Raw genomic sequence first — 60,948 nt, 5'->3', positions numbered from 1 at the left:
AATATAGTGTAAGTTATGGGCTACGTACTATAAATGAGAAAAGAATTAATCGTACTGCTTCAAAATTTTACGTAGCTATGTCGACAAAGATGCTGAGTTGCTTATCTACAAATTAGTTTTATATTTTTTGTTAATTAATTTTCATCTTAGTCTAAATGATTATAGGGAATTTCAATTTTGATTAGTTTTTTTTTAATATAACGTAAATGTGTGCTAGGAAAACATATTATCATAAGAAATTAATGATAATACTATATACAATATCACACCATAATAAAATTTAGCACTTAATGCTATTTAGTAAATTATTATGTATACGATTGTCATAGAATATATTATTATTGTCACGTTATTCTGACGGTAGTATAACCGTTTATTAAATAGCATTACTAAACTTTATTATGTAATTTTTTGGCTATATATGTGGCTAAGTGTATGATATAGGATATAAATCATCACTTTGGAAGCTGACCTGAATGAGAGAGGGGTTGTTGAGGATGGTAAATGTGAAAATTGATTGGGGGGGGTGTAGGGTGTAGGGTGTAGTCATATGGATGGAGGAAAGTATATGTGATAAAACCAAAGATATAATGGTAGACTGGATCGCTTCCACTGATCCATGAAATCCCTCCCATGCTGAAACTCGCATTAACTCCTCCCTCCCTTTCTCACTCATGTCAGCCACCCTGCCACGGTGACCCCACATGCACCTTCCAGAGAGAGTGAGAGAGAGGGAGAGAGTAGAGGCTCTTGAAGATGAGATAGAAAACTCAGTTGTGTTTATGGCATTGTAGGCACGGAGATGCCGTGTCTGCACATTGAAAGCCACCATGCATAATAATAATATATACTATATAAAATACGTACACTCAACTTGCAGACTTTTGCCCTGAGCACTTGACGTCATCGCCTTTACGCCTGCCTTGCTCATTTATTTCTTTTCTCTCTGTGTCGTGCTTTTAAAAGGTAGTAAGGAAGAGGAGGTGGAGCCATCCTTTCATAATTCTTAGCGGACATGTTTAATAACGTGATTTTTTCAAATATTGTCGACGACTACCATATATTCTTAAGTCGTTGTTCTAACCCGACAACCAAGTACGTTGCAATATATGCTTGCACCATAATGATTTGGCTAAAAGCCTCAAACCATGCATTCTTGGCAAGTGAATATTCTTGTTTACTGTTAAAACTATTCTTCACGCCAATTCACGTAATTACGTGTTTTAAGTAATTTTTTCATATCATTTAAGCAAAATAAAAGGAACACGTCACCTTAGTTGATTTGGAATTGGTGTGATAAACAGAATTTAAACCATGCAGCAAAAAAGGGGTTAAGGTGATGAGTTTGATAAAAACCCCAAATCACCACGGAAGGCAATTATTACTGTGGCATCGTAATAAAAGCAACTGAAGGGAGATCGAGCTTGCATGGGCTTTTTACTACTGGAAAGTTAAAAAGTTAAAAGGGAAAAGAGAACTTTTGCTGATCTACGCCCTTCAGACTTCAGTCGTCTGAGATTTTGATTTCCATATATGAGAAGACATGATGACCAATCACCGGCCAACGCGCGCAGAGAATGACAGCCTGCATTTTTTTTTTGTTTGTCTAAAGATATATGCATAAGACATTACTACACAATTGTGGTACTGAGTTTTTTTGGTAGAAACATTCTCCACTTGTGACCTTTGCACCATGAAGCTTTTCCTCAGGTAAACAGTAGAGCATTCATTCTGGCTTCTTCTTTTTCCTTATAAAGAATCCGATATTCTTCACTTATTATATTATTCAGTTGCCCTCTTAGTCTTGGTTCATGAGGTAATTAATTAAAGAGCTGGAATATTGGGACTACGGTTTATATGTCGGGATATTTCCAGATATTGTTCAACCCAAATATTTAAGTCTATATTATAATATTAATGGTGACATCTTTTCAATGTGGGACACAATCAACTTTTTACCCTTATACGCGTATGTATATATGCTCAACCATCATAGACAATGCCCATAATTTCATAAGCGCCTAATTAGCAAATAAGCAATAATTATTGGTTTCCCTCTAAAACAAAGTATTTGAAACCCGGCCAAAGGGAAAAATTGAGATTTTTTTGTGCATGAAATTGAAATGTAAACCAGCTACCATTATCAAATGTGGGGGACCATGCATGCCTGGGCAGCCGTCTCAATGTTAAACCAATACCCACAAGTCGTTGTCAGAAACTGACACTAGAGCATTCAAATCAGAATCCTTTCAATTGATGCCCTAATGATCGACTACAACTGATTTCTTTGTCATTTACCAACAATCAAGCTGCCCACTGAAGCAAAATCAAGCTTGAAAGGGAAAAAATAAATAAATAAATTCAAAGAAAAGGGATAGAAGGGGCACGTTGAACATTCAATCTACAATATTCCTTTTTCCCAATTGGTTGAACCTTCTTTCTCTTTAATTACATCCTCTTTGTTGCTTACTAATCCCACGTTTATATGTGTCTTACCTAATTGACAATTAAGAACCACTAATATCAAAAGGCCCTCTTTTGGTAAGTTCTTCCTTAAAAATGAAAAAAAGAAAAACATGCAAATTAAGCTATATTGGTGGACTAATGGCTTAATTAATTAAAACAAAGAGTAATGCTAAACCACTTTTTTTTCTTACAATTATTCTAAAAAAAAATAGTAACTAATGCACAATTATATATATATATTAACAATAGATGATCAAAGGATTGGTTCTGACTGTCACGTCAGCATTGTAAAATATTTATAGGATATAAATATAATTTTTAGCATTACTCAAAAAAAAATATTTAATTTCTACTACATGCAACTTGCCACGTGAGCATATATAATGAGATAAAAGTGTAAAATATTGATGTAATATTTTAAGGGTAATGCTAGAGCTCCTTCTAGAGTCTTTCTAGGGTCTTTCTATGCTGACATGTCACTCTGTTTTTTTCTTAATAATAACATGAGAGAGAAATCAAGCTGTAATTTTTTTTTATTAAAAACAAGGTGTCATATCAGCATAGAAAGACACAAAAAGACACTAGAAGAAGTTATAGCATTTCTCTATAACATTACTCTTACTTTAAAACAAAATGTGCATGCTATATATACGTACACCTTATAATTTCGAATGTACCGAAACTAATTATGATAAATGTGACTCTCTGTCAACAATTTTACTGCTTTATTTTTGAAATGCCTTAAATTTCAACTCATTATTAAATTTCATAAGCCTAATAGTGAATATGTTGTCACACTTACCACTATTTACACTGGGCGTTAATTAACTACGTACAACAAAAACAAAATAATATTGATCAATATGTATCAGGCCTTGTGTCAATTTGATGACCAGAGCTAGGCCTCCAAAACTTCTTGTTTTTAAGAATATATTGGGTATTATTAGTCACAATTTTGCATAGTAAACATCGAAAATACTTTTTCTTTTTCTTTTTAATGCTGCGCCTTATCCCTAAAAGAATTATTGATTTAATACAGTAATGGCGGCCACTGGACCACATTACCAAATATTAAACTGACAAGAACAGATACAAAATCTTACTACACTACTTGATCATCTTGGACGAAAGGCAGACAATGGAATGCAAATACCGAAAATAGTTAACTATTCACACTCTATATAACCCTTCTCTCTCTAGATCTCTCTCTTCAATTCATCTCACAAACAGTTCTTTCTTTTGATTGCTTGCTGTTTTTAGTTTTCATTTTCTTGTCGATTCCCGTGAGATTCCCCAGCACCTAACGGTAAAGAACCCAGCCAATTCATACACCTCAACAGGGACGTTGATGGCGATGTTCAGTCTCTTTCACCTGAGCTCTGCTATAATTTGCGCCTTTTAGCAATACTATTCTTGATCTTGACAATCGATCTCGCTTACACCTCTACTTCTCCATCTGGGTCCTTTTCTCCTTCTCAGTCCCCACTCTTTTATCCTCATCCGATCCGCTACACTTTCTCTGGGCAGTTTTCGGGGAAATTTAAAAAATAGTCAAAATGGGTGACGGTTTCTCTGATATTTTTGAAGAACATGAATTCGGAGACACCAACTTGGCCGACGACGATCTTTTTAGCATCTTTGAGAGTTTAGAGAGTGTGGCGGAGTTTCCTCCGATTGACGAAGATGTGCTTAGCTCAAAAGAAGGCGAAGAGACCGCGAGATTGGTCTCTCAGAAGTCTACCTCATCCAGCGCTTTCCAAGATCAGTCGGAGACCGAGCTTGAAACATCACCAAAGAGAAAGAGGCCCAAGCTTGCCGGGATGACTTCCGAGGAGGAAGCAAACCCAGATGGGCAACAAAGGATGTCTCATATTACTGTCGAGCGCAACCGGAGGAAGCAAATGAATGAGCATTTGTCTGTCTTGAGGTCTCTTATGCCTTGCTTCTATGTCAAAAGAGTAAGAACTACTTACATCTTCTCTATACTATGCTTTCCTTTGCCTCTATACATCTTCACTTCAGCCTTGAGTCGCGTTGATTCGTCCTAAAAAATAATAGAGAAAGAAAGACTTCCAAAAGAGAAAAGTGTTTTTTTTCTGTTTGCTCTTCTAATTAATATCACGTTATTAGTGGGTCACATATTCATGGTCACATCAAGAGCTAGAGCTTACATTTGTACCATGGATCCTTTAACTGATCATTCATTGTATCCTTCAAGTTACTTAATTACACTAATTATTTGTGTTGAATATATTTTAGAAGTAATTAAATTTATTCTGCTACGGTTTAGGGAGATCAAGCATCGATAATTGGAGGAGTGGTGGATTACATCAACGAGTTGCAGCAAGTTCTACATTCGCTTGAAGCCAAGAAGCAACGAAAAGTTTATAGCGAAGTGCTAAGCCCTAGGCTTAATGTTTCAAGTCCAAGACCCTCACCAGTACTTAGCCCTAGAAAGCCACCACTAAGCCCTAGACTAAACCTACCAATTAGCCCAAGAACTCCACAGCCAAGCAGCCCTTACAAGCCCAGGCTGCAACAAGGTTACCTCTCCCCGACCATGGCTACTACTTCGCTCGAACCTTCTCCTTCTTCATCGTCTACTTCCTCCATCAATGATAATGTCAATGAGCTCGTCGCAAATTCTAAGTCTTCAATAGCAGACGTGGAGGTGAAGTTTTCAGGTCCAAATCTTCTTTTGAAGACTGTGTCTCCTCGGATTCCTGGGCAAGCCACGAAAATAATTTCCACCCTGGAAGATCTCTCGTTTGAAATTCTCAACGTAGGCATCAAAGCTGTTGACGAAACCATGCTAATTAGTTCCTTCACCATTAAGGTAAAAACTCTAGCTAGTTACCAGTTTCCACCTTTTCTTTTCCTTCTGAACTTTTAGTTTAGAAGACTTTTATAATTTGCATTATAATAATTTTGAATTAAAGCAAAAATATTTTTCAAAAAAAACATACATTCCCCCCAAGTTCTCAAATTCAGCTCTGAGTACAAAAATTAATAGCATTGATGGTCTTCAAAAAATTAAGATTTGTGAAAAGTGTGCCTCATGTTTTTTTTCTTGTCCTTTTTTGACTGTAGTGATTTTCGACCTCTCGCTCAGTCGCTCTCAAAATTAAACTTGTCTTCAAAACGCAACAGCTAGGTGTATGTCTCTGTCAAATGCCTAGTGCTGCTAAACAATGTATCTAGCTTAAATCTTTAATTTGGTTATTCCATTTGTAAATGTATTGAAATTATTCTCATCACCTTATCTACTAATAGCTCTTTAAAAAATAAAAAAAAATTAAACTTCAAGGTTATGAATTATATATGATTATAAAACTGCTTAGACTTAAAATGAGTAAGCGAAGTTTTTGTTAAAACCTTTACTTTTTAAATAACAAAAAATAAAAGGAGAAAAATAAATAAAAATAAAAGCATGTAGCTCAAATAATGCATTTCATATTAGAGATATATAATTATATATTCAGACGTGGGGTGTTTAAATGTGACGGTTTCATCAAAATTTTAGACATCATATTCTACTTTACATAAGCCAATTTAATACAAATACTGTAGACAACTTTAGACAAAAAGGGCACCCATATTGGAGGTAATTTTGATTTTTGCATGGGTGCAAGGTAATATTAATTAAAGATGAAATGCAGTAATTTCAGAGCCATATTTAAAAAACTGACCTTCTTGTACTGTTAAGTTTAATGCATGTCTTTGGAAACCGAAACCACGAGATATTGCAGAAAACTATGGTACGTTGCAGCCGTTGTCCTGATCATCATTAATTAATTCAGTATATGTAATTAATGTAAATATATTGAAGAATTGTTATATATATAGATATGACACTGCTTTGATTTAATTAAATTGATTTATTGAAGCTAATGATTGGGTATTTGTTTTGTTAATAGTTTGGAATTGAATGCCAACTTAGCGCCGAGGAACTGGCACACCAAATTCAGGGAACATTCTGCTAATTATTAGTCCACTGAAGATCGATAGTTTCCAGTCTCAAGCCTATATAACAAGACCTCTCTCTCTCTCTCTCTCTCTCTCTCTCTCTCTCTCTTCTCTCTCTAGATCTCTCAGCTGAAGTGCACGACTAATAAAAGAGAATGTGGGAAGGCATTTACCAACATTCCTATTAATTAACTACAAATTTAATTGTAATCAGTACGTACTCATGATCGATCTGTATTAGGTACGTAGTGTCAACCTCTTGTAACTGATGAGCATTCTCAAGTTCTAAGTTAATCTATGAATTTTAATTTTCATTCCCAAGTAATTGTCTTCCTATCATCATCAGTGAAGCAACATGTCCTTAATTTGAGCTTTTGCTATGGAAAGTACAAGTTCAATATCTGCTGATCGAGCTTAATTGAGATCTCTCTCATTATTGAAAGAAAAAAAAATCTATAAAACAGCCCAAACTTCTCCTGAACAATTTGAATTCGACTTATTAATTAAGATGCTCATTTTAAACTGGTTTGTTTCCAAGCTTCAGCGGCTCAAATTTGAAACTCAACTAGTAAGACATGCACAGAGATTGAACAAACCAAAGCTCAACTCTAGAAATTTGTGAGCACTAAAGATTATTTGCAATATATATATATATATATATATATATATATATATATATATATATATATATATATATATATATATATATATATATATATATATATATGTTGCGCTTTAATTTTACGAAAAACTTACCAAAATTTGCATTTTATGTCATGCTTAAAATTCATAAAATTGTTACCACTCAAGTGTGAATAACTAATTTTTAAATGTCGATCTAATACATATTTTGATGGATAATATGCATTGGCAAATGTTGAATATAAAGAATTGATGTCTCACCAAACTAAATAGAAGATACCACAAGAGCAGAGTAATCACAACTTACAAAATTTACTAGCTAGAAGTACATTAAGCTAATCGTAAAATGTAAATAAAGAAGATAAAAAAAGATCACATTAAAACTTCAACAACGACCAGAAGATATGCTGATGTAGACTTCTTAATTCTAATATGGACGCCTTTTGATGGTCTCCTTTTGTAAATATGTGTTGGTCGATCGGCTTCCTTAACGGGCTGCATCATTTCACATTGAATTATGATGTGTGTTTGGTGTCATTTTTGTATCCATCTCTTTTGTAAATCAACTATTAAATTTGTGAAACCCATATGTAATCTCATTGATTCAATTGTGAATTAATTTACACATCTCTTATATGGAGATTGACAAAAAAAATATACAAGAGAATGAAACTAAACATATATATATATATATATATATATATATATATATATATATATATATATATATATATATCTTAATCTTAATATCATAGTATCATATATATATATATATATGGACAACACAGAATAATCTTAACTCCCGTTTTTGGATGTCATTTCTTTCATTTTTTCGTCATAGCTAGTTAGGGTTCTCCATATTATTATTGCTGTCATCATATTATGTTATATATGTTCCGATAGGATGCAAGCCAAATTAGCCCGGCCTATATACATACATACATATATATACATATAAAAAATCTTGGCCCTCCTTGAAAGAATTTTGTGAGTCTCCGTAATTATGTGCAAGTAGTTAGGTTATGCTTGTTTATAGTATCAATTAAATAATTGCATTGACCATTTGTTATTAGCTTAAATTTTGAAAAATTTGTGATTTAACATGGTATTAAAGTAGATATCTTAAGTTCGAACTTTGACTCTATAATTTATCCCATTTCCAGTTAAATATTCTACGTGATGGGTCTCACTTATTAATTAGAGAAGTTTAGCTCACACATAAGGGAGGGTATTATAGTATTAATTAAATAGTAATGCTATAACTCACATTTGTATCCCACAATGCTAATATAGTAGTCTCAACCAACCCTTAGAATTTTTTTAATTTTTTTTTTTTAAAAAAAACTATGACTGATCTAATGGTTAGTTAGGACTACTACATCGTCATTGTGAAATAATTGTAAGATAAAAACAAAATTTCAAGCATTACTCTTAATTAAATAATTAAATTAAATTTTGTTCTATTAACTTAAACTTTTAAAATAATCATTGATTTAACACATTGAATACCGCAATTGCCCAAATTTAACTATCATAAAAACTTTTTGGTAGTCTTGAGTTGAGCATTGGGCCAGAAACACAAATGTCTGGTGACTTTAATTGTGGAAAAACTCTGGAGGTATAGTAGCAGGGCAATTCTTCTTCGCCACATATTTGTACTGAACAAAAAATAACAGCTCAGTTTAAATTTTTTTTTGAAAAAAAAAAAAAAAAAAAAAAAAAAAGAAAAGAAAAGAAAAGAAAAGAAAAAAAGTTAAGGCATTAGCATATTCACCAAAATAATTAACATCTCAGAAAGCCTTATCCGACTGACCACCTAGAATTAAGAGTGGCAATTTGTGTTTGTGTGTTTGGTTAAGGTCGTGTCGAGTTATGGGTATCAAATTATGAGTAATGATGACGGATCAAACCCATCAACTTTAACCCGCTAATTTTGTGTTGGCACGGTGTGTGTAGGTTGTGTTAAAAATTGTCAGCATCTTTGTCATGTATTTGATTTGAGTCATGTCAAGACATAAATATAAGACTACATAAGACAACCCTAACGTATCATATTTAATTAAACGGGTCAGATCCATCAACCATAACTAGCCAATTTCATGTTAATTTGTGTCAAATTCTGCTCCCCTTATGCTGACTGTATTTCTCCTTGATAGCGGGTAAACTAGAACTAAGGCTATTACAGCACAGGTGGTGGAGATCCTTGACGCAGTTACACAAATCAGAAGGCTTGTAACGTGTGTAATGCTGCAGGTGGAATTCTGAACCTAAAAAAAAAAAAAAAAACAAAAACAAAAACAAAAGAATTAAAAATCAAGCCATCGATCTTTTTTAAGGCAGTCTTGTTAAGAAACGGCCGGTAACCAAAACAAGAAGAAATTGACTACTTGGTTTAATATCAGGCACATACCCATGGTCTCTATGACGGGGAAAGTATATATTTGGCCAAGAAAATTGCCGAAGCAGCTATAAGTGAGGGAGCATGGCAGAGCATACTGTAATCTAAGAGAGATAATTCCACAATGTAGTTGGCTAAGCACTCTAACTGCAAGCATGGAACGTACCCCCTCCACCATAAAATATTTTATGGTTCTCATCAAATATCACCATAAAATCCCAAACATCGATATATCCCAAAAGGTGCATGCATGGCAAAATGTGGCAATCGACCATTTGCTTCGATCATCATGCACACCTCGATTATTAATTGCCTGCATGAAGAAGCTAGCCTAGCTACCGAATAATAGCATGCAGCTGGGCCTAGAGATAAAAGTTCTCTAAATAATTGATCGATTTCTTAAAAGTCTTTTAGCAGCCTATGGTTTGGACATTCTTATTGTCTCTCTAACCTAATATTATGATTGGGCACCACTATCGCTTCCCTTCAATAATTGCATTCCCTAGCTATTGCATGTGGCCTATCTAGGGTCTTGACATTCTCATTGTTTCCCCACCCTAAATGAAGAGTGGGGAGAGACTACCTCAACTTTTTCTGTAATCTTATGACATTCATTTATGTTCTCTTCATGTCAATATTGATATCCTTTTTGCTACCTATACTTCCCGAGCTAGTAATGCTTCATACCATATAAAAATCTCACCAAATATCTCACCAAATTGACTTTGCAAAGTTTAGCAGTCATTAATTGAATATATTTTTTAAAAATAATGACTGATTCAAGGACTATTAGGCCTTGTCATGACAACTTTTTAAAATATTTATATTAGTATATATAGGTTGAATTACTCTTACTCCCCTAATCTAAATTGTAATGGTCCAACCCATATATTCACACCTACTGATACACTTGTGGGTACCATTCTATATATTGACAAGAGTGGGTTTACAACCTATAATAGACTTTAGACTTTTGGTAGTTTCTAAGATTTAATGCATTTCATGTATCCATATACATTAATTGCATTTCCCCGTAGAAATAGTCAAAATAATTACTGAAAATGTACAAATTTTTATTTTAGCTACTTATTTTTTTATACATACTCCAACATATTCTCTATTCTACTCTTTATTTTCTTTAAATATTATTTTGTGTAGGAAATAGTGTGAAAAAAATATGGAGAGAGAGAGAGAGAAAGAGAGAGAGAGAGAGAGTAAAAGATGGAAAAATGAGAGAGAGAGAGAGAGAGAGAGAGAGAGAGAGAGAGAAAATAGTAAAAAACTCTTTGTAGTGTGAATAGTGAATAAGCAAAAGAGCTTATTTAGATCATCTCTAACAGAATAAACAAATGGTTCATTATAGTCAAATTTGTTGACTATTATGAGTCATTTTTCGTCTCCAACAAAATAGGCAAAATAGATTTTTTTTTTTTTTCTAGTATGAATAGTAAATAAACAGAATATTTACTATTCACACTATATAGAGTTTTTTTTATTATTTTCTCTCCCCTTCTCTCTCTCTCTCTCTCTCTCCTTATTTCTTTCACACAAAATAATATTTAAATGCAAGTAAAGAGAGTAAAATAAAGAATCTGTTTGAGAGAATATTGAAAAAACAGTAACTAAAATAGAGAGTTGTACTTTTTCAATAGTTACTTTGACTATTAATATTATTGTTGGAGATGCTTTTACTATTCACACTATAATGAAAAATTTTATTATGCATTTTTTGCTTGAGAAGAAAAATAGACTATTATGAGCTATTTAACTATTCCGATAGAGATGCTCTTAGCATCCTTCCCATTATCCCCACCTCGTAATTGCTATTTTAGCTTGTGAACACCTATAAATCTAGGGTAAAAAAAGAAAAAGAAAAAATGACGTAACATCATTAGAGAAGTACTTCTATTTTGATGTGAAAGCCCTACCTTTAGTTGAAAGAATATGTTTGAGGGAAGCAAACATGACTGGACTACTGTTCCAAAACTTAGTGCTTTGTAATTTGTATGGTTAAAAGAAATAAATAAATACTAAAACATAAAGTTAGCTCAAGTACTCAATCATGATGGAAAGTCCTAATATCTAGCTAACCAATCTAACAATCTCAACTTTTCTGAAAAAAAAAAAAAAATGTCTGGATCCCTACATCTTTTATCCACGACTGATTTGATAAATTTTGAAGATTAAAACAGTAATTTTAAGTAAGACCTTTTCTTACACTTAAAAATTAATTAAACAATATTTTATTTAAATTTTAATATTATAATTTTTTTTTCTTTAAAATCCATTATTCTCTTTTAATGGGATGCATAATTACTAATTAAATTTTTATTTGGTTCTACTCTAAATCTCTCACACGTGTAGAAATGAACGGCCAGAATACAATCTATAACGTAAAGAAAATACATATGCTACGAAGTGTCGAAACTCGTACACAACAAGAGACAAAATGCACTCACAATATTTATTAGCTATTACCTTTATTTGTTTCTCTTCCATTTTGGGTGGGTGGGTGGGTGGGTGGGGGGAGAGGCCTTAGGCAATAGCCTACATGGCCTATACCTATTGAGCTAGCATTGCTTTTATTATAATTTCTTTACAAACTCACGAAACAGTATTCTATATAAGTAACACGTGGTGCAACATAGGTAAAAAAAACTTAAGCAACAAAAATTGATAAATAAATTTAATTAGTCAGTGGCTCATATGGTAAATGTCACGTTAATTTGTAAGAAACTCGTTATTGGTTTGTTTTCTCTTTTGAGTTTCCTTGTTACTCTAGTTACCAAGTAACCAAATCGGAGTAATGGGTCCCGTATAATCTTCCACAGAGACTTCCGATTGGCGGAAAATTTATTAATTCATATTCAATTTTTGGTTTTGATTGTACCGGAATATTCTGTTATGGGTTGGCATTCAATTCTATAAATAAATTTGGTGATGGTTAGAGCTTAATTTATTGTGTACCCAAAAACAAAACGTACAATGAAACAGATCGGTGGTGGCCCAGCACGCTACGGTGTTTGAATTTAAGGATGTCTTCAGGCTAGTCCATTGTTTAGGGTCCATCGTATTTTTGGTAAAGTCCACTTGTTTAATCATATTATGTCTAAATAATGGGCCTGGTCCTGGGCCTGAGGACATAGACTTAAAGTCGTTCATCTACGCCTTGGGCTCTAGTTTTTCTCCCTTGACCCTCGTCAATGCCAGGTTCTGATTCCCACAACCACATTTCACCATGTCCATAATTAAAAAGCCTTAAACAAGTTTTTGGAGAAAAAAAAGAAAAAGAAAAGATAATTAACAAAAATTTTTTAAAAAAAAAAAAAAAAAAAAAAAAAAAAAAAAATTGAAGGGAAGATGTAACCATTTCATTAACACTCCCGAGGGGTAACATTGTTATAACCAAACATAGTTAAAAATGGATTCAGACCATTACAAAGATTCAGACTAAAACAAGTATCCTAGAATTCAAATCATACCAAAAATTACTACAAATAAACCTAGTCAACAAGAAGATAGAAACTACTACCAGCACACAGGGAGTCGGCCATAAACAATCTGAGCTAAAATAAAAAATGTTGTTAGAAAATAAACAAGTTTATGGACCCAAACAGTACTAATTACTCACCTTCCCACTTATCCTCAATTATCCAAAGGAGCAAATTACATTGCTAATACAAACAGAAAATAAAATCACTATCAGGTTAACATCTTGAAGGTACATATTAAGCTTTTGGAGCAAAATCAACGAGTATTTTGCATTTAAAAGCCATGAGAGCACTTCCAAACTGCAACCAAACAAAATTTTCCTAGCAAGCTAGGAGGAGACCTCCACATTCCAGTACGTAGTATTTATATATAAATACCACGTATGCATGTATATAGATGAGTTTTTCTCTCCTCATGATAATTAACTTGCTAGGAACATCAACTACAATTGGCTAAAAAAGTATACCTCAGTACATCTACTGCTATATTCACTTTATTTCTTTCAGCGATCGATGCATGTATGCAATTAGGAAAAGAATCCGGCGTTGTCAAATGTGAAGTTGGGGTCGAATTCCTGACCAAATGGAAAATCAAAACCAACCGTTGGAGAATCTGTAGCTGAAGTTGCAGCTGATATCATCTCTGTCAGCTCATGATCACAACTCGGAAAATGCTCCTGGTTCCCTCCAAAGCCACTCATCCCACTTGGAGAAACCGAGAAATAGTTCGCTCCAGATGTTGCCGGAGACATGAAGGAAGGAGAATAGCTTCCCATAAAATTGCTATCCATCATGGCTGCCTGAATCGCTTGTTTTTCAGCCTGATCAGTGTTCGATGTAGAAGCGAAGTGAAATGAAGGGAAAGCTTTCTCGTGGGTGTCTAAGTTTTCGGTTTGGACTTTGAGGGTTGTCTGGAAGTTCAAGAGGGTTTCTTGTGGTGGCTGCTGATTTTCTGGCGGTTGGTAGTTATGATGCTGATGATTCTGCTGAAGGCCGCCGACCATGTTGTTGTTTTGTTCCTGCTTTTCAGGAGATGTTGGGGGAGGAATTATGTGGGAGGCTTGGGTACACGTGTGCCTTCCTCGGTAAGTGATTTCAAAGACAGTTGGGTCTTCATCGGATCGTTGAACTTGCTTTGTAGCCAGACAACCTTGGACATTTCGGTGAGTACACCTGTAGTAGCCTCTGCAAATTCGAACATTAATCAATTGTTGAGAGGAGATTTAAGGAGAAAAAGAATTGGTATATATGTATAATTAATGAACTTTGAGTCATATAATGGCAGAATCAGATCCGTACATAATTTCAATGTAGAGCCTAAATCATTGGAATAGGTCAAGAAGGATTCACGGATGCATGAAATAATAGGCAATTTCCATTCAATTCTGATATTATATATGCACTCTACGTTGTTTTGGTGTGAAAGCAAAGTTGCGCTTTATAGGAGATTATGGAGTACTTCAGGACCACATGAAGTTTAAAGGTACAGATCGATCAAAGTTGCCTGACCACTAGGCCACAAGTCCTAATAAAAGGATAAATTTGTATTGCTAATAATTAGAATTTTAGAATGTGTTGTTGATAAAATATAAATTAAATGATTAAATTTATTTTTTTTTCCAATCAATTTAAATTTTCGAAACAAGTGATAATTTAACCGCCACAATCAAAAGAGGCTCCATTCCAGGTTAGACAGAAAGTGGATTCTGGGATTTAGTTGCATCTATATATATATATATTCATATCATAATAATCTTTGTTCAAAACCCATGCATAAAATTCGAACTCTCTTATTGCTGTCTAGAAAACTTATTTGAAAACTATGAACCAAAATAAGTTTCTGCAGGATTATGTCCTACCTCGGATATTTGGCATTAAGAATGTCTTTCTGCCCATATTTCCTCCAACTAAAGCCATCATCAAGAGGCCCTTCAAGTCCCGTACCCGGACTAACTCTCACTTGTTGTGTCCACCCCGGCAAAGTCTTTCTGCAGAAACACAAAAACTCAAACCTTAATAGTTGAAATCAACTTTTTTGCAGAAATATAATTTTTCTTTTTCTTTTTTTTATATAACTAACTGGGATATATATCCGGAGCTTTATTCATCAAAAAAAAAAGATATATATCCGGAGCTTCGCCAGACTAGATCTCAGAACACCGTGTAAAGTGCTCCTTTCACAAGAGTAGGGTAAAGCTCGGGCTTGAATTTACCTCTTTCTAGAGGCATCTCTGTGCTCCGGATCCGAATCTTCGCTCCGTGGACTACCAGCTAGAGAAGGTGGGGATTCGGACATTCGTAAAATTGCACCTCCTGTGTAGTGTGGCTCACCCGCTGAGCTGCTCCACTGGAGCATTGAGAGTGCCTTTTCATAGGAAGTCAAGATCTTTGTGAGTAAGAATTCGCGGGTCTCTTGCGATGAAGATGGCACATTGAGATGGCTTTGGAGCTGTCTAGCTAGCTCCCTCCCTTGTGATAGCTCATGTATAAGATTCTTTTGCTCCCAATCTCCCACGTTCTCCATTGAACCACAAAAACAAGTCAAGGATAGGACAAATGTTTGCTCAAAAACAGCCTGACGGTTCGCTGTGCTAGCTTTTGTTGGGGAGAAAAGCGAGAGATTGGAATAAAACAATCTCTACAAGACAAAAAAAAAAAAAAAAAAGGCCAATAAAATGAGAAAGCTAGAAAGGCATGCAAAGTTTAGCGAAAATACGAGTTGGGTTTCGAAAATCGATGCTAAAAGGAGGCTGTTTTTGCTTTAACTGCAAAATTTGGACATTTATGAAAAGCTTTTGCAAACGGGTTTCTTGCAAAAGGCCAGAAACATTGTCTAAAACAAACAAAAACGGAGCGCTAAAGAAGAAGAAGGCAGTAGTGATCAGTTTATTGTGCTTTGGGATTGTCGATCAGAACAAGGAAGAATCTATGGAGGACGAGTAAAAGGAAAGATGAAAGCGTGAGGAAGGAGGGACAGTCTGATTGTGGCATTTAAGGAAGCCTCAGATTTGGAATTTCGGAAAGGGTAAAAGAAAAGAGAGAAATTAAGTTTGACCGAGAATAGGAGAGTGGATTTTCTTCATTGAGACCGGTCTTTGGTCATAGGAATTGTCCCGCAAGAGGTTCAAATAGTGAGCAAGTCCAATTGCTGACCATTTCCTCGGAACTTTTTTGAATTGATGAAGGCAAATGCGGGGTCATAGAGGTGCATAAAAAACAATAATAATAATAATGAAAAAGAAAGTCAGAGTTTCGGAGCTTGGTGACGAGGAGACCAAGAATCTTCAACCCTGCTCCGCGTTATCTTACAGTTACTAGAAGTGGTGCTATTTCCACGTAGGACACAGAGAGAGATAAAGTGATGAGGACAAGGTGATGACGCGAGCGTGACGTTAACTTCAAACCTCTGCTTACGTTAACAATTGGGTAGATTCGTTTTAGAGAATTTTTAGTAGTTTCATCAAATTTTACTCACTAATAAAGTAATTAAAAATTACATTTCTCTATTATGGTAAGTCACTTTTTAAAAATTTTTCCAACAGCCTCACAATTTAACTAGTCATTATTCCGTTTAAATAATTTTTTTTTTTCAGATTTCTTTATTTTTTTACTATTTAATCTTTTTATACAACAAGCTACCATACACCTTCATCTTGAGATTAGATCATTGCTAAGAAATTCAAAGAAGTTTTCATTTGCTTCTCAACCAAATTCAAGAAAGAAATAAAGAAAAGATAAATGAAATAATTATAAAGTTTATGTCAGAGACAAAGAAACCTTCATGTTCATGATCGTGTGAGAGAGATGGGAGAAAAAAGGAAAAAAATGTGCTGATCATGTGAGAGAGAAATGAGAAACAAAATTGATGAGAGAGTTGGTGAGTGAATATTACTCATCAAAATTGGTGAGTATTTTCACTCACTAAAACTTTTTTGTTAAAGTGGTGAAGCTGTTGGGAATGATTTTTTAGTGTTTTCATCAAATTGGCTCATCAAAATAGTTAAAAAATTTATTTTAATGAGGCTACTGGAAATGCTCTTACGAGGGAATGCAAACAAGCGTATTTTGTGCAGGTATTTATTTATTTTTCCTTAGTATGGAAGATTATTGTGGACCAAACTATAAATCACACTTTTATATCATTATTATTTTACGTGGTTGATATGTTAGTGTTAATTAATTTTTTAAGCAAGAGATTATTTATAAACTGATTGATACTTTCAGATCAGAGTAAAATAGTAGAAGAATAAAAATATGATTTTATTATAACTAACACTTTTTCCAAAAAAAGAGAACTACTCCACACAGATTAACAAACATATATCTTCTTTAAACATGAACATACACAAAATATATATCCTTTCGATAAATAATAGGGTTAAATATTCCAGAGGTACCTGAGTTTTACGTGTTTTTAAATTTAGTACCTCAGTTTCATTTCGTATCACAGGTAGTACTTGAATTTGGAAGAAAAAAGCTCTAGGTAGTACCTGTCAGATTTCTCGTCCAAATTTCAACTTCTCGCCACATGTCAACCCCATAGGGGGTGGTTCGGCCACCCCACAGTTGAAAAAAAAAAAAAAAAATTTGAAGGGTTTTGGCCCTAGGGGGTGGCCGAACCACCCCCTAGGGCCGCGGGGGTGGTTCGGCCACCCCAGACCGGCCAAGGGGGTGGCTCAGCCACCCCTCTTTTTTTTTTCTTTTTTTCTTTTTTTTTTTTCTTTTTTTTAATTTTAAACATTTTTTTAATTTTTTTTTATGTGGTGCCACGTGTCAACTTCAGCGGTTGACACGTGGCGAGAAGTTGAAATTCCCACGAGAAATCTGACAGGTACTACTTAGGGTTTTTTTCTTCCAAATTCAGGTACTACCTGTGATACAAAATGAAACTGAGGTACTAAATTTAAAAACACGTAAAACTCAGGTACCTCTGGGGTATTTAACCCTAAATAATAATTTAAACCTCACTTATAGACAACAGTTTGTATTATATTTGTTCGGAAAAATTTCACTTATTATCTCTAATCTTTTATCACTTTTATAATCATATTCTTAAATTTTAAAAAGTGTCAATTTAGTGTAATTATTTTTCATTTTTTGGATATGTTTATGGATAATGAGTGAATCATTCTTATTGTGTAACCAATCTTTTAGATGAAAAAGAAAATTACATTGTTTTGAATTTATAAAAAAAAAAAAAAAAAAAAAAAAAATCTGTTAAATTTAAAAGGCAACATAATAAGCACCTTTTTTATTCTTCAATCTCGTACTCTCTTCTTTCTTTCTTTTTTTCCTTCAACCTCCTGCTCTTAATTGTTTAATTCAATATTTTTAATTTTTTTTTTTAAAAAAAAAAAAATCAAGTCAAGCTTATTATGAGTTTAATGCACAAAGGAAAGCAATAGATCGATATTAAAATCTAAGTATAAGTTTAGAAAAATCAATCTGATTAGGCTTTTAGAAAATTTTGTGTATGCTCTATGAGGCGAGAGAAATGCTAAATTGTTATAGAGGAAAGAAACAGAAATTTCGAGTATATTCTTTCAGAAATTTTGTTTTGAATTAGATTTAATGTCAACTTCTTTGAAGATTGATATCCGTTATTCTTCCGTTAATCACTCTCTAACTGGGTTTTGAGGTTTTTCTGACGTAATCTTTCAACTCTATTTGTCTTTGAAGACTATTGTTTTCGTATGTAGTGTTAAATCACTCATTGGGTTGAGGGGTAAATTTAATCACTTAATCAAAATACTTTAATAATCTCCCTCATGTATGGGTTCAAACTTCTTTTTAATAGGTGAGATCCAATACATGTAATATTTAATTGAAATATAAAGTAAATGACGGAATCAAGGTTCGAACTCAGAACCTTTGGCCCTGATACCATATTAAATCACCACTTATCCTAAAAACTTAAGCAAATAAAAATTGATAAATTTAATCACTTAATCAAATTACACAACTCTACGTATCGCGAAGAAATTACAACTCTCTTAAAATATACAAATGTCATTAAAAAAAAAAAAAAATGGGTTGCTTTACTGCCATATGTGTAAACTACTAGGTACATTAGTACAGATTCCAACGTGGGAGGTCGATTTAAATTATATATATATATATATTTCTATTTTTAAATATAAAGCAGCTGGCTTTTCTGTTTTTCTCAATATATAAATATAAGGCAACCAGCTTGTCCTACTAAGTCTCGATGCTAGATCCTGATAATTTGGTCCGATACATCCACCAATATATATCATGAGCATTTAGGACGGAGCTTCGGGGCCCCTGCCCCCCGTGGGTCCGTCCGTGTGTCTAACGTCTCACGGTCTCAGTCATAAAAGAAGAAAAGGAAGATGTATGTTGAAGGAGGGTGTCGAGAAGCTTTCCTCTTTTAATTAAGACCATTGACCATTCTCATCAAAGTTAAATTTACTGGCTTAATCAACCTGACTCACCATGCATGCAACTTGGCCTGTTCCTCGATAAATTTTAAGGTTTAAAGCTGCAAGTTTAATGTTCCGTTTGTTTCGACGTAAAATGATTTTTGGAAAACGATTTCGGCATTTTCCGGTGTTTGGTAGAGGCGAAAATAATGGTCAACGAAAATCATTTTCGGTTTGACCGTAAAAACTTCTTTAATTTTCGAAAAACGATTTACGATTTTTAAAACCGTAAATCGTTTTCCGAAATAAAACTCTTCGTCCTTATACGCATGTTTGATATCCGATCGTCAGAATTTAACAATTATCGGTCGTCGGAATTCGGTCAGCGTCGAAGTCCGACAACATCCGGTCATCGGAATCCAGTCGGCGCCGGAGTCCGAGAACATCCGGTCGCCGGAATAAGGTTACCAGAATTGTGCTGGCGCCGGAATCCGGCCACGGGATGACCAAATTCCGGCCGGAATTTACCGGTTTCCGGCCAAGCCGGCCGGGATCCGGCCGGATCTGGACGGATCCGACTATTGATCCAGCCGGATCTGGCCAAAACGGCCAGGATCCGGCCATTTTGGTCGGATCCGGTCAAACTTTTTCGCCGGAATCCGGCGACGGCGACCGGACGTTGCCGGATTCCGACGACTTTTGTTAAACTCTGATTTTTACATTTCGTAATTTTTTCGTGTGAACCAAACACCGAAAAATATTTTCAAGAAAATCATTTTTTCTGAAAATAATTTCGTCAAAATCATTTTACGACGGAAATCATTTTACGTCGAAACAAACGGAGTATAAGTGAGGGTTTTTTTTTTTATATTTAAATATTTATTAAATTAATTTTTTTTAATATTTATATTATATATTTTTTTTTATTTAATATATTAATTAGAGTGCTTTCTTGTGTATTTAAATTTTTTTAATAACTTATTAGATATAAAATGACTTATCACTTGATTCAAATACATTAAATAATAAGATTTAAAGAAAAAAATGAAAATAAATTATATAAAGATTGATATGAAATAGAACATAATGCAGAAAAAATTATTTGACACTAAAACTCACCGATGGTGTAATTCTATTTATTATGCACAATGCAAACAATGAGAATTTATGGACTTTGAAGACTTTTCATATTTTTCTAAATATTCAATTCAAAGAAACGTCATACAACAAATTATGCATGTTGGACTAATTTCATGAGTGAGCTTTTAAAAAGAGTAAATAAGTGGAAGTTTTCAATAATTTATTGATTTTTTTTTTCTGAACGTAAATAATGAGACTTTTAATTTGTAATTACTTTTAATTACCATGATTGAAAACCTTAGTTATAAACTATTTATTAAATTTTTACTATATTAGAGTCTTAAAATTTGTTTTGGAAATAACCTTTATTGTACAATTAGTAAGTACATGCCTTAATTAAAGAGTATTTTATTAACTTTTTTCCATATTAGAGCCTTAAAATGCTTTTTGAGCTTTAATTTTTTTAAATATATATATATATATATATATATATAAATTTATTGTATAATTATTAATTGAGAGCCTTATTCAATTGGGGGCTTAGACAATTGCTAAGGCTCCAGCCAACCATGCATGCAACTTCCCTATTATCCTGTGTATATATATATATATATATATATATATATATTATGACCTATTCATTTCTTTAGTGTCAATGTGTCATCAATGGACCCAACTACAGAACTACTATATTTATCTCAAACATAGCATTCATATATAATTTTATAAATGGGTTAGAGTACGTCATAGATCATTTATTATTTTACAAAATTATAATAGTTTTTGGTAAATCTGATATATTTAATTGAAAAAAATTAGTAATTGTTTTATTATTGTATTGGGTGGGGCTGCGAACCAACCATTCAGAAGAATTATGTTTATTTTATTTATATGTGTTGAAGCAGTTTTTCGAACAGTAGACCAACGACAGATCACCTGCAAATAAGAGAAAATGATTTAAAAAAAAAAAAAAAAAAAAAAAAGTCAGATTCCAGAGAGATCAAATAAATTTCGATGCTGAAGTAAATAATAACTCTAAATTAAAAATAGAATTGAGAGTGAAAAGAAGAGAAAATGATCCCTTGGATGCTTGTCACGTGGCAAGGTTATAGCCATATGATATCATTCAATAAATTTTTATGTAGTGAGGGTGCCTTTTTACCTTAATTATTAATTTATATCTTATGGGGAAAAAAATAGAATCCGAAATTAGTGTCGTACCAATCCAACACGACAAGAAGTAAGAACTTTTTGAAAATTCATGGGTGAAACATTCAAAACTAGATTTGGAATTGGACCAGTTCAATGTCAAGGATTTGTACAAAGTTGGGGAACAGCTTTTTGAATATTGTATCTGGAAATTAAGGAGAGTAAATAAATGAAACGTTTTAAAAGTGAAGCAAACTGTAATCTCTCCGAAATGGGGACTTTCTTATGATAAGTCATCGAGAAGAAATTAAACTCTTTTATTGTAGCCACAAAAACAATAGTGGGTCTTCTAGACGGTGCTCGTATGCTAATTTGGACCGAAGGCTTGTGTCACTGCCTGGGCGGAAAAAAAAACTCCTACATCTTGAGGAAATTTGGGTTAATTCAAAGGATAAACGGACATGTAATTAATTTAGGCAACAGCTAGCTAATGGGTAAAAAAAAAAAAAAAAAAAAAAAAAAAAAAAATTGATGTAATACAAAAGTAAAAGTAATTTTTTAGTGTTTTGTAATTATTATTTTTTTTGTTAATATTAATGTTATCTACTCTACCAATGTCTCATTTTTATCTTATTATGTTAATATGATAGGGTCTAGTAGTTATTAGAATTTTTTTAATAATAGTTGATTTAACGGTTAATAAAACTATGCCAAGTCTGCATAGTGAAAAAAAATAAAAAATAAAAATACTACTCTTATATTTGGTTTACTCCTATGCATCATGTAAGATTATAGAGAGAATATGAGATTCTTATGTTTGGTTTACTCTTAGACATCACGTAAGAAATATGTATCATTTAAAAAAAAAAATACTTTATATTTATGTCTTCAAGTGCATAAAAATGTTGATACAAAATTAATTAAAAATTGGCATGTGGAAGAAAAATTATGAATAAACCGTAGTGTTTCTTTAATTTGTTAATATATAAATTGTTAATACTGTTTGAATTTTTTTTTTTTTTAATTTTTTTTATCCATAGCCAAATAAAACCTCCTCATTTATTTATTGTGTCAAAAATAGATTTGGACCGGTTCAATGTCAATGACTTGTAGAAAGTTGGCGAACCGCTTTTTTATGGATCTAGATTCTAGAGTAGACTCAGTGGAGAAAACGAGGTTTGAAAAGGGGAGCTCCTGTAATCTCCCCGAAATGGGGCTGAGTCATCGAGAAGAAAGTCTTTTGTTTATAGCCGCAATAGAGAATGGTGGGTCTTCTATTCTAGAACTGGAACGTTGCTCCGTGCTCGACTGCTCGTATAGTCCTATGCTTTGGACCGAAGGTTTATATGGGAGTGGAAACTGTCCGCCGATCACGCACGTAAAAAACACTCCTACGTCTAATCAGAATAAATAAATATGTATCTTGCACCTCTGAGTAAAATTGGGTTCAAACTTCAAAGGGTAACACAGGCCATTAAGAGACATATCGAGACAATTAATAGTTTAATGAAATATTAATAATTAGATGGTAGCTTGAAGAGATATGTATCCTTTAACTTTGTATTTTTGTCATTGGATTTCAATGCAGCAAATATCCCGTTTTAGGGTAATCTCTCTATTGGATATCACTAATGTGGTGTTTGATTTGCAGAATTTAATATTGTTCTCAACAGCCGCATTCCTATAAATGTGATACTTGTAAATCTTGAATTTCATGAATGTGACTATTCTAATGTTTGAAAATTGTTAGAAATTTGGTATGATTATCGAGAATACGAGATTTTTATATTTCGTTTACTCTTAAGCATAAGGTAAGAAATATTTATTTTTTTCAAAAATATCCTTAAGGAAATCTCTTCAAGTGCATAACCTATGGTTTTTCTTTAATTTTTGGGTTAAAGACATATTGGGTACTTGTGGTTTAAAAATTTTATTTTTTGATAATTTAGTTTTAATTCTCATAATAGATAGACCAGATAGTACCTGGATTTTGAGAAAAGATAAACTTGGTGCCTCCGTCTATTTTTTGGTCCAATATTTAACAGTCTGTCACGTGTCAACCACTAAGGGTTGACACGTGGCTAGGGACGGAGCTAGAAATTCTTATGGGCAGGGGCCAATGGGCAAAAAAAAAAATTTAGTAGGAGCCAAGTAAGCTAGATTTTTATTTTTACCTTATATTTTTTATTTTTTATTTTTTCCCACCTTATAATTTTTTTTTTTAAGAAATTTGGGTGGTAGGCCATCCCCCCCCCCTCCCTCCCTCCTTACACGTGGCACAATATTAAAAAATAAAAATAAAAACTTTAAACATTAATTAAAAAATAAAAATTAATAAAACTTCAAAAAATAAAAATTTTAGAAATTAATTAAAAAAAATTTTAAAAAACATTTAAGAAAAGGGTGCTCAAGCCTGGGGTGGCCAAACCACCCCATGGTTAGTTGACGAAGACTTGGACTGATTCTTTCTTCTTCTTCTTTTTGATTTAAAAATCTCTTCCAACATATAAAAAAGAGACCAAACGGTCTACTGTTCAAGGTTATAAAATTTTCTAATAAACTAAGTTAGAGGTACAAGGATTAGAATTTCCTCTATCCAGATAAAGTCAGACTCAAACCATAACAAATTATAGCTGCTAAAAGATAACCTAGACAACAGAATATGCATCTACTCTACTGTACATGAACCTCTACTTAATCTAGAAGATAACATACATTCTTAGCTATAAAATAACCTTTACAAACCAGATTTTGATCTAAAAAGACATAAAATAACTTTTACAAACCAAATTTTGATCTAAAAAAACAGATAAGGCTGCATAAGAAAACAACTGCAACACACAACAAAGAAACAGAAAAACAGGCTTCAACTGCACTGGCCGGTAGAACACATGGACATGGCCATAACCATTTTCTCCGTGAAGACTTAACTGATTCTAATTTCTCGTTATTGTTTATAATAACTCAAAGTTTTTTTCAGCTTTTCGCTGTCTGTAACCGGATCTAACAAAGCCATAGAGGATGAACCGATATTCTCCCTTGTAAGAAGAAACCCATTGCAATTTTATTTTATTTTTTATTTTTTTTTTGTTTCTTTTCTTCGTTTTGTTTCTTGACCGTGGAAATCCGATTGCATCACAATTTCTTTACTATTTTTTTCGTTGATTTAGCAGTGGGTTGGAATTGGCCGGGAAGTTTGGTTGTGACCTCTAATGTCCTACACCATTCATGGGCAACAGTTTCTGGACTGTACAGAGAAATCAATGAAGCGCCATCGTCTTCCTCTGTTAGATTCAAAGTTGATCAGAAGCCAAACTGTAAAATCATAGCTTTCGTTACTTGGCCTCCTTGTACCAAAGAGCATCTTCGTGGAGGAGGAGGATCGGAGGAGGAGACTTCGTTTCATCATCAACTCTTCCTCTCTCTGAATTCCTGTGCACCAAAACCAACCCACGTTTCTCTTTTTTCTTTTTCTTTTTTTCTTTTTTTTAAGTTTTATTAATTTTAACTTTTTAATTAATTTTTTTTTTTATATTGTGCCACGTGTCAACCCTAAGTGGTTCACACGTAACAGACCGTTAAATATTAGACGGAAAAATCAGCGGAAATATCAAATTTGTCTTTTCTCAAAACCCAGGTACTATCTATGATGCGAATTGAAACTGAAATACCACAAAATAAAGTTTTTAAACCACAGGTACCAAATATGTCTTTAACCCTTAATTTTTCAATATATAAATTGTTTATACTATTTGATTTATTTTCTTTGTTTTTCATCTATAACCAAATAAAATATGTTCATTTTTATTTTTTGTGGAATAAAATAGTTTCTCACTTTTATATACATATTTTACGTTCATTTCCATTTTTTGTGAAATAAAATAGTTACTCAATTTTGTAAAAAAATTATCAGTCTTAATTTTCTTGTATAACCATAACAACAATATCCTTCAAAAAAAAAAAACAAATAATAGCATCAAAAAGTCAAAAAGATTTAGTGCCTTACTAATAAAAACATATAGAATGTGGACATTCTTGTCATTTTTTTTTAAAAAAAAAAAAGAAAAAAAGAAAAAAAGAAAAAAAAAACATTCGTAAGACCAAGAGATTATAAATTCTCACATCTCTCAAAGGAAATTCACACTCCCAGCAAAGAGATTGTTTGCATTTAAAATAGAAATAATTGTTGAAGTAGCTGTAGTAAAGTTTTAAAGAAGAGAGAAGAAATGAATTGGCCAGGTGAGAGATATATATATTATATATTATATATTATATAAGGGATTTGCAATTGGGTGTAGTAATATATGGACTCATTCATGTTTCACTTACAATTTCTTTTCCTTTTTTTTTTCTTTTTTTCTTTTTTTAATAATTTGTTGACATGTATCAAAATGTGATTGAAGTCATATAGTAAAAAAAAAAAAAAAATTAATATCGTCAAATTAGAGACAGAACTGCATTAAGACTAAGGGGCATGCCCTCATTTAAATTTTTTTTTTGTTAAATAAAAAATAAGTTCGACCCTATCAAAATTAAACTTAACCCTTATTGCCCCGTCAAATGAAAAATTCTAATTTCAACATTGTTTCCATCAAATACTATACGGGTCAACAAGTGATAAAAAAAATTGTAAACTAGCAATTTGCGTATCAAAAACCATTGGCCATCATGGATTGACTTGTTTGAATACGATTACTATAAGGATGCTTTTGATATTGCAATTTTATAAATAAAAAGTACGATTTTAAATCGAATCGCAAAAATTAAATCGTTTAGGGTTGCTTTTTAAAAAAATTGTAATTTTAAAAGTCAAATTACGATTTTGTCAAACGTTTAATTGTATTTTTAAAAATCACGTTTTTCAAATTATACATTTTAAAATCGTTATTTTAAAATCTTACTTATTAAAATCGCAAACCTAAATATACTTTAGGAGCACTGATTGGTGCACAACAGTTGCACGTACGACTTGTCTTTTTCATTTATTAAATTATTACAACTAAGTAGGAGTGTAGGTCAATCGTTTATTAGTCGTAAATGTTCAATTAACAATTATCTTAAAAGATTTTAACAAGTAGAGAATCATGAAATTAATTATTATTTGAATATTTTATTTCACCGCCTAAACATCATATTAAATAATTAATAGTTTGAAAATTTTAAACTTACACAAAATAATAAAATTTATTTATCTAATTATTATTTTGATATTATTTAATACTGGTATAGTATATACATGAGAGGTCAAACTCTACATCAAATAATAAAAAAAAAAAAAAAAAAAAAAAAAAAAAAAAAAAGAAAAGAAAAAGGGCATGTTCATCTATTCAGGTGAGTTAGGTGGTGGCTTAAGGCCTACAAGAGAATAAGGCCCCTAATAATAGTAGTAATGGTAACAAAAAATAATCAAGGTTTTGTTGATGATCTGCTAATCTTTCCTGCAGCTGAAATGGCTTCTCTTAGTACAATCAAGGTTGTTCTTGCCGAGTTTGAAGACCTTTCGGAGCTAAAGGTTAATCCTGCTAAGAGCACATTCTTTTATAGTGGAGTTCATGTGGAGGAAAAGAAGGATTTGTTGGAATTATTGCAAATGTCTGAGGGTGTTCTTCCAATCAAGTACTCGGGGGTTCCTCTTATCACTAAGAGGCTCTTGGCTGCTAATTATGATTCCCTGATTGCAAAAATTTCGACTAGGATGGACTCTTGGCTTATAAGACATTTGTCTTTTGCAGGGAGACTTATATTAATCACTTCAGTCTTGTTTATTCTCCAGGTTTTCTTGGCTAGAGTCTTTATCCTTCCCAAGAAAGTTATCCGATTGCTATAACATAAACTTAACAAGTTTTTGTGGTGTGGCAGTGATTCTAAAGCTAAGGCTAAGATAGCTTGGGACAAAGTATGTGTTCCTAAAAGAGAATGAGGTTTGTAACTTAAAAGATTGGATATATGCAACCAAGCAGCCATGCTTAACTATAATTGGAATTTGTTTGCTCAAGCGGGGTTGTTTGGGTGGAAATTTATTGGCTTAAGGGGAAGAGGTCTTGGTTTATTCCCCATTCTTGTTCTTGGAGTTGGAAGAAGCTTCTTAGGCTTAGGGAGGTGGCAAAGGATTTCATTTGGTTCAAACTCGGAGATGGAAGTCAGATCTTTTTGTGGTATGATCATTGGCATCCTGTTAGATGCTTGATTGACAAATTTGGTTTTCGAGCTATATATGATGCAGGGAGTTGTCTAGGGGCTAGACTTTCTTCTACAATTCGTAATGGGGACCGGTTTTGGCCATGTGCTAGATCCGATAATATTGTGAAGATTCAAATCAATCTTCCCGAAATTGAAATCGAAGGTATTGGTTTGCATATTTGGAATTCCCGGAGTGGTGATATTAAAAGGGTAAGGCAGCCAGAAGTGTCTTGGTATAAAGTATTGTGGTTCTCCATGGCAATTCCACGCCACTCATTCCTCCTATGATTAGTATTTAGGAATGCTCTTGTTACTAAGGATAGAATGTGTCGTTGGGGATATGCAAGAGATACTATATGCCTGTTTTGCTATGGAAGTCAGGAATGCATAGAACACCTTTTCTTTTCTTTTTTTCAGTGTAGCTTTAGCAGGAGGATATGGAGGAACCTTATGGCTTCTTGCTTGATTTATGACCTTGTGTGGAGTGGACAGATGTTGCAAAGTGGAGTATATATATTTTGAGAGGGAGAAGTCTGTAAGCCACCCCGTGTAAACTCTGTTTTGCAGCTACAGTTTATCATCTTTGGAAGCAACGAAATGATTTGTACATTTAGGAATACTCCTAGAACAAAGGAGAATATTGTAGTTCAAATCAAATGGATGGTCAGGGCAAGGATCTTGTTTAAGGGGAATGTTAAGAGGATTGCTGATAATGTCAACCTAGTTCATCTTTGGAACCTACACCCTCTATAATTTCTACTGTATTTGTTGTTATTTTGTTTGGTGTAGGTTTGTTGACTCTTTGTAGCATGTGTTGTTTTCTCCCTGTTTGGGAGTTTTGCATCCAGTTTTACTGGAGGGATTGTTTCTGGTTTGAGATTGATCTATAAAGTTTTAATTCATCAAAAAAAAAAAAAAAGGGCACAATTCTCTACTCGAACTATTACTTTTTTAATACACACTCCAACAATTATCTTCCTACTTTTTTTAAATATTATTTTTTATTATTTTATTTCCAATAAAATCCTTTAGGAAACTGTGACAAGCAATTAAAAATAGTGAGAATTGATTAAAAAAAATGAAGTAAACTAGTTACATTAGCCGTCTAAAATTGGACAAGCATGTTAGCAAAATATAGACATTGGGTGTATAAAGAATTTGTTGGAGTGGAGCCACTAAACTTTTGAGAATGTGGGAGGTTTAAAGCATATGTTGGAGATTTTTTTTTTTTTTTTTTTGGTAAATGTTCACGTACCCCTCAAACTACCATTCAATTGACAATGTCCTTCAAACTTTTAATTTAGATAATGTCCCCCCTCCCAAACTACAAAAAATTTCTCCAACAATGAAAATACCCTTAATAAAATTCAATAAAATAGTTTTTTTTTTTTAAAACAAAATAAAATAAAATATTGTTTTTTTTTTAAAAGAAACTAAATATTCTTTTTTTTTTAAAAAAAAAAAAAACAAATAGTTTTTTTAATAAAAATTTAGTTTTTTTTTTTTAAAAAAAATATTTTGTTCGTGTGTTTCAAAAAAAAAAAATTTATTTTTTTTGTTTTTCGAATTTATAGTGGTATTTTTATTATTGAAAAAAATTTTAGTTTTTTTTTTTTTTTTTGGTCTTGGGGTGTATTGACAATTTTTTGGTGGTTTGGAGGGATATTGTCTCAATTGAAAGTTTGATGGGATATTATCAAATTGAGTGATAGTTTGAAATGGGTATGTGAATCTTTTTTATTTTTTATTTTTAACAAAAAAAAAAGTCAATTAAAACTTATTATTTGAATTCGTATGAAATGAGTATAATAAATGAATGCGAAGTAGGGATGAAGTCTGAAGTTTTTATGAGTAGGGGCTAGGGGCTAAAAAAACTTGTTAATAAGGGTCAATAGGCTAATTTTTTGTTTTTTATCTTATAATTTTTTTTTGTTACCTAATTATTATTTTTTTCTATATTAGAATTGAGGGGAGCATAGCCTATACCGGCCCCCCTAAATCCGTCCCGGAAAGAGTTTTACTACTCTAATATAATACAGTAATTAATAAATACCAAATTACAAGCAAGAATACCTATATCCTGTGACAAAATAAATATGTAAGAAATTATAATAAACAAAGGAAAAATGCTTGACGGATCCCCACCCCAAGTCCCCAACCTCTAATCCTCGAGTTCTATTTCTACTTCACATGGCTGCTATTGCGCAACGTGAAGATTCCGCAGACCACCACACGAAGTGGGTCCCAAAAACTGAAGTCATATTCCTCACCCAATAACAGCCACCCACGTGGAACCAGCACCATCCATACCTTCCCGGAAGATTCTCCTCCACTCGGACCACTCCTAAGTCGCCACATTGGAACCTCCCAACGATCATTTTCTCTGCTCCTGTAATAGCCACGTTAACCACCTTCTGATTAAAGACTTAACTTCCCCGCGTGTTTGCATTATCTGCCGTTGATTTCTGAGGCCCAGAATCTCCGCCGTTGGTTGCAGGAGACATAATTGTGGACACGGTAATTCACGTAATTATGAGTTTTTCTTCGTACATAAACTCCCGAACTTTCACAGTTTGGAGATCCTAAAACTCGTGTGTCAACTGGGCAAGTAGGATCAGACACTGACGAATCATCCAGGTACGTGGGTCTGGTTCTGATTTGAATTCCTTTCAATTTGTTTTAAGGGAAACGTCTATAATGCCTTGGGTGTACCTTACTTTAGAATCTTGATGATATATTTTACTAAGAACGTGTTGTGACATGTTTCAGCAGTGAATTCTTTTGTGTACTTTAATGATTTGGACACATAAAATCGTTCGTAAGGTGAATTGGTCCATACGGGCATATATTAGATGATTTTTTACGGCTTTATATGCAGCTATTTGAGGTTTCCTTTTGATTTTTGAAGTATACCGTCAGTGGAAAAGAAGGGTGCCCTGTTTGAGATTGTATATAAAAGCCTTGATGAGTCTGATCAGGAAGTTTGATGGGGGGTGTCAACTTGTTCATTTCAAGTTTATATTAATCACAGCCTGCTTTTGCTTTGGTGGGAAAAAAATGAAATTGGGTTCTTTAGAATCAGCCTATTTGGGTTAATAATCAGTAAGGTGACCCGTTGAATAGGAGAGTATTGGTGCAAGATTTAGATTGCTAGTTTTTTTGGCGGCATTTCGATAAACAAGCTTAATGAAGATGATCAAGTTGCATATGCAATTTTGCCGGCATAATGACACAATCTGTAATTTTTCTGGTCTTGGAGCCATATCTATGTTGTGTCACAGAATTAATATCGGGAATTGTATTACAGTTCTATGGAGGAACTTGTTAAAATATTAATTAAATGATTAAATTTATTATTTTCTATTCGCTTAAGTTTTTAAGATGAGTCAGATCCAAACGTTCTGAGTTTAGAACTTATCTTCATTAATTTACCTCTTATTCCCGTTAAATATTCAACGCATCGGATTTCACTTGTTCAGGAGGTGTTTGAGCCACACTTAAAGGGTTACCCTTTCCTATTAGTTTTAGTTTCTTAGGATGAACGGTGATTTAACAGACCTAGTGCTTCCTAAATTTGTGTGAGGACTGAAATGAACTGGGAATACATGCTTCTTTTGTGATTGCAGGATTTGGGTCTCATTCATCTTTTGAAACTTTGCTCAGGCAACTTGGCATGGGAGTTGTGACTGTTTCCAGCTCAGCTGCTCGAACTCCGCTTGGTTTGAGTGCGAAATTCTCAGCTCAACGCTCTACTTTGAAAATACCATTGATAGTAGCTTTTAAAGCAGATAAATCCAATAGCACTGCATTGGTGGCACCACAGGATCAGATCCCTTTACCCATAGAAACCAGTAAGGATAGACGGAAGAGACGAGGAAAAGCTAACAAACCTTTGAGAAGAGTAAAAGCTGTCATTACAGATGAAGCTTCTCCGAGTACCACCTTGGGAGTGGATTACAATGAAGCCGCCACCCAGCTTGAAAACATATACAAGCTAAGCCCAGCATCTGATGCTTCTGATGTGGAAAATGTTGTAGGTGGCATGATGAGAAAAAGCCAGCGGAGGAGGAAGATTAGTGGAGGTGATGAAAAAGCAGAGAGGAGAACCGGCTATAATGTGATTAAGAACCAAACAAAGAAGGTTAAAAGGTTGAGTCTTGATAAAAGGATTGCGTTGAAAAAGAACGAGGAAGATAAAGTGGTTGCTCCAATGCGGAAGAGGAAAGATGTTAAGGATGAAAATGTGAAGATTGAGCAGCTTGTAAGGGAGTACTCGGCTTCAACTGATTTGGTTAGTTTGGACTGGAAAAAAATGAGGATACCTCCAGTTCTTCCTTCTTCTGAACATGCTTGGTTGTTCAAGTTGATGCAACCTATGAAGGTGGGCCTTCTATTTCCAATTTGGATATGAAAATTTCCCTTTCTCTGTATTTCAAATTTGCATATTAGTTCTGTTCTTTTTTGAAATGAAATTGAGTTATCTTCGGCTGATATGTTATGAATTCTGACAATTAGGCACTCCTTCAAGTGAAAGAGAATTTGCAAAAAGATTTGGGGAGAGAACCAACAGAAGGCGAACTAGCTGAAGCAATGAATATGAAAGTAGTTCAAGTACAAAAACGCATGGGGGTTGGTCGAGCTGCAAGAAACAAGCTCATTAAGGTAGTATTCTTTTATTTTCCACTCCCTTTGGTTAAGCGGAATTGCTGCTAAAAGTTTCATTGAACTAGGGTGGCATTCAGATGTTGATTGTTCTTTTATTCTTAGCAACAAAGAGGCATGTTCTCTCATTTTTCATTTAGGCAAAATTCTAGAGGTCTTCTCATCTTCATTTAAAACACATTCTAGAGGATACATAATTTACATTAAAGCAAAGAGAAAATGCACATTCAAAGAGCGCCTGTAAAGAAATGAGACGGCTATGTCAGAAATGGGTATCTTTCTAGGGTCAATTTGGCTTAAAATTTATGGTGCATATAAAATGTGCCGTGAGTGACAATTAATTACAAAATTTGACTTCCAGTCCAAGTGACCTCGGCTACAATAGGCATATTTTAATTTCCTGTGATGGTATAAAAACTCAGTCTCAGTCCTGTTCTGTGTTAGTTATGGCTTTTGTATCTTCTGATCAAGAGTTGAGGCTGAGTATATTGTCTGCAGATGGCATTAAGCAAATAGCTATATATGGGTGCTTTTAGTTTGCTTACCAAGAACTGATTACATTGAATGCTTTGATTCTCTTAAGGATCTGTGGATTAACACATAAGGCTTATGTCAATTGCAGCACAATCTCCGGCTCATTTTGTTTGTAATCAACAAGTATTTTCAAGACTTTGCAAATGGCCCAAGGTTTCAAGACCTTTGCCAGGCAGGAGTGAAGGGACTTATTACATCCATTGATCGTTTTGAACCAAAAAGGAGATTCCGGCTCTCCACTTATAGTCTTTTTTGGATTAGGCATGCCATTATACGCTCCATGACACTCTCAAGCTTTACTCGTGTTTCTTTTGGCCTCGAATCGGTATGCTTTCTTCCTCCCAATTAATCTTTCTATTCTTCTTTTTGTTAATAGTAGCATATTGAGCTCCTGTGAAAGTGGTACATTGTTGCAATTAATACGAGGTAAAAAAACAGTAGAAATAACATGGCAGATCGACGTGCTTAATATATATGCATGTGTTCACTTATTTTTATGCAGGTTAGAGTAGAAATCCAGCGAGCCAAGCTTGAGTTGTTGTTTGAGCTTCATAGATTACCAACAGAGGAAGAGATAGTAAAAAAAGTTGGTATCTCCCCTGAGAGGTATCATGAAGTTATGAAAGCCGCGAAACCTGTTTTCTCTCTTCATTCAAGGCATGCAATCACACAAGAAGAGTACATTAAGGGGATCACTGATGTTGATGGTGTTGGAGCTGATAACTGGAGGCAACCTGCTCTTCTCAGGCTTGCTCTTGATGATGTGGTAATCACTCATCCTCACCAACCTTGCATTTCGTTCTGCATATATAGCTTACTCTCTCTTGCTTCTAAACAAATGTCATTCAACTCATTGAATTCTTTCACCAGTTGATTTTTTTTTTTTTGAATGGACATGAAATATAATTGATTTTGAGAATCTGCTAGTGAATTAGATGTTAGACCTTTCTATCAGCTTAAGCTTTTAGGATCAAATGGATGTCAGAACTTAAAAACTTGTATTTGATTTTTTTTATCCAGCTTGATTCTCTAAAGCCCAAGGAGAGCTTGGTAATGAGGCAAAGATATGGGCTTGATGGTAAAGGTGATAGAACATTGGGAGAGATTGCTGGCAACTTAAATATTTCAAGAGAAATGGTTCGGAAGCATGAAGTCAAGGCTTTACTGAAGCTCAAGCATCCAGCTCGAGTGGATTATCTTCGCCAACATTTAGTATAAACTGAATACAGCATCATATACGTCTCTTGTATAACTCTTTCCCTCTCATGGTTTTCTGCTTACCAAATCCTTCTGTATACTTGGTCTCTGTATTATATATACTCTTTTAACCACCCAAACCATTGTAACAACCAAAAAAGAAAAAGGAAAAAGGAAAAGGAAGCTAGATAAACGAAAAGAAAGCCATGTATAAATGAAATGTGTACTATTTGTTTTCACATTATATCAATGTGATGAAAATTATAGAGTGGCGGTTCTAATTAGCAATTCAAGAATTCATATATTCCTACATCTATTCTAAATAGATATACAAATTAAACAAATTAAGGTACGATTCACACTTTTTCACAATGTTGTGAACTCATGTTGGCAATGTAATTAAGCTAGTACAAGGCCTAACCACCCGAAAATTCTTCGTCTCCATCGATCTTCCGCTTTTTTCTTTAATTTTTTTCATCTTATTATGAAATTCTTCATTTTTAACATAATTCATTTGAGTTATTTAGTCAAAGCTTGGAAGGTACCAGATGAATGGATCAATATATATATATAAAGCCAACAGCTCATATGATATGATATGATATGATAGGAGTTAGGATAAGGTTTGAGCAGTAACGTTGACAGCACCTGATGAAGACAAATATGCTGCAATTTCTTGGAAGCTATGCCTGTCGATCTGCTCCACTGCAAAACTTTGAATACGCCACAACTTTTTTTAAACTATAGACAATTCAAGCATATACCTGTATTTGTCTCACTTGTTGATCCATTGGCCAAGATTACAAGTGGGAGTGGGGGAAGATTCTTTATTAATCATGATAATATCCATTGCTAGCTATGAGAGTTTCAAAAAATATATATTTATTTATTCGCTAAATTTAAAAGCCAAAAAAACAATTAAAGACAGAAACAACTTTTGTGTAGCAATTGAAAATCAATGAGCAAAGATTTTGGAATTCTCTTTCTTATGCAATTTTCTTCTATCACCGACCCCTTCCCAGTGTCTCATTATCCAAAACCTCTCTATTTCTTCCGCATTTCGGCCTGGAATCCTTCCCGCTATTAAATCCCACCTGAAAGGAACCCCAAGTGTTAGTATTTGATAATCACCAGAATATACATATATATATATATATAGCCTCTATGTGTTAGGATATTAATTTAGTCTATCATTTCTTATTAACTTAAGTGATGCAGGCTGGATATCAAAACAACGGACAAAAAAAAAAAAAAAAAAAAAAAAAAAAAATAAGGCTGAGAGGATTGAGTCTCACAACCCTAGCTAGCTGTATCCCGTGAAGTCCCACTTCGAATAAATTTTAACTTGAACCAAAGTCTCATTGGTCAATAATGAAGAGCGATGGAGTCTCAAACAACATATGTTTATTCATAAATCTCCGGCCATGTCGATCTACTTTGGAGTATAAACTATAAAGGCACACTTAAATAGATTCATTGGCTCGACCTTAACCATAATTTGATTGACTTTGAACAAAACCCATTAAATAAGCTAATAACCATAGCCTAATTAATTTACTTTGGGCAAAACTTATTTATTGAATTATAAAATAACACCCATGGCTCTTAAAAATTAAATACTAATAACCCATTATTAATTAATAGAACTTAAATAAAGTTATAAGACCCAATTATCTCTTATCTCGTATCATAAAATTTTTTGAGATAAGTAGTAATTAATTTCACATTGTATCGAAATTAATAGAAGTCATGAATTAAAAATCCTGAATCCACAATTTTTTGGATTAATGTTATTATACCCCTAATGCAAAAATAGCAACAGTTGATAAAGAAATGATAATTCCCTTACACAAATGGTTATGGGTAGTCTTTGGTTATGACAAGCTGTCCGAAATATTAAGGATCGATATATATATACAAGCACAAAACCAGTCATGAATTGAAGCTGAGATTTCAAATACCGAAATTAAAAAGGACAAACTAACAACATTTGGAGCACAACCTTTTAATTTCAAGCATTGCACTACAAAAGACAATCATAAATAATAAAAATAAATTGGAGGCATGCATTAATTTTATATACCATAAGAAGATTTTGCGCAGCATAATCAAGTACTAGTAAGCCTTATCTAGGGCGTCTGACCAAAAGACACAGTCCACACGTTTGTTCTAGTCGATCAGTACAACTTCTTTTCTACACTCATTCACGCATGCCCATGTGCGTTGGCATCAGACTCTAAAAAGAAAGCTTTCTTCCCCATGTAATATATGGATCTTGATCTACCACCTAATTCACTCGGTTTTACGTAGAAAAGAGTGTGATTTAATTGGTTAATGGGGTTGTTTAGAAAGAAGAGAAAACGTTAGAAATTGTATATAAATCACAAATATCTGGGGCCCAATTCGATTGTTCATCGAAATATATGATCTGAAGCAAATTAAGGGCGACTGACATTATGTACTGATAGTTTTGTAGTGATGATCATGAGCTTACCTCTCCCCAACAAGTCTATACATTCTATAGATGAGATCTTCTTCTTGATCAGTCATGTTTATAACCTCCCATTCAATACTACTAACCTCTGCGTCCAGACAAATAAACAAAACAAAAAGTTTAATCTAATTAAGAGCAGAAAATGAGTGAAAAAAAAAAAACTCCATTGTTGAAAGCAAACATATATATATATATATATATATATATATATATATATATATATATATATATATAAAGGCAAAAGAATTGGAAAAGGACACTGACCCTCAGACTCAAAACTGGTGATTTCGACTTGTGCCCGGCGACGTCGACCGCCCATGGTTTCTATTAAGAGAGTGGAGATGAAGAAAACTTTTGAGAGAAGGAAAGAGAAGAAAAGCTGTGGATTGCGCGCCTAGGGAAGGTAATTATAAGGGATATTAACAGAGTATATGTGTCTGGGAGTCCAAACAAAAGAGAATGTACATTATATATATATTGATAGGACTGCCGGCCCAACGAACCTATAGCAGATGCATGTGTGTGTGTGTGTTGACTTGTAGGCTCGTGCCTGAACCGAATTGGTAGATCGATAGTTGAATAGACAGTGAGAGCTAGGGGGGGAAAACTGATCAGGTAAAACATTTAGAAATATATATATATACAATAAAACAATAAGAAAAAAGATAGAGATATTAAATATTAATAATTAAAGGCTACTGCATGTTTGAGTAATTAGTTACGTTTAATATACAGTTAATCTGAAAATGATAAGCCTTGTCTATATCTTAAAAGTAAAATAATACCTGCATGTGAGACGTTTAAAAAAGTCGTGCACCAGACTCATCCTCATCATTGTAATCATATCTATAATTCATTTTTTAAGTCAATGGACGTTAGATATTGAACCATATTTCTCATTTTTAGAGCACTCTCATATTTTCTCTTTAATTTTTTTTTTTTCAAAAAAAAAAATTTAAGGAGTAAAACTACTTTTTTCTTTGATATACAAATGCACTCCATAATCTCATACGGGCACTTTCATCGGATTCTCTAAAGCTTGTTTATTTTCTTAAATAATATATGAAAAGATTCATAAGTTAGAAAAAAAAAACCACATGCTACCTAATGAATTTGATAGCAGTAGCATTTTAGCTTTCATATTCATTATTTTAACACAATATTTTTCTCTCCCCTCTTCCCTGTCCTCTCTTTACCTTCATTTAATTTGAACTATTTTGAAATTTTGTAAAAAAAAGTGAAGATAAATAGGAAACTTGTATTTTGTAAAGAAAAAAAAATATATTAATGATATATGAAAAAATAATAAAAGCTATTATGGAGAAAAAATATATGTAATTAATATTCGGAGGATCCTATATATTTTTAGATCAATTTTAATATTTCTATTTCTATTTCTATATTACATTGTCTTAAAACATTCACAACAATTTTCTTAAAGGAGATCTGTTCTCTAAATTTTAGAAAAAAAAATTTAAAAAGTTACAAAAATATATTATCTCTCTCATACTTTATCTTATTTTTCCAACTTATAATTAAAGTAAAAGTAAAAAAATAATATTTTAATGATATAGGAAAAAATGAAAGAAAATTGTTGTGAGGTGTTTTTTTATAAGAAAATAAAAAGTAATTTTGTTTTTTATATTAAAAATATAGTTGAAAAACTATGAGAATGCTATTAGGGTGAAAAGTTAAAACCAACCAGATAAAAGATAGTGGTGTACCTGCAGAAAAATTAAAAAACTAATAAAAATTGATGGAGAAATAAATTATGTTTCTCATAATATTTCCATTAATGTCATAATCATTACCTAATAGTGTTGTGGTTGTTGCCGTATCCTAATAATTGGCTATAACCTGCCATCGATCAGAAAAGAGAAGACAAACTGACAAACACCCCACCTCTTTTTATCTCTCTCTCTCTCTCTCTCTTCTTCTTCTTCTTCTTCTTCTTCTTCTCAAAAATAAATTCCTTCTTTATTTATTTATGGGATAATTACATTATTAGTCCATATAATATGCTATAATTATTTTTCACTTTCTATGGTTTAAAAAGTGTATGGAAGATCCTTATGGTATGCAATAATTACAAATCGATCCCTGACGTCAAATTCTGTTAAAATTTTTAACAGATTCCGTCAAATGCCACTTTAGTGCCACGTGTCGTCATCTTATTGGTGACACGTGGCGCTCACATGTCCAATCTTAATAAAATATTATAAATTTATTAAAAAATAAAAGAAAAAGTACACATATCTTTCTCAAACTACCACTCAATTGTCAATGTACCTTCCAAACTACCAATTGTGTTAATTGCCTCCCTCAAACTACCAAAAATTGTCAATGTCCCCCCTAATACCAACAAAAAGACAAAAATAACCCTAATTTTTTTTGAATAAGACAAAAATGTCCTTATAAATTCGAAAAAAAAACTAAAACTAAAAAATTATTTTTTTAAAAAAAAAATTAAACAAATTAAACAAAAAAATAACTGAAAAATATAAAAACAATTTTATTTTTTTAAAAAAAGAAAAAGGAAAAACCAGTTTTTTATTAAATTAAAAAAACGAAAAAAGAATGATTTTTTTTTTAAAACAAAAAAAAAAACCAAACGAAGAAATAACTGAAACTTACAAAAATAATTTGTTTTAACAAAAAAAAAAAAAAACAGTTTTTAATTTTTAATTTTTTTTTTGTATAAATTTTTTTTATTTTATATTTTTTAAAATATTTTTTAGTTTTTATTTTATTTTAATAATTTTATGAATGGTATTTTTGTCATTAGGGGGACATTGACAGTTTTTGGTAGTTTAGGGGGGACATTGACACAATTGGTAGTTTGGGGGGACATTGACAATGAGGTGGTAGTTTAAGGGGGTTATGTGTACTTTTCCCAAAAATAAATAAAAATACTTATTTTTTTAAAAAAAATTAAAATTCAAAAAAAAAAAATGGGGGCAAGGGGGTGGCCAGCCACCCCCAAGCCTGCCCTTTTTTTAAAAAAAATAATAAATAAATAAATAAATAAGTTTGTTTATTTATTTATTTTTTTATTAAGATGGAGATGGCGAGACGTGTCGTTGACGTGTAGGGCTAACAGATTACGTCAAAATGGTGAACAAAAAATCGACCTAAAGAGTAAAACGTAATTATTGCATACCACATGGACCTCTCATAAACTTTTTAAACCATAGAGAGTGAAAAATAATTATGACATACCACAAGGACTAACGGTACAATTATCCCATTTATTTATTACAATAATAAATATAAGAACTTCATAAATCAACAATTAAGTAAAACAAGGCAAAAATCATGAAGAACAAATTAAAACCCTAAAGATATATAAATATATAGAAGATCAACGGACGCTAGCTAGTCTTTTGTATTGTCTTTTTCGCTTCAATCAGTTAACTAGGTGGGTTGAACATCACGCTATAAAACAGCATCATGATCATCGATCGTCATCGAGTTGTCACGCCGCACGCCGAACTACATATATTCCAGCAGTAAGCGTACGATACAAGCGACGAGCTCACGTACGTACCATGCCTGCCACGGCCATTAACAACACTTCATGCGTCAGTCACGCCATCTGCAGGCCGGCTGCTGTTTCTTCCCATCCATTAATTAGCTAGATCGAGTGAAAGAACTCAATGACATTGAGATCCCCTCCTATTGACCATTGTTTGTTGGGAAGGATCGAAAAAATCGATGGATATTGTAGTGGTCCTTCATTATCGAACATATATATATATATATATATATATATATATGCTATTTTCATCAGAAGGATCCGTTTTAATTTGTACAGAGACCTTTTAACAGTATAAACTATATATATAGTGTATGTTGTCCCAAGCTATATACTCTTATCTTTGAATATCATCGTATCTTTACGTGTATCAAGATAAGAATAAAATACATTCTACTACTCTTACCGCTCATTTCATATTGATAAACCCTTAGATTTCCTACGGCATAGGTGCTGTAAAAAAATTTACAGCACCTAAGCTTAAATATATAACTTCAGCGGATATAAAATAAATATGATAAATAGGTGTGAAAAATATATAGTATTACTCTATAAATAAAGTAGTCATGTAAGAAACTAAATTGTGTTGAGTAGCATTCGCCAAACGAAGTTTAGCTTTGTTTGGAGAATGCCCTTTCTAGTCCCATGAAACCAATAAACCGTTGTAAGTGTGGAACATAAAAATGTAATTGTTGTTGATGTAACGGCTTAGGAAAAGCAATAATTACATTTATGTTATTAATTTAAAATGATTAGTTAATTTAAAGCTTTCCTACGATCACTTATAAATTAAAGCACAGTTTCACCTAGTAAGGAACTAATGAATTTAACGTATATTCATAAGTGTCTTTATAAATCACACACGCGATATATATATATATATATATATATATATATATATATATATATATATATATTAAAGAAATAACATTCTATAAAAAAATAGCAGATTATTATTCCTATCTCACTATACTGATGTGGTAGTATCCATAAGCTATTGAATGAGTTCTTATTAAAAAAAAATTAAAAATTAAAATTATCAAGGACGGATGAGCCTACACATCAATAATAAAAATATAACTATTTTTTATTAATGGGATAAACTTAAAGAATAATTGATGCTTTGTTTCAATGGGCTGGTACATGCTTATCTTTGTGAATATTTAAATATTGGATAGGTTGTGACATGTTCTCGATCAGGTCCACTTACCAGACAGCCAAATTAAATTTGTCTTGTTGCCTTACCAATGAAGCCCAATACGAACTTACATATACAGAAGATCGAGCTTAATTGAAGCCAAAACATTCTTCAAGTACTGTTGCTTTCTAGAGTATGTTCGATCTTCACCAAATCTCTTATTTTTTTTCCTTTTTTTTGGCATTATCCTACCGACACCTAAAAAATTCAAAGTTTATGGGTTTGAATCTAACACTAAAACCTTATCAAGAAGGGGTTCAGTGCTCGAATAGACCATATATATGGAAAAAAGTTATGACTATTTACATAAATTTATGTATAAGATTTTCACTAACATAATTTATGCATTAAACAATATGTGAATTGCATGTCTCCAGAATTATGCTTACTTTGTTGCAAAACACATAACATTCTAAATTTCCAAGGTTAAAGTAATACAATTTGATACGTAAGGCTCATCGTATAACTAGTTTCGTGATAACTTATAAGATTGTGGACTCACGCAGTTAATTTTTACCTATAAAACACTTTGTTGTTTTGTAAATTAGCAGGTTTGATGGACTGTAGATTTGGGCATTTCGATGGGTTGAAGATGTTGAACAATTAGCTCATTTAGTTAGGTTTACATAGAATGGTTAAGATGATGTTATTTATTATAGTTGTGTTTCTTTGGAAGCTATGTGTTTACATTTAATGATAGTAAATAATATTGATTGAAGATAATTTAGTTGTAGCTCAGATCATTATTATTTTGCTTTTCGTAATATTTTACTCTATTAATTAGTGTCTAAGGTAGAAAATCCAACTAATTATAAGTTAAAATTAGTATGAAGGCACTACTCGTAACATTCCGAAGTTATTTTTATATTGTTTCAAATAAATGCTAGATGAATGAGAGAAGAAAGATTAAGATTTTTTTATATTAAAATAATGTTAAGGAAATCACTTTTGTTCCCATAGATTAATGGTACAACTTTTGTTTCTTTGGTGTTTTCTTAGTTTAGGAAACAACAAAAAAATCTTAGAGCATTAGCAGCATAAAACCATATACCCAATAGCACATTCCATTCCCTATATATATAGGAAAAATCTCTAAAAAAATCACATAAAACCATCCGCAACAGCTTCCCTAAAACATTGGGTAGCAGTAGACTGTAGCTATCCAATGCATTATTATAATCCTAAGAATACCAAACGTTCTCTCTCCTCTCACTTCTTCTTTTTCTTCTTTTCGCACCCCAACTCCCTCAATGAAGGACTGAATAAACAAAAATATGAAAAAAAAAAAAAAAGAAAAAAAAAAAAAGATAGAGAGATACATAAGAGAGTAAAAAGATCTATATATGTTCAACCCAAAATCATTGAATATTTCACCACCACCTCAACAATCCTCACAACGCATATTCCACCACCACCCAAGAACGAAGGACTGAAAAAAAAGAAAAAAAAAAAGAAAAAAAGAAAGATAGAGAGATACATATGAGAGAAAAAAGATATATATATATATATATATATATATATATATATATATATATATATATATATATATATATATATATTATTTTAATGATACAAGGAAAGATTAAAAGAATATGTTGTGAGGTGTATTGGGATAAAGAAGTACAAACTAAAAAATAATTTGGTTCCCTAAATTTAGAAAAAATTGTTGTGTGTCTGCTGCTATTACTGTGATTCAATGGGTTTTTTAGAAGAGCTTTCCTTACATTTAGGGAAAGGAATGGAATTTAAGGATGGTGCTGCTAATGTTCTTAGTTTGGAATTAAGAAATTTATGTCCTTATCCCAAGGACATCTATGTTCTGTATAATATTACACCCCTACAATTTTCCCTTTTGCCATGCAGAAAATTTGAAACGCAGGGAATCATATGAAAAACACAATTCATTAAAAAAGATAAAAGTTAGATGAGGCTTGATATGTATTTGTCCTTATATATTTAGGCTTGATTGAGACCAATCATCAAATGATAAGAATTTTCTGATATTCATATCACCATGTTGAAGCCTATGGCAATTGTTCAAAAATACCTTGAATTTCAAGTTTGTTGTGAAGTGCATTAATTAAACATGTGTATTATATCAAGGGCAGAGTTTAAACATCCACATCAAGGTGATTCTTTGCTTGATATCACCAATAAAATGCACTCGGCTTGTTTCTTTAGCTGGGAATATATTCTGTATGAATGCTCACGTACATATCATTCGCTTGCAAACACCACAAGAACTACATATATTCTGTATTCCATAATTATCAATCAAAATGTTCTAGGTAATAGAATTTTCAGTATATATTAGAAAACCACTATGATGAAGGAGAATAAAGGTTGTAACAATGTATTAGCAGCAACCAGAAATACCATAAAGTTGCCGACCTTTTAATAAATTGAAGAATATTCAAGTACTGAAGCATACCATGCATGCATGGCCGCAATAAAGCATCAGAAACCCAATGTTGGGTTGAGGATATAGAATTTTAGAACTTTCAAAGCAAAAATGAATGGAAGACAGCCAAAAGGAGCTGAGATCATGATCATATCAGGTAATTTTCTTCGTTAGCAGAAAAATCTTTCATTTATTAGGCATAAAAATACCTCCACTTTTTGATATAAATTAACATATTTTCACGACTTCTCCAATATGTGCCCCGTCATTTGATTTAATTAACTCCTCCAAAACCCTGACGGCCAGTACAACCAACTTTAATTTAACTAGGAGCTGAATTGGAATAAATCTTATTCACTTTAATTTCTTCTCTAGAAAGCATACCACTAAAATGCATTACAGTCAGATAGGTCGATTCCCATTTAAAAAGTTCTTCTTCTGTGTTCTAAGAACTATTTTGATGTGTGGATGGCAATAATAACTTTCTATAATCAGTAAGAGGGTGTCCATATGCAAATTATTTATTTGAGAAAATATTGTTCTGATGAATTATTTATAATATTGATGTACCCTGAGAATTTTATGGTGGGGGCACTTCCAAAATTGATGAGTTAAATCATTGTGATATGAAACTCTTCATGTAATATGTTATAGCATTTTGAGTCAGCTTTCTAACGCTACTTAAGTTTGCCTTCATTTGATGTCGAAATCAAAAAATATAGTTGTTCTACTCCGGCAAGGTCTATACCGGACAACATACACAAGCTCAAATTCTTATGTCTTGGATCAACTTTTATACCGACTTAACTCCAAACCTATAACTTACAACCAAACATGTTTTAACACTAATTTGCCAACACTAAAAACCTAACAATAAAGAAGAAAAGTAAGAAGCCAAGTCACTTTGCATGGACTTTTTATTATTTGCAACTGATCATAATGTTACACTGCAATTATTGTGATAACATGTTACTTTGAGAAATTGAATTCTCGTAAACATTTTGGTTCTTTTCACTATAAGGAATATTCTCAACACAGATGCTTGAAAATTAAACCCAAAAAAAAAAAAAAAAAAAAAATCCCAGTAAATCTACTCTACAGGTTGCCAATATGTCCCATATATGCATGCCTTAATGAAAATGGAAGCAACATCATCAATCAAGAGGCACTTCTATTAATAACGTATTTTAACACATTATTGGAAAATAGAATGCTCTGGATCGGAGGCAGAAAAGCAGAAAGCACTTGGTATTCCAAATATTTCATATAATTATACATTGCCAAATAGTACGATAGATATTACTAGATATTAGTGTCAAGTGGATAGTGGAAATCTGGTGACATCTGCCAGTCAGCAGAGAACCAAAACAGGTAGCAATTCCCTTTCTGTTATTTTTTATAATTACTCTATGTCAAAAACTAACAAAGAGTTTTCATGGAGCTTTTGTATTAAAAAGCTCCACATTAGAACGTACAAGTTGTTTACCTCCACGTACAAGTTTACAAAGACAGAGACTACTCGTTCTTCTTTCAATTTTCTATTATTTTCTTCTTTTTTTATCTGTCTACCCCATTATTTATATCCCCCTGAAGAGTGTTAAACAGTCGACATAGCATCCATAAGTACTTGTTCAGACTCTTATTGTTGGGACCATCCTTCCAGAGTAAACATGGGAGAAAGGTTGCGGCTGGCAGTCGGAGTAATAGGTACTTTCTTCTTTTGTTTATTTTCTCAGCTCCCAATCATTATGAACGATCAAGTGTCAAATGTTTCACCTATAATTATACTTTCCTGGCGTTTACTGCAGGGAATGCTGCTTCTGTGTTACTTTATGCAGCTCCCATGTAATGTCAATTAAACATGCTATTCTACTAATTCATAGTTGACTCTATCTTATTTAATTCCAGTGAGCAATACTTAAATAGGTTGAATCCTTGACCAAGTAACTCAACTTTTTCCATTAATGATTTTCTTAATTGTTTTCAGATTAACTTTTTCAAGAGTCATAAGGAAGAAAAGCACAGAGGAGTTTTCATGTGTTCCTTACATCATTGCACTATTAAACTGTCTCCTTTATACTTGGTATGGACTGCCAGTGGTAAGCCATAGGTGGGAAAATCTTCCTCTAATTACCACCAATGGCCTGGGGATTCTTCTCGAGTTCTCCTTCATTTTCATATATTTCTGGTTCGCTTCAGATGGAGGGAAGGCAAGTTTAACATTTCAATGTTTAACAGCAAAGTTTTTCCAGTATACTTGATATGTTATGATCGATTCCCATGCAGGCATGAGACATATTATATAGTCAAGTTCATATGTACTATTTCGATATTTATGGCATGCATGCTGTATATGTTTTTCGCCAATAGTAGGTTTTCTATTTGCCATGTTAAATCCTTCACAAGTACATGCATATATTCAGTCGAAGAGTGCATTAATGATGTATGAATACCGTGAGGGTTCAGATGAAGGTGGCTGTGTCGGTGACAACTGTTATCATAGGATTCTGCACCACTGCTATCATCTCAGCTCTTGCTTTCCATGATCACCATCATCGAAAGGTTTTTGTTGGGAGTGTTGGGCTAGTGGTCTCTGTAGCAATGTACGGTTCTCCACTGGTGGTTGTGGTGAGTCATCATTTCTGATTACTTCATGAAAGTGATATATATATATCTATAGCATCGTAATTGGCAACAGATGAAGTGGAAACTTTTTTATTAATATTTCAAATCCATGCAAGAATATATTGTGAAAATTATAGTACTAAAACAGTTTCGCTTCATGTTAAGTTCTTATACATGATATTCTGTAGCACTGTCAGCATATAATTAACTTCATTTTATTATTTCAGAAGCAAGTGATACTTACAAAGAGCGTGGAATTCATGCCGTTCTACTTATCTTTTTTCTCATTCCTTGGTAGTTCATGTTGGATGACTTATGGAATACTCAGCCATGATCTATTTCTTGCGGTTTGTATCACGATTAAGCTCTAGTTTTGTTGTCAAAAAAATCTCTATCCTGTAAAACTTACATATGCTTAGATTTCTTTCTAACTCCTTCGCAGGCCCCGAATCTAGTTGGTTCTCCTTTAGGCATCCTTCAACTCATGCTCTACTGCAAGTATAGGAAACGAGGAATTATAGAAGAACCAAACAAATGGGATACGGAAAAGAATGATGAGAAGTCCAAACATTTGCAGCTCGTGATTAATGACAGTATTAGTGGAAAAAGTTGAAAAAATCAACTAAGATCTGATTGAGATCCATTTCACTATTGTGTCCCAGAAGATGGGTCTCTAAAAATTTTAGTTCAAGACCATTCATGCGTCAGTATTGCATGTATATGTCCATGCCTGTGTGTGTATTTCGTCTTTTATCTTTTATCTTATGTAATGATCTGTGCTATTCCAAGAGGTTTGTTTGCCACAGGGAGAACTTTATTTCATTAAAAAATAAATTTCAATGAACCTACAAAAATACAAAGAGGGCAGTAAAATAAACTCCTAAATATTAATTTCCTCAAACAAGGTTAAAATCTAGAATTATGCCATTACATGAATTCTTCAAATTTAACCACGCGTGCAACAAAATAAACTCAACTCAACTCCTTGTTTCTGAAAAAAAAAAAAAAAAAGGTACTGATTTGAAAAATAAAACTCCCATTATATGTCCAAAATGCAATTCTATTTGCCAACTCGCAAAAGAAAAACAATAGCAAAAATTGCTGTTTGATCCAGCATATATTGTTATATACCTACTCGATCAGTCACCTAAGTTCAATATAAACCCTGTTTATTACCTAGCAGTATCGCTGTCTATGCAAAGACCATTCCTTAGTCAATAGAGCAACCAAAAAGAAGCGCTTAAATTAATCCGGAGCATCCATATGAGTTGTGTAAAGATAACTTCCTTTTTCTTTCTCAAAACTATAGGTCCTTTTTGAATTCCTTTATTCACTCATGGAAGGGACAAAAGTAGCAAGCAGCCTTTTTTCTATCCTTTTTTTTTCTTCTTTTTTTCTTTTTTATTGGGGGGGGGGGGGGGGGGGGGGGGGGGGGGGGGGTTATCTGCTTTAAAAGATTTCACTGAGATATATCAGTTGGTCATGCATTTTTAATTTTTCAAAAGATGTATGCTAAAACAGAAGCACTAAACAGACTTAAAAGAAAGAGTTGCTCTTACCTCTTAGGACAATAAGCAGATTTTGTTTGCCAAAAACACAAAACCAACAGCTAATTTGCATCATTGTCATTAGCATCATTCTTAGATATGAGAAATATAAAAGAAATGTTGCTTGGCTTTGCATGGAACACAGTTTTGAAAAAGAATATGTCCTTAGAACCCATTCTGCATCAACAAATGCAAGTCAGCTGTCATCATCCAATATGCCCATGATTCACAACAATGCAATTAAAAGGAAGGAGACATCAAAGCTTGAATTTAGAATATTATGTCACCAAGGTGTGCGGCCATTGTTCAGGAACCCACAACATGAGCTGAACCAATTCACAACCAATTGAAAGAATCAGTTCTAACACAATCTTACATTAAGAAAAAAGAACATGATCATATTTTAAAAACCCAACCAGAAACCTTTTAAACAAATAACAAATTAAAGCCTATGCCTACCCAAGTCAGTAGATGCAGAGTTTGCTACAATGAACTTAACATTGGACAAAACATTTTTTTTTTTTTTTTTAAAGAAAGAAAAAACATGAAACATGCCATCCTAGAAGTGCATCTATCTAAATAAGAAAAGTAAAGAGATAATAACATGATGCTTCAACAAAACATAGAAACAATATAAAAATATGTCACAGATACATATGGAAGAAGATAAACCTTAACCAATAGTTTCACATATTTCTCGAAATTTCATAGAATTTATTAGCAATCCAAAGTTTAGAAATAAATCCCGAGCTAAAAGGGAGTATAGAGAGAAAAGAATAAAAAGAATAAAAAAAAAAAAGATCACACAAGTAATTAATATCAGATCGTTCAATGAGAGTATGTTGCTTTAAAGTAACTAGCCTTCCACTATTTGTCTAGAATCAAAATAAAAATCAAATTGAACAATGGAACTTATATTCGATGTTAGATGTTCCAAAGTAGCATAAATGTCATTACAATGAGGATGGGTTTTATCTTCCACAGAGAACACATGAACTCTGCTGTCCAGCTCAATCCAACTACACCCAGGAGCCTTTGTTACCCCTATTCCTGTTAATCTCTTCCTCAAATTCAGCTTTTCCCCCCATTTTCCCAATATAGAATACATGTTAGACAGAATAACATAAGCAGATATTGGCTTAGGATCCAAACTGAACATCTTCTCAGCCACTCTCCTACTCATCTCCATGTCCATCCAGAACCAACAGGCACTAAGCAAAGCTCCCCAGACAACCCCATCTGCATCAACAGGCATCTCTTTTATAAACTCCTCAGCTTCTTGCAGATGGCCTGAGTGACCAAGAAGATCCACCACACATGCATAGTGTTCTATTGTTGGGGTTACTCCATAACATTTTTCCATTGAGTGGAAAATTCTCATCCCTTCATTGACTAGACCAGCATGACCACAAGCAGACAGAATCCCAATGAAGGTAGCTCCATTAGGAACAACTCCTTGCTTTAACATATGCCCAAACAGTGAAATTGCTTCAGAGCCAATTCCATGATGTGCATATCCATTAATAAGAGCTGTCCAAGCCGCCACATTGGGTGAAGAGATACTAATAAATGATTTTTGAGCATCATGGATGCTCCCGCATTTGGAGTACATGTCAACAAGAGATGTTCCAACATAAGCAGTCGATTCAAATGGTGTTTTGATCAGGTGGGCGTGAAGTAATTGTCCTAGTTGAAGAGATCCAAGGCATGTACAGGCATGAAATAGAGCAGCGAATGTTGATCTAGTACGGTCTATTGATAATCTGTGCATGGTAACATAGAGTTTGACAGCCTCTTTATGCTGATGGTTTTGAATATAACCTGACATCAATGAATTCCATGTTACTGGGTTTCTTTCCCCTTTGGTTTCTTCAAACAGCTCCAAAGCTTTATCAATTTCTCCGTTCCTAGAATACACAGAAATCATAGTATTAAAAGAAAAAATAGTTCTTTGGGTCATTGTCTTAAACAATCTCTCTGATTCCTCAACTTGACCGCTCATTGCATAACCTTTAATCATCAAATTATATGAGATTGGATTCTTTTCAATCAGTCTATTAAAAATCAGCTCAGCATCTTCAATCCTACCCATCAATATAAGCCCCACAATAAGCGAATGGGTAGCATTTAAACATGGGTTTCCAATCCTATCATAAACTATCCTGGCATCCTCAATAGCTTCACAACCACAATAAAATTCAATCAACGCACCACCAATCGACTGATCAAATTCAAACCCATATTTGATCAAAAGCCCATGGACAACTCTCCCTTCACTTAGGCTTCCTAATCTCCCACAAGCCCTTATAACGCAATCCAATGTAAACTCATTAGGCATCACGTCACTACTCCCTCTCATTCTCCTAAACAACTCCAAAGCTCTTTCACACCCATCCTCCCTCCTCATATATCCGGAAATCAATGTAGTCCACGCCACAACATCCCGGGATGGCATCCTTTTAAATACATCCAAAGCCTCACTCATTAAGTTACATCGCACATACCCTACTAGCATCAAACTCCACAACAACTGATTTTCATCACGCAACTCGTCAAACACCCGCTTAGCTCCTTCAATTTCAATGCAGTTCGCGTAAAAGTACAACAATGCGCTACTCAAAAGCTCAAATCCATCAAACCCAGATTTCAAAACCAAACAATGAAGCTCTTTTCCCTCGTACACCGATTCCAAATGTGCGCACGCACTTAGTATAGTCGAAAAAGTGATCTCGTTGAGCTTCATATTGCTATGATGCATAGTTGAAGCTAGTTTTAGAGCTTCATCGTATTTTCCCCATTTGGAGTATCCAGAAACCATGGTGTTCCATGAAACAACAGTTCGTTCCGGCATCTCATCAAACAGTTTGCGAGCAATGTCTAGTTGGCCAATTTTGCAGTACCGAGTTATGGAAATGTTGGTGGAAACGATGCGGTTGCGAGGGCTTTCCGGCGGCTGATAAAGGGTTGTGAAGGGCTTCAAGCTTTTTCTCCAGCGACTGTGCTTCCAGGTTCCTAGAAAAGAAGGTTTCCGCAACATTCCGTGTGCGCGTATGTCCGCGAGAGCGAGAGAGAGAGAGAGAGAGAGAGAGAGAGAAGTTAAACGCACCGTTTCTGTTCAGAAACCTCAAACGGTCGCTTACATTCGTCACAAAGTAAAAACACAAAAGGCATTGCGCCACGTGGCGCGAGCAGCCAAACCGAAGAGAGCCAGTTTTTGTTAATTATTCATCAAATTGAATAAAGACCCTTCCTTCAATCAACCCACTCACGGTCTTGAAAACATCATTTTAAAATGAGATTCTTAGATTATGATTGATCATCATCTAAAACTACCCTGATTAGTTGATTGATAAATTTGACTCGTAGGATTAACGTACGTAGGCCGGCCGGGGTCAAACTTTTGAGATTTCATAATGGACACCAGCTTTCTTTTTTGAGGGTTAGGATATGTCATATGTGGGTCTGCATGTGCGCAGTCCGCCCTTATGATCCTGTAGAATTTTGCAATATATATCCTATATAAGTTAAAAGTATGGAACATGTTGTAATTAAGTTAAGTTAATATGAAGTTATGTTGTTTTCTATTGCTTTGGTGTTAAATAATTAATTAAGTTTGTGGTTTTACAAGAGAAAAAGAAAAAGAAAATATATATATATATCATGTACATAGAGTATAATAGTAGCTAGTGCTACATAGATAAATATGAGTCACACCTCAATGTGCCTTGGAGTTGTGCAATAGTTGATGTTAAGTTATACATGAATCATGGCTTTTTTAACTTATTATCGCCTTTCTTTTGACCAAGGTGTTACAAGTGGAGTGTGGAGTAGCCATGAATTGGCTTACGTGATGGGTAACGCATGCATGAGATACTTGGTCGAGTGACTATAAGATAGTCAAAGACCGTCAACCAAGTGACGACACATATTATAAAGCAATGTGGCCTACAATATTGATGTGATAGTTATAATTAATTTTTAGATTTTTTTTTTTAACAAAAATTAATCCAAGAGGTAATTGAGATTGCTATATCAACGTGCATTGTAGAATAATTATAAGATTAAAAAGTGATATATAGACTAAGAGGTGGCCTCCTTGGTTTTTAAATTTTCTTTAAATTTTTTTTTATTGAGTTAAATATCTATGTATTTTTAGGCTAAAAAACTAAGATTAACTTCTACTAAAAATAAATTATATTCCTGATTCATATTTTGGCCACTCCAAATGGAAAATTCTGATTCCGTGGACTGTCCTTGTATATTGCATTACTCTTTAATAAATTTGATGATAATGGAAAAGGAAAATTAATCAAACCAATAATATTCGCTGTGAATACTGCCTCTGGAGATTACCTTGAGTTGATTCTTTAATTAATTTATGCCATTTGTGATTTGTCCCTTATCACATCTTGACTACCTCTCTGTTTGAAAATGCTACTAGTAATCCTTCAAAGTGGGTTTAATTTTATTTCGATCACATGACAGTTTCCCATCAACCATAGAAGAGTAATTTGTGTGTAAAACAAAGATCGCGTCTGGCTGCTGCAGGCACGCCATAAAATAATGCAAAACCCTGATTCTTAGAGGCTTAGAGCCCCTTTTTTTTATCATGCAGTTTCCTTAAATTCAGTCTTTTACGGCCACGTATCCTAGTTCTGCATACTGTATTCAAATAGAACGCCATGCATGAAGCCACATACCTCTATCTCCCCCCACCCCCCCCCCCCCCCCCCCCCCCCCCCCCCCCCCCCCCCCCCTCTGTCTCTCTCTCTCTCTCTCTCTCTCTCTGATCTCTCTCTCCATTTGCTTCTCCAACTCTCAAAACCAAGACCAAGAAAGAGATAAAGAACGAAGAAGAACTTTATAAAGCCAAGTAGAGTAGGATTTTGCATCAAAATCTTTTTTCGATCTGTTTTTCTTATCCCATAAGATATTTATAATACATATCTATTAAAATGGTGAAGCTAGCATCGGCACGAGAAGGCCGAATGTACGGACCCCGGCTGGCCCGAAGCCGGTCGGAGTACATAAACGCGGGCCTATACGTGTTCGCCACCATTGTGCTTCTCAGTGGGTTTGCGGCTCAGTTCTCAGGCGAGCCAAAGTCTGGTCTTGTGCTTTTGCTCATAGCCGTGGCGCTTATAATAATGGTTAATGTGCATGACCTTGTGGCGCATCTTGCTGGGGTCGATTACCGCTTGCAGTTGATGGGGTTCGACCCGCAGCTCGCGCTCGTGGAGCTTGCTGTTCCGCTGGTTCAGGTTCTGGGATCGCTTCTTTTCTTCTTGGGGATCCTTTTTCTTTTTATTCAGGTATATACATGTATAATATATGTAATGTTTAATGAGTGATGTTAGCAAATTAATTAACTTTTTTTTTTCTCTACTGTATAATTCTATATAGTTTGTTTAGATGAGTGTTTATACATGCAGTAACAGTTTCTACAAGTTTCTATTTGTTATTTGTTGCAACCGCAAATTGCAGGAAGAGAAAGGATATGGTTACTTCAAATTGGAAAAGCATGGTATGAACATGCTCATTGCTGGCTCTGTTTTATGGATGCTTGGATCGATCCACAACTCATGCCAAATCTATGAGAGAGCTGGTGGGCATGTCCAAATATTGCAGCACGGTGTCCTCATCCCGTTCCTGATGGGAAGTTTGTTGTTCGTGGTGGGTGCAATTCTCAACAGTCACGAGCAATCTGGGTCGATCCATCATGGACTAGAGCTACTAGTAAGTTACCCATTAATCCAATCTTCGAGTTTTTTATTTTATTTTATTTTATTTTGAGTTATAGATGTACGTGAACTGCTTTAATTTATCGTTTTGACTCCAAAATAAACAATCATATCCGACCAAAAAACATAAAATGTCCCTAAAAATTGAGTCACAAATTGGGCAATACATGATAAGTATATATATTCCAATCCATATAAATAGACCTAATACATCACTTAAGTAATGATTGGAGATCCAAACTTACTGCACCAATTGAGAAATGGAACCCCTGGATTCATTGACGATCAACTTCGACACAAGTTTGGATTATTCAAGCTATAGCTTTATTCCTCCTCATCGATCAGTGCCGACTCCCTCCTGTGATCCCAACACAGGCGAGGCGCGAAGTTAGCCGCCTCCCTCCAGCGCAAGAAGTTTATAATGGAAGGAGAGTTGGCATCCTTGCCTTACAACATCTCACCATCTAGGGACGGAATCAGAACCAGAATTTCTCATTCGAAAGGGTCAAAATATGAAAATATGAATGAGATATCAAATCTAATTTTGATAGATTCGAACGTAATTTTTAGACTTAAAAAATACATATATATTTAACTTAATAAAAAAAAATATAAGTAATGATTAATTGGAGAAAAGATTGCCAGATCGACAATTTGAGTACTAGTGCAAGATAAGTTTTTTAATTCTTCGAAATTAATGTCTGTATGCAGGGTCTGACTTGGATCTGGCTGGGGATTTTTGGAAGCATACTGTTCTTTGTTGGGGGATTAATAAATGTAGTTAAGGTGTACACGATGCAGCAAATTGAAGGACTAAGGCTGGAGAAACTGCGGGGAGGGGCACAAGAACGACTGAGCCAAGAAAGGGAAGGCCAGCTCCCCCTCATCATTGAAGAGCAGAGGACAAGGCAAAGGCAAGCCGAGGAAGCAGGACTGGTACCGGGCCCAACTCCCTATAAGGATGTCCTTGTCGGTCAGAGTTAAACAACCGGGAAATATAATGCTTGTTGCAGTGTACAAATTGTGTACACAAATCATGTGCAAGAAGATTTACTCTAAACAACCTCCTTGGACCTTGGTTCTTTGATTCACCCTCCATTTATTTGACTCATTTATTATCAGTTTAATGTTTCATTTTCTATTTATCTGGAGGACATAATCTGAATATATAATTTAGTTTACATTTGTCTTAATTAGGCAGTCAATTTTGGCCCTATTACCTCCATGTGTATGCTTTAAATGAGTTTAATGATTACACTACATTCCCACCAATTTTACACCGGTTTATATGACAAAAAATTTAATTAAGTGGCTAAATGTTTTTATTTTTTATTTTTTAAATAATTAGCATAAAAAAAAACATTTAAAACATGTTATTCAATTTAGTATGATGAGTAACATTATTAATTATGTTAAATTCGACGCTTGGGTTGAGTAAATTAATCTTGTTGCCTCGTTCCGGTTCTCAAAGATCGGGATTTTGGGGTTAAAACCATTGTGTAAAAGAATATAAAATATAAGAAAGCGGAACCAAGAAAAAGTATAATGTCGGTCAGTTTTTTTTAAAAAAATTATATTTGGCTTTTGTGTAAGTTGATTTTGAAAATGGAAAATGATTTTTATACGTCACATTATCATATATCAATCCTACAACAAGACACATGGGGTGTAAGATTCATGCATCTGAGTCCCATATACATAGGTTTCACACCCAATGTGTCTTGGTATATAATTAATGTAGAGTAATGTGATGTATGAATAACACATTCCAATTTTTTTTTTTTTTAAAAAAAATAATTATTTCCTTATTCTTTTGCATTTGGTGAAGTGGAAATTATTAGATAAAGGATTATATATATAACAATGAAAAATTATACTCAAAAGTGGAAGAAATTAAAAATGATCTGACTTATACTCTACTCTAAACCATTTTCAGATGAATTGCTTGTCTAAACGTACTGTATTCTTGTTTTTTTTTTTAGTTTGAATTTTTCACTTTTTTTCAAATACAATAACAAACGACTTAAAATAAAAAAAAAAAACATTTATTTAAATATAAAAAAATATCATAAATATAAGTAGTACGTTATTATAACACAGTGGGTCTAAACTCATTTTCTTAAACTTTTTTGTTTAATGATATTACAAAAAAAATGTATATATATATACCTGTGTGTTTATGTATGTATACGAAGCAAATGAACGTGTTAGCGGTCAAAGATCGACCACCGCCATGTGAGCCAAACATACCCCGCATGTGTAAGCCTAGACGACAATGGATGAATGTTAATTAGCATCGTTCATAACCCACCTTACTATATATTACTATAAACCAACGATGGAGGCTGTAAAATTTAATTATCGAATCTTTCTCTCATTTAATATTTTGAAAGATATGGATTTTATTGAGTAAGTTGTAGTCTTATCATAAATGTGACCTTGTTTTTGTATTCTTTTCCGAATGTAAAATGGGGTGGAACACTGAAACCACCCCAATATGACTTTATATATATATATATATATATTTGTATCTTGTTGTAAGAATATTTTGACAAAAAGACCTGATTGGAATGCCGGAACCCACTCTAATGAGATTTATTATATGGGTCTCATCTCGTGTCTCTACAAAAGTACACAATAGTTGCATACGAGTCTTTTTTCCTTTTACAAAACAAGTCTTTTACTATTGAAGAGGCATGAGCTAATTTATTATTTTAAAAAAGTAAAAGAATGATAAGAATGATAAGAGTGGATGTGTGGCCACCCTATATGGAGGGGTCAATTTTTTAATTTTTTTTTGAAGTAAAACTTTATATTTATTTGGTTTTTTTTTTTTTTTTTTCAAATAAATAGATGTACTACTTTATAGAAAAATATTTTTCCAAACGTGAACTTCATCAGAATACATTTCTAAAAAAATTTCTCCCCTTTACAATTGATTAAAATACTTTTTTTTTTTTTTTTATATGAAGATTAAAATACTTTTTTAAACAAAAAAAGAAAAAGAAAAACACTTTTCCAAATACATTAGCAAACGTAAAATTATTAGTGTCGAAAATACTTGATATGAAAAATAAAAAAATACTAGTTTAATATTAAAAGCCGTAACACCGTGGATAAGCCCATACAAGCCTATCAAACAGGCCCGACGTCACAAGTAACTTATGGACCGTTTTGCGGCTTTTGCCTCCTCTCAAAATTGATCGGCCTCATCGATGTCCTACCTCCTCCACTAAAAACTCGCCACCTCAGCCAATTTACGGTTACCCGGCTCCAAGAAAAAGAAAATCAGCCCCACGCCCCCACATCACGATAATAAATTGAGAGACAAAAAACACCTGTCCTCCTCTTCAGCTCCCAATCTCTGAAACCCTAAAAAATTAAAAGCTCTAGCTCCGCGAATTCTTCAGGTACTAAATTTATTTTTTACTTCCTGTCCAATTTGCTATAATTTTCGCTATGGTATGTGTTTGTGTGTTTGCGTATATATAGGCGGAAACCTTTACTTTTTTCGCTCCTCTATTTGATTTTGACGTAGTAAAGGGCAGATTTGAACAATATGTATCTATATATCACAAATTGAGGATAGAATTGTTATAGCGAATCGGTTATATGTCGTTGTTAGAAATATATTTTTTTAGGTGAAATGTATATATATCTTGCGCGTTCTTTTGTTTTGCTTGCTTTTGCAATTGGGATATGTATTGCTCAGCAAAGTTAAATTTGTTAGGACATAAATGTGGCTTTAAATGTCTCTTATCTTAATCACAGGTGATGCATGGTTAAAGTATTTTTGGAGTTCTTTGTGTTCAAATTAGGTTATTGGGAAATTATGTCTTTCTTTGTTCTGTTTGATTTGGGTAGGTAGTTCCTTTGGTTGATACCTATTGGTTTGTTTTCTTTTCAATTTGTCACCTCTGTTTTTTCTTGAGCTGGCTTGTGTTTGGGTCTTTTTCTTCCACCTTGGAAAATGTAATTTGTGCTTCTGAAAAAGTAAATTGAAAAAGGCATTTTGGAATCCAATTTAAGAATTTTTATGACCATAAAGGGTCCGATACAACGTGGTTTGTATCCAGAATGCATTTTCAGTACATAAATTTTGGTTCGCAATTTATTGTTCCCTTTCTGTTAGACAAGAATTGAGACAACAAGTATGGGAAACAACTTCACAGAATTAGAAAAGAAACCCATCCATCTTTATATTTAGGCTCTGTTATATGTAGTATGTATACTGCTATAATACACGAGGCATGCATGCCAGGAAAGTGAAATCATATTAATATTGTAAAGGAGAAGTCAATTTTATTAATTAAATTAAAATAAAATTGACTTCTCCTTCCCTGCATCACTAGTTTTGGTAATATATAGTAAAGGTGAAGAAATTAAAGTACATACTTCTATGTCAGAGAACCTGACTATGAAATGGGTTTGTTTGTAGTGATCCTTGGGCCTACACTTTTTTTTTGGTGTTCTTTAATAGGGTGGGGTTATTGTTCGAATGGCATCTGTATCCAGTCAGCCGCAGTTTCGTTACACCCAACCTCCATCCAAGGTGCTCCATTTGCGAAACTTGCCATGGGAGTGCACAGAGGAAGAACTGATTGAACTTGGGAAGCCATTTGGTAAAGTTGTGAACACAAAGTGCAACGTTGGAGCAAACCGAAATCAGGCTTTTATTGAATTTGTGAGTATAATTTTATAATAGTTTTAGTCTTTAAATTTTTAGGTTTTTGTTCTGCTATTTATGTAATGTAATTAATTGTTATTTTTCCATATCTTAATTTCTCCAGGCTGATTTAAATCAAGCTATTGCTATGATATCATATTATGCCTCATCCTCAGAGCCTGCTCAAGTTCGCGGCAAAACCGTCTACCTACAGTACTCAAATAGGCAAGAAATAGTTAACAACAAAACTACTGCAGATGTTGCTGGAAATGTACTGCTGGTAACAATAGAGGGTGCAGATGCACGCCTTGTCAGCATTGATGTTTTACACTTGGTAAGCAAATTGCATGCTTTCCTTTACAGTTGAAGAGGTAAACTTGCTACTGTAAGGATGTATCCACTGAATTATGTTGTAATTAGGTTGCGGTTTGTCACGTTTTGGAAAGCTTTTGTTTGACATATATGTAAATGGATCAGCAGGCCCATTTCAAGGCAATATCTTCGATGGCAGCTTAATGCATCGGGAGAAAGAGCGCATGTGTGTTTGTCTCCTTTCTCCTTTCCTTAACACTGGCTCTTTCTTCCCTACTCTTCCTCCTCAACTCCCTATACCTACCATTCTAATAGTACAGGCTTTTATCATTTTCTTTTCTCTTGTACATCCCTCTTCCTCTATTTTCTGCATGCTCTGTGCCGTGATTTTTGCTAGTAGCATAGCTACATCCAGTATAGTTCTTATGGAATTTTGTGTTAGTCGACTATTTGATCTATGTAATTCTATTAAAATCTTGGTTATAGTTATTTTTTGATAATTGAGGTATTGGCATCGAAGTGAATGCAAGCTTGATGATGTTGATCTTCATTCCCTTTGAGGATATGAATTTCATGGACATACATTATCTTTCTATCCTTCTAAGTAATTAGCGAATGATTGTCGATGAATTATATGATGGGTTATAGGCTTATAGCTTTAGATACTAGTTCACAGCTGAAGTTGTTAATTTTATAAAACCTTGATACCAATCTACATGCCCAACAGTGGTATATTATTAGCATTTTTCCATGGTGAATACTAAAGGATTATCAGGAATTCTTAGTTGGTCCTTTGTTTCCTTTATTCTTTTTAAGTTGTGGTCTTTATTTAAGGGAGTTATTTATTTTACATAAATATAATATTAGATGATGTTTCAACCCACAGATTTCTTGTAGCATTTTTTGGCAATGGTGTGGATGCTAAGTACTGTATTTTTTTAAAATATTCTTCTTTATTATTATTATTATTGTATACACATGAAATGATGGTTCCTATGTCTAGTGGCTTGTGTAATTGATAAAATCTTTCAGTGGTCTTTGTTTGTGTGATATCTAGAAAATTTGAATTTATAGCTGTTTCCGGTTTTCTGCAATTAATTCTGGGAAGGGATCGTGGATTGTTATTGGGCCTTTATTTTGACTTTTTTTTTTTTTTAATTATTATATGTTTCTGAAAGTTATTTAGTGATGCAGGTTTTTTCAGCTTTTGGATTTGTGCATAAGATTACTACCTTTGAGAAGACGGCCGGATTCCAGGTCTCTTGTCCTTTTCTTTTTTTGGTCATTTTCCCCTGATTTTTCCAGCCTTTTGAGTAGAAACACATTTTGTATATGATCCTTTTTTTCAGGCACTGGTGCAATTTTCAGATACAGAGACCGCCTCTTCTGCGAAGAATGCCCTTGATGGAAGAAGCATCCCTAGGTGACAATTGTTTTAATTGTTTGACATTCTTTTTCCAACTTCTATGGACCATATGGCTGTTACGTGGTGCACATGCATTCAGACTGGTCACCATTAGACCGTTAGACAACATTTGTGGTATAAGTGATCTGTCAGACTCCAAATGGACTTTAAGCTTCTGTTGCCTTACTTGTATCTAAAATTTGCCATTGGACATGTGGAAAATATTGGCTTGATGTGTTTTTCCAACTGGACCATTCTTTATGTAGAAAATGTGCTAAGTTGGATCTTTGAATGGTAGATCCTAGCACATTCATGTGCTCCACTGACAGAGCTATGCGCTTTATATATCTTTTCTGTTGTCAGCTGTGCCTGCATTATGATTTACTGAAATTTTTTGTCCTTGTTTCAGGTATCTTCTTCCTGAGCATGTGGGACCATGTGCTCTTAGGATCACATATTCTGCACACACAGATTTGAGCGTGAAATTCCAGAGCCACCGGAGCAGGTATTCCTGTTTCTTTTTACAAGCATTAACAGTCTTAAGTCTTTTTACTCCTAATTGTTTTGCGTGTAAGATGCATTCCCTCTTCGGTTGTACATTTATTGTGTATGCACTTGCTAGTTTTTACCTCTTTTTCATCCTTCATCGTTATCCTTTACTGCAACCCCTTTTATCACTAGTTTGCTCACATTAACTACATTTTCTGTTGATTCAGGGACTACACTAATCCTTACCTTCCTGTTGCTCCATCAGCCATTGACGGAAGTGGTCAGGTAAGGCTTTGGGAATTGACACGTCCTTAGGTATATAGATTTCTACTAGGTGGACTCAGACAATTCCATTGGCATTTTTAGTGATGGGCAAAGGTGTTGAAC

General features: G+C 33.6%; 9 protein-coding genes across 13 annotated transcripts in view; 6 read left to right on the top strand and 3 right to left on the bottom strand.

Annotated features, from left to right (window-relative positions):
* The first annotated feature begins 3,633 nt into the window (after positions 1-3,633).
* On the top strand, positions 3,634-6,695 carry LOC133862471 (transcription factor SPEECHLESS). Its single transcript, XM_062298306.1, has 3 exons — positions 3,634-4,424; positions 4,757-5,302; positions 6,384-6,695. The coding sequence occupies exons 1-3, from the start codon at positions 4,023-4,025 to the stop codon at positions 6,447-6,449; spliced, it is 1,014 nt and encodes a 337-aa protein (XP_062154290.1). The 5' UTR covers positions 3,634-4,022; the 3' UTR covers positions 6,450-6,695.
* Positions 6,696-13,072: 6,377 nt separating this feature from the next.
* Positions 13,073-15,974, bottom strand: LOC133857872 (probable WRKY transcription factor 53). Its single transcript, XM_062293242.1, has 3 exons — positions 15,177-15,974; positions 14,823-14,951; positions 13,073-14,148 (listed from the first exon to the last, which is right to left on the bottom strand). Exons 1-3 carry the CDS (start codon positions 15,485-15,487, stop codon positions 13,491-13,493), a joined length of 1,098 nt encoding a protein of 365 aa, XP_062149226.1. The 5' UTR covers positions 15,488-15,974; the 3' UTR covers positions 13,073-13,490.
* A 10,990-nt stretch (positions 15,975-26,964) lies between these two features.
* LOC133861533 (uncharacterized) lies at positions 26,965-30,742 on the top strand. The gene is made up of 6 exons (XM_062297322.1): positions 26,965-27,335; positions 27,435-27,471; positions 27,654-27,965; positions 28,173-28,262; positions 30,328-30,392; positions 30,664-30,742. The coding sequence occupies exons 1-6, from the start codon at positions 26,965-26,967 to the stop codon at positions 30,740-30,742; spliced, it is 954 nt and encodes a 317-aa protein (XP_062153306.1).
* LOC133857860 (RNA polymerase sigma factor sigE, chloroplastic/mitochondrial) lies at positions 30,219-34,429 on the top strand. Of its 2 annotated transcripts, none has more exons than XM_062293231.1 (6): positions 30,219-30,392; positions 31,419-32,136; positions 32,271-32,417; positions 33,040-33,276; positions 33,454-33,717; positions 33,972-34,429. In XM_062293231.1, exons 2-6 carry the CDS (start codon positions 31,429-31,431, stop codon positions 34,167-34,169), a joined length of 1,554 nt encoding a protein of 517 aa, XP_062149215.1. In that variant the 5' UTR covers positions 30,219-30,392; positions 31,419-31,428; the 3' UTR covers positions 34,170-34,429. The 2 variants fall into 2 exon arrangements, with proteins under 2 accessions (XP_062149215.1, XP_062149206.1); XM_062293222.1 differs by having other exon boundaries at positions 31,382-32,136.
* A 509-nt stretch (positions 34,430-34,938) lies between these two features.
* LOC133862462 (transcription factor TRY) lies at positions 34,939-37,186 on the bottom strand. The gene is made up of 3 exons (XM_062298297.1): positions 36,907-37,186; positions 36,643-36,730; positions 34,939-35,242 (listed from the first exon to the last, which is right to left on the bottom strand). Exons 1-3 carry the CDS (start codon positions 36,959-36,961, stop codon positions 35,104-35,106), a joined length of 282 nt encoding a protein of 93 aa, XP_062154281.1. The 5' UTR covers positions 36,962-37,186; the 3' UTR covers positions 34,939-35,103.
* An 8,175-nt stretch (positions 37,187-45,361) lies between these two features.
* On the top strand, positions 45,362-47,204 carry LOC133862453 (bidirectional sugar transporter SWEET3). Of its 2 annotated transcripts, none has more exons than XM_062298284.1 (6): positions 45,362-45,483; positions 45,585-45,621; positions 45,764-45,986; positions 46,243-46,404; positions 46,632-46,748; positions 46,844-47,204. In XM_062298284.1, the coding sequence occupies exons 1-6, from the start codon at positions 45,447-45,449 to the stop codon at positions 47,012-47,014; spliced, it is 747 nt and encodes a 248-aa protein (XP_062154268.1). In that variant the 5' UTR covers positions 45,362-45,446; the 3' UTR covers positions 47,015-47,204. The 2 variants fall into 2 exon arrangements, with proteins under 2 accessions (XP_062154268.1, XP_062154259.1); XM_062298275.1 differs by having other exon boundaries at positions 45,366-45,483; positions 46,629-46,748.
* Positions 47,205-48,790: 1,586 nt separating this feature from the next.
* LOC133862443 (pentatricopeptide repeat-containing protein At2g13600-like) lies at positions 48,791-51,064 on the bottom strand. The gene has a single exon (XM_062298263.1). The coding sequence runs from the start codon at positions 50,983-50,985 to the stop codon at positions 48,805-48,807; it is 2,181 nt and encodes a 726-aa protein (XP_062154247.1). The 5' UTR covers positions 50,986-51,064; the 3' UTR covers positions 48,791-48,804.
* Positions 51,065-52,903: 1,839 nt separating this feature from the next.
* LOC133857850 (uncharacterized) lies at positions 52,904-54,728 on the top strand. The gene is made up of 3 exons (XM_062293212.1): positions 52,904-53,260; positions 53,433-53,684; positions 54,401-54,728. Exons 1-3 carry the CDS (start codon positions 52,904-52,906, stop codon positions 54,671-54,673), a joined length of 882 nt encoding a protein of 293 aa, XP_062149196.1. The 3' UTR covers positions 54,674-54,728.
* Positions 54,729-56,948: 2,220 nt separating this feature from the next.
* Positions 56,949-60,948, top strand: part of LOC133857829 (polypyrimidine tract-binding protein homolog 2) — a 7,821-nt gene continuing 3,821 nt past the window's right edge. The window contains exons 1-7 of one of the 3 annotated variants that reach the window (XM_062293185.1): positions 56,949-57,099; positions 58,170-58,373; positions 58,480-58,689; positions 59,862-59,924; positions 60,017-60,090; positions 60,482-60,577; positions 60,789-60,846. In XM_062293185.1, the coding sequence (XP_062149169.1) occupies positions 58,188-58,373; positions 58,480-58,689; positions 59,862-59,924; positions 60,017-60,090; positions 60,482-60,577; positions 60,789-60,846 (687 nt within the window). In that variant the 5' untranslated portion in view covers positions 56,949-57,099; positions 58,170-58,187. Of the gene's footprint in view, positions 57,100-58,127; positions 58,374-58,479; positions 58,690-58,835; positions 58,894-59,861; positions 59,925-60,016; positions 60,091-60,481; positions 60,578-60,788; positions 60,847-60,948 lie in introns of those variants that run through there. The other 2 variants (XM_062293191.1, XM_062293199.1) reach the window with 2 other exon arrangements.

Source organism: Alnus glutinosa, chromosome 1 (genome assembly GCF_958979055.1).
Source record: "Alnus glutinosa chromosome 1, dhAlnGlut1.1, whole genome shotgun sequence".
Classification (NCBI taxonomy): domain Eukaryota; kingdom Viridiplantae; phylum Streptophyta; class Magnoliopsida; order Fagales; family Betulaceae; genus Alnus; species Alnus glutinosa.
The sequence above is the reverse complement of the archived record's forward strand: the minus strand, read 5'-3'. Positions and strand labels throughout refer to the sequence as shown.

Coding starts and splice junctions, on each gene's coding strand:
- LOC133862471 (XM_062298306.1), top strand. CDS start 4,023: ATGGGTGACGGTTTCTCTGATATTTTTGAAGAACATGAATTCGGAGAC. Junction 4,425..4,756: donor CTTGCTTCTATGTCAAAAGA/GTAAGAACTACT, acceptor GCTACGGTTTAG/GGAGATCAAGCATCGATAAT. Junction 5,303..6,383: donor TTAGTTCCTTCACCATTAAG/GTAAAAACTCTA, acceptor TTTTGTTAATAG/TTTGGAATTGAATGCCAACT.
- LOC133857872 (XM_062293242.1), bottom strand. CDS start 15,487: ATGGAGAACGTGGGAGATTGGGAGCAAAAGAATCTTATACATGAGCTA. Junction 14,952..15,176: donor AGAGATGCCTCTAGAAAGAG/GTAAATTCAAGC, acceptor GTGTTTCTGCAG/AAAGACTTTGCCGGGGTGGA. Junction 14,149..14,822: donor CTTAATGCCAAATATCCGAG/GTAGGACATAAT, acceptor TCGAATTTGCAG/AGGCTACTACAGGTGTACTC.
- LOC133861533 (XM_062297322.1), top strand. CDS start 26,965: ATGGTAACAAAAAATAATCAAGGTTTTGTTGATGATCTGCTAATCTTT. Junction 27,966..28,172: donor GGAGTGGTGATATTAAAAGG/GTAAGGCAGCCA, acceptor TCTTTTTTTCAG/TGTAGCTTTAGCAGGAGGAT. Junction 30,393..30,663: donor GACACTGACGAATCATCCAG/GTACGTGGGTCT, acceptor TGATTTTTGAAG/TATACCGTCAGTGGAAAAGA.
- LOC133857860 (XM_062293231.1), top strand. CDS start 31,429: ATGGGAGTTGTGACTGTTTCCAGCTCAGCTGCTCGAACTCCGCTTGGT. Junction 33,277..33,453: donor TTTCTTTTGGCCTCGAATCG/GTATGCTTTCTT, acceptor ATTTTTATGCAG/GTTAGAGTAGAAATCCAGCG. Junction 33,718..33,971: donor GGCTTGCTCTTGATGATGTG/GTAATCACTCAT, acceptor TTTTTTATCCAG/CTTGATTCTCTAAAGCCCAA.
- LOC133862462 (XM_062298297.1), bottom strand. CDS start 36,961: ATGGGCGGTCGACGTCGCCGGGCACAAGTCGAAATCACCAGTTTTGAG. Junction 36,731..36,906: donor CACCAGTTTTGAGTCTGAGG/GTCAGTGTCCTT, acceptor GTCTGGACGCAG/AGGTTAGTAGTATTGAATGG. Junction 35,243..36,642: donor TATAGACTTGTTGGGGAGAG/GTAAGCTCATGA, acceptor GGTTCCTTTCAG/GTGGGATTTAATAGCGGGAA.
- LOC133862453 (XM_062298275.1), top strand. CDS start 45,447: ATGGGAGAAAGGTTGCGGCTGGCAGTCGGAGTAATAG. Junction 45,484..45,584: donor GCTGGCAGTCGGAGTAATAG/GTACTTTCTTCT, acceptor CGTTTACTGCAG/GGAATGCTGCTTCTGTGTTA. Junction 45,622..45,763: donor TTACTTTATGCAGCTCCCAT/GTAATGTCAATT, acceptor AATTGTTTTCAG/ATTAACTTTTTCAAGAGTCA.
- LOC133862443 (XM_062298263.1), bottom strand. CDS start 50,985: ATGTTGCGGAAACCTTCTTTTCTAGGAACCTGGAAGCACAGTCGCTGG.
- LOC133857850 (XM_062293212.1), top strand. CDS start 52,904: ATGGTGAAGCTAGCATCGGCACGAGAAGGCCGAATGTACGGACCCCGG. Junction 53,261..53,432: donor TCCTTTTTCTTTTTATTCAG/GTATATACATGT, acceptor CGCAAATTGCAG/GAAGAGAAAGGATATGGTTA. Junction 53,685..54,400: donor ATCATGGACTAGAGCTACTA/GTAAGTTACCCA, acceptor GTCTGTATGCAG/GGTCTGACTTGGATCTGGCT.